Below are 64,355 nucleotides of genomic sequence, written 5' to 3'. Positions count from 1 at the left end.
GGCCACTTGTATGCTGTGTGACTTTAGGAAAATCATTTAATTTCTGTGGATTAAGACTGTGAGCCCCATGTGGGACAGGGATTATCCAACTCAATTTGCTCATATCTAAATCTAGTAGCACTTGTAGTACAGTACCTGGTGCCTTGCCAAAATCACCCCACATCACCAAAATCCTCCCCTTCCTCTCCATCCAAACTGCTACCACAGTAAGCACTTATCCTATTCCATCTAGATTATGGCATCAGCCTACTTGCTGACCTCCCTTTCTCCTGACTCTCCCCACTCCGGTCCTACTCCATTCTGCTGCAGGAATCTTTTTCCTTCAAAAACGTTCAGACCATGTTTCCCCACTCCTCAAGAAACTCCAGTGGTTGCCCATCCACCTCCACATCAAACAAAAACTCCTCACCATTGTCTTTAAAGCACTTAATCACTTTGCCCCCTCCTACCTCACCTCGTTAGTCTCCTACTACAACCCAACGTCATGCCTTGTTTCTCTAATGCTAATCTTTTCCACTGTAAATCTGCACCATCTCATCTGTCACGCTGAACAACTCTCGAGGATATCCTACCTCTGGCCTGGAACGCCCTCCTCCTCATATCAGACAGATCATCGGCTCCACCCTCACTTCAAAACTTTATTGAAGGCACATCTCCTCTAAGAAGCCTTCCCCGACTAAGCCCTCCTCTCCTCTTCTCCCACTCCCTTCTTCCTTGACCCTTCATTCATCCTCCCTCCCATCCCCACAGTACATTTGTATATATCCATATCCATATACAATTTATTTATTTATTTACCTATTTATTTATCTCTCCCTCTCTAGACAGTGAGCTTGTTGTGGGCAGGAATGTGTCTGTTGTTACATTGTTTTTTCCAAAGCACTTAGTACATTGCTTTGCACACAGTAAGTGCTCAATAAATACAATTGATTGATTGGCACATAGTATGCACTTAACAAATACCATAACTATTATTATTATTACTTAACTTCTTTGTGACTCAGTTATCTCTCTGTAAAATGGGGATTAAGACTGTGAGCCCCATGTGAGACAGGAACTGTGCCCATCCTGACAGCCTTACCCATACCCCAGAACTTAGTACAATACGTGGCACATAATAAGCGCATAACAAATACTGTAATAAAGCCCTGTGTAGAGGTCTCCAAGTTGGCCATGAGCCATGGGACTGCCCCGGTCCTTTCCCCCAGCATTGACCCCCCACATTGTCGGCAGGAAGCTCAGGGCATCCAGAGTCCTCACCGGGACAGTTCCATGATACAGGCTCAGGGGACTTACTCTGTGCCATGCAGTCTCCTCTACTGAGGACCTGGGACATGTATGGATTGCATCATATGACTGGTTCCAGGGGCAGACACTAGACCAACTTCAGATTACATCATATGCCTGGCAGATGTCAATCATAGGGGACTTGATGCCCAGGATCAGGGAGGCCATTGTTACATGGCCTTGACAAAGTTCAAAGTTCAGAGAGCTTGTTTCTTCTTCCACTCTGTTCCCCCTCCCCCACTCGTAGATCCCCTGACCCAGAAGGGACCTGGCTGGGGTCTAGCGGTCCCAGCTCTGCCACTGGTCTGCTTTGTGACTTCGGGCAAGTCCACTCCATTCCTGTTCAGGACAAGACAGGAACAAACTGTGGCAGGAGGGATTTCAATGGGGGAGGGATGTTGGGCCGGGACAGTGTGGAATCTCCTACAGGAAGCTCCCATATGGCTAGGCTAGGCGTGCTGCACGTGGCTGAAGGGAGAAGATGAACAAGGCGAAGTCGGGAAGTGCCAGGCTGGCTCAGAGATCAATGATGATGTTGGGATTCCCCTGGGCCACACAGCTGTTGTTCATCAACCCGGTCTCCACTGCCCCCGTCCACCCCTCCTGCGGTCAATGTACTCCCTCTGAGTGCTTGGTGGGATGAGAGACCTGGCCAGGGCCCAGGAAGCAGTGGTCTCAGAGGTGCTGCCCACATTATAAAGATCCTTCATACCAGCCCTGGGGCAGAGAGCTCCCTTCCCTGTGCCTGGCTGGCACACACCACATACCATGTGAACCTGCTTCCAATAGAAGGTTCTCCAGTAGGTGCCTAGCGATGGGGATGGGGCTTGGGCTTACCTATGGGGAACCAGTCTTCAACGCAGATACTGGGCGGGCCTAGGGAACCCAAGAGTGCTTGGACTCTGAGGTGAGGTCTATTCGTGCTCAGAATATTGTAGGCAATGACTTGCAGAGTGCCACTTGTATCACTGGAAAAAAGCCTGGAGGGCTTCCTCTGGGCTCTTTTCCAGTGATATGGGAGGAACACTAATTCTGTCAATCAATCAATCCATCAATATTATTCACTGAGTGCTTGCTGTGTACTGAGTGCTTTGGAGAGTTCAGTGCAATAGATTGGATAGACACAATCACTACTGCCACGAAAATTACATGTATAAGAATATGTGCATATGAGCTGTGGGCCTCTGGGTGAGGTGAGTAATGAAGTCAGTAGGGGCCACAGACATGTGCAGAGATCATCCAGGAGGTAGGATATGTACAGTGAGAGACCAGTGAGGGAAAGCTTCTGAGAGGAGATGCGATTTAGTAGGATTTTAAAGATGAGATGGGGAGAGTGGTGGTCTAACAGATATTAAGAGGGAAGGATGTGAACTACAGGACAGTGTTGAGACAGAGGAGATCCAGGTACAGTGCATAGTTTGGTTTTTGTAAAGTGAAGTGTGCATGCTGTGTTGTAGTGGGAGAAAGGAGAGCTTCTCTATAAATCCTGGTGGAGAAGATGGGAGAGTTCCTTTTAGACTGATAGCTAGTTATTGGCAGGGAAAGTGTCTACTAATTCTGCTGTTTTATACTCCTCCAACTATTTGATATAGTGTTCTGCACACCACATGGCCCGAGAATTAATACTACTGATTGACGAGAGTCAAGGAGGGATGAGGTGGTGGGTGGGTCTGGAGAACACCAGGTGAGATTTGAGAGAGGTCACACCTGTTGTGTTCGATTTTATCAACAGAACAGATGGTAAGGCCATTAGAGGCAAGACATGGGGTATATGGGGTTATCAGGGAATTTAAGGGGCAACTTTAAAGTCTGAAAAACCTGGCATTGGTAATGCTGCTAGAGAAGCAGCGTGGCTTAGTGGAAAGAGCCCATGCTTGGGAGTCAGAGGTCATGGGTTTGAATCCCAGCCCTGCCACTTGTCAGCTGTGTGACTTTGGGCAAGTCACTTCACTTCTCTGTGCTTCAGTTCCCTCATCTGTAAAATGGGGATGAAGACTGTGAGCCCTATGTGGGACAACCTGATTACCTTGTATCAGCCCCAGTGTTTATAACAGTGCTTGGCACATAGTAAGCGCTTAACAAATACCATCATCATCATTATTATCATTAATTGCCATGAGAGTCAATAAGGGTAGAGTAGTATTGTTACTGGGTAGAGGCGGTAGAGTCTTTAGAATCTGAATAGGTTTCCCAAATCTTTCTCCACCCCAGGAACTTCATCCTGGGCTCTCCTCAAAAATCTCAGATTTATTCAGCTAAGATTCTCTGCTGCAGACAGTATTATATAAAAACTACCCTTGCCAACACCCATGTGACACTGGGCATCAATTCTGTATATTGTGAATGTTTCATGGGGAACAGGCAGTCACTGTTACCAATAAATCCTTGGTAGCTATGACCCCAACTGAATTTTCCAAGGGATGATCAATGCAACAGGAGAACCTCAGGGCTGGATTTGAGGACCAAGAGCAGGCATGAGAGAATGGATTAAATAGAATGATTTACAGAATCAGCAAAGGTAACACAACCTGATCAGAATGGCAGAAGAGTATGTGAGAGGCAGAATGTCAGAACCAAGTGTCAAATGTATTTGTGCTTTCCAATGACGGTCCAGAATCTTTCCCAAGGTACCATAAATCTGGCATTCTTGACTTTATTCCATCAGCCGTCTTTCTAGTGACAGGGAAATCTAAGAACTTAGCCCTGGGTTTGACAAGGAAAACTGTATTTCATGTGTTCTTTATCAACTCTGATTGCATATGACTTAATAATAATAATAATGTTGGTATTTGTTAAGCGCTTACTATGTGCCGAGCACTGTTCTAAGCGCTGGGGTAGACACAGGGGAATCAGGATGTCCCACATGGGGCTCACAGTCTTAATCCCCATTTTACAGATGAGGTAACTGAGGCACAGAGAAGTGAAGTGACTTGCCCACGGTCACACAGCTGACAAGTGGCAGAGCTGGGATTAGAACTCATGACCTCTGACTCCAAAACCCGTGCTCTTTCCACTGAGCCACGCTGTGGGTTTGGACTGACTACTTTATTTCACAACTCTCGCTGGAAAGGCTGAAAGTTTTAGTTTGAACTGTTGCAGAGATTTTTTTTTTTTCCCACCAGAGTTGGCAATTCACTGGGTGCGATTACCTGATAGCCTGACTCTGCCTGGTCAACTCTGTCTGGACAACTCTACCTGGTCAGTTCTGTCCTATCATCTCTGTCTGATAATCTCTGTCTGGTGATCTATATCAGGTCAGTTCTGCAGGGTTACCCCTAGTTTTCTTGTTCTGATCATCGCTGTCTGGTCTGGTCTGTCTGGTCAGCTTTATCCTGTCAGATCTGTTTGGTCAGCTCTTTCTAGTCATCTTTGTCTGGTTATCTCTATCTAGTCTGCTCGGTCTGGTTTGTTGTGTTTGGTCGTCTCTGTCTGGTTTGTTTTGTCTGGTCATCTCTGGTCATCTCTTTATGGTCATCTTTGTCTGGTAGTCTCCGTTTGGTCTGCTTTGTCTGGTCACTTCTGTGCTGTGAGCTCTACCTGGTCAGCTCTGTCTGGTATGTCCAGTCATCTCTATCTGGTCAGCTCTGTCCTATCTGCTCTGTCTGGAGTGTTCTGTCTGATCAGCTCTGTCCTGTCAGCTGTCTGGTCATCTCTATCTGGTCTGTTCTGTCCAGTCTGCCCTGTCTGGTCATCTCTGTCTGGTCTGATTTGCTCTGTATGGTTAGCTCTATCCTGCCAGCTCTGGTTGGCTCTGTCCTGTCAGCCATCTGGTCATCTCTATCTGGTCTGCTCTGTCCAGTCTGCCCTGTCTGGTCATCTCTGTCTGTTCTGGTCTGCTCTTCTCAGAATGATCAGCTCTATCCTGTCAGCTCTGTTTGGTCAGCTCTGACTGGTCATCTTTGTCTGGTAATCTCTGTCTGGTCTGCTCTGTCTGGTGTTTTCTGTCTGATCAGCTGTCTGGTCATCTCTGCCTGACCTGCTCTGTCTGCTTAGCGCTGTCAGGTCAACCTTGCCTGGTCAGCTTTGTCCCAGGGCTCACCATTCTTCAGGCTATCTGGATGCCCTGAAAGGTGGTGGGGAGGGGGCTTGGAGGGAGGTGGGAATAGGGGGCTGAGGAGAGAGTGTTGAGGGTGGAAAAGAGACTCTGGAATGACACACTATACCCAGCCAGTCCAGAGGTATGCCTCCTGTCATGGACTCAAGACGCTTGGTGGATCTGTGCAATGACTTCTCTCCCTCATCCTCATGGTTACTGACAGACCACCCAACATCCCTAACATTTCCCCTATATTCTTCAAACCTTTCCTCTGATAACCTAGGGCCACTCATAATAATTATAATAATTATCACATTTGTTAAGCTCTTATTATGTGCTTTGCACTGTTCTAAGCACTGGCGTAGATACAAGGTAATCAGGTTGTCCCACATGGCACTCTCAGTTTTAATTCCCATTACACAGATAAGGTAACTGAGGCACAGAGAAGTTAAGCAGCTTTCCCAAGGTCACACAGCAGACAAGTGGCAGAGCTAGGATTAGAACCCTCGTCCTCTGACTCCCTAGCCTGTGCTCTTGCCGCCAAGCTACATCTCCACCATGGCTTTATCCAACTTTTCTGAAAGTGGATGGAATTTTCCAGCTGCTAAACAAACCATCATTATGAATTCCACCTTCAGGGTGAAGTGCATGCCTTTATTGTTGGATGGAGCTTCTCACTAGGTCTGGGGGGGATCTGCTATCCACTGTCCAGAAGCAGCAATACAGTGGCGATAGCAATAAAACAATGGTCAAGGCTTCTGCTGTGTATGCAGTTAGGATGTATTGGTTAAGCCGATGGGGAAGGTGATGGGGCAAACAGAGAATGGCGTTCACAGGCTCTCTGCCAATTCTCCAAGAATGACCTCTTTGGGACAAGGACTTTGGGTGATTGATACTGTCCCGGACCGTGGGAATTGTGCCCTGGCCCTGGTAGCTCACCTCTCCCTAAAAATGAGTCTAAATTTAATCTGGATTGATTTTGAATTGTTTACTAACAAGCTTTGGATGCTGCTCCCACATCAGCTCCATCGCCCCAATCCAGAGACTGTATGAGAGCAGGTCTTCCCACCCTTCTCTGGCAAATGTCTCATCAGCCTAGGATGAACACTTAGATCGAAGAGTACCTAGTGAATTTGATAGCTTCTCCCCATTTCATAGCCCATCATTTTAACCTGTAAGAATGCTAAACTGGTTTGGAGAAATGATCCCCTAACATAGTCATTTTCTATATTGAGACAGTGTTTTGTGAATGTAGCTTGGGAAGGTTTTAATTGAGTTGCACAGTGTTGGGAAATTCTTGGGTAGATGGATAGGAGCCTATAGTGTTTGGAGTCAAGCAATGCCGGGTACCCTGGAAAAATCAAGACCGAGATCTACTATTTGGAGACTGTCTCCTTGTTAGAAAAAAGGGTGAAAATCACCCAGTCCCGGATCAGCTTTGTCTTGGCCCCATAGACCAGAGGGTTCACCGCAGGGGGAACCAGGAGGTAGATATTGGCAAAGATGATGTGGATGGATGGGGACACCTTTGTGTCAATGCGGTGGGTCAGGAAGCTGAAAAGAGAAGGCACATAAAATGTTAGGATGGCACAGACATGGGCGGCACAAGTTCCCAACGCTTTAGACCGTGCTTTGCTGGAGGAGAGTCGGAACACGGCCTGGAGGATCCTGACATAGGACATGGTGATGAGACCCGTGTCTAGCACCACTACAGAAAGAGCCACACAGATGCCATAGATTCGGTTGATGATTGCATTGGAGCAGGCCAGCTTCACCACAGCCATGTGCTCACAGTATGTGTGTTGAATGATGTTCTTGGTGCAGAAGGTCAGATGCTTGATAAGCACAATACATGGGAACATCATGATGGCTGCCCGGAGAGACGCCACCAACCCCATCAGTACCACCAACTTGTTAGTCAAGATGGTGGTGTAGCGCAGTGGTTGGCAGATGGCCACATAACGGTCAAAGGCCATGACCACTAGGAGGCCTGACTCAGTGATGGAGAAGGTGTGAATGAAGTACATTTGGACCAGACAGGTGTCAAAGCCAGTGTCATGGTCATCCAGCCAGAAGATGCTGAGCATCTTGGGAGCTGGGGAAGAGGAGAGAGCCAAGTCGTTGAGAGCCAGCATACAGAGGAAGAAGTACATGGGCTGGTGGAGGCTTGACTCCAGCCTGATGATGAGGATGATGAGGCAGTTTCCCATCAGTGACAGGCTGTACAAGAGGAAGACAGGGATGCTGAGCCAGTGGTGAAACTCTTCTAGGCCGGGAATGCCAATGAGGAAAAAGGAGGAAAGAGTCTGTCCTATGGTGTTGTTGGCCATATAATGTCTCCTTGACCTCAGCTTCAGAACATACAACTGGATCCTGCCCTGTGTTTGGAAATAGAAGAAAAGGTAAAGGCATTAGCCATTAGGAGATAGATCTGGACCATTATTAAACACTGTTTAGCCCTACATCAGTCCATCAACCAATCATATTTATTAAGTGCATAACGGGTGCAGAGTTCTGCACTAAGAGCTCGGGAGAATACAATATAACAGATTCAGTAGACATGTTCCCTGCCCGCAGGACTTTAGCCAGGGGTTGGAATTATAAACAGAATGTGACCAGAGGGATTTCCTGAGAAAATCAGCTTTTCCATCTTTGTTCCGGTACATCCAAACCATATTCACACCAAAAGCCTCTTATTGCTACTGTCACTGTACTGCTGCCTCTGGGCAGTGGCTGTCAGATTCACCCTGGATCTGGTGGAGAGCACCATCTAACACCAAAGGCACATACTTCACTAAGAGGGTAAAATTCATGTCCTTGGGAAGTTGAGCAGGTTGAAAATTCCAGCCATATGCAGAAAAATTGGATAAAGTCCTGAGTGAGTGATCCATGGATAGGTTATTAGAGGGAAAGTTTGAAATACATAGGGGAAATGTTAGGGATGTTGGATGGTCTGTCAGTAACCATGAGGACTGGGGAGAGAAAAAAATGCATGTTTCTTACAAGCGACCTGATTCCATGGTGGGAGACAGACTCCTGGAATGGCTGGTTCCAGTGTGTCATTCCAGAGTTTCGTTTCCACCCTCAGCCCTCTCACTTCAGTCCACTCTCTGACCACTGACCTTCAGGGAGTGCAGGTATCTTAGGGGCAGAACAGACCATATAGAGATGAACAGATAAAGCTAAAAGGACAGAGCTGACCAGCTAGAGCTGACCAAACAGAGCTAAACAGATAGAGATGACCAGACAGAGATGATGGGACAGAACTGACCAGACAGAGGTAATCAGACAGCTGACAGGACAGAACTGACCAGACAGACTAGAGATGATTGGGAAAAGATGCCCAGACAGAGATGACAAGACAGAACACACTGGACATAGATGTCTAGAAAGAGATGACCAGAAGGATCTGACCAGGCAGAGCTGCTGAGCTCCTCTTCCCCCTCTACTCCCTCTGCCATCCTCCCTTTACCTCTCCGCAGCTAAAGCCTCATTTTCCCCTTTTCCCTCTGTTCCTCCACCTCTCCCTTCCCATCCCCACAGCACTGTACCCGTCCGCTCAACTGTATATATTTTCGTTACCCTATTTATTTTGTTAATGAATTGTACATCGCCTTGATTCTATTTAGTCGCCATTGTTTTTACGAGATGTTCTTCCCCTTGACGCTGTTTAGTGCCATTGTTCTTGTCTGTCCGTCTCCCCCGATTAGACTGTAAGCCCGTCAAACGGCAGGGACTGTCTCTATCTGTTGCCGACTTGTTCATCCCAAGTGCTTAGTACAGTGCTCTGCACATAGTAAGCGCTCAATAAATACTATTGAATGAATGAATGAATGAATGACCAGAAAAGGCTAACCAGACAGAGACAGGCTCTCAGTCAATCATGCAGACACATCGAGACACATCATCAGGGTTGCAAGCTCTGGGAAAAATCTGCTTGCTTTGGTTCAGACAAAACTTTCAGCCTTTCCAGAGAGAGATGTGAAACAAAGAACTCGGGTCCAACCCACCTAACATTTGCTGCTTAACAATTCATATGCAATTAGAGTTGATAAAGGACAGATGAAATATAGTTTTCTTTACCAACCCCAGGGCTAGACTCCTAGATTTCCCTGCCATTGGAAAGGCAGTGGCTGATGGGATAAATAGTCAAGACTACCAGGATTCTGTTACCTTGGGAATGCTTTCAGACAGTTACTGGAAAATTCAAAAACATTTGACACCTGTTTCCAATGTTCTGCACTCTCACTTGCTTCTCTGGCTTTCTGATCGATATGCTGATTCTGTAAATTATTCCCTTTAATCCCTTCCCTTGTTCAGGCTCTTGGTCCTCAAACCCAGTCCTAAGGTTCACCTGATGCTCCAACTTCCTCTGTCGGTTGAGCATAATCTGGAGAATGGAATTGTAACTATTTTGGTTGCTTCTCCCATGGATATATGGTTAACAATGCCTCATCAGCTACAGGGAGGTTCCCTATGAAATGTTCGCAGTGTACAGAACTGATGTCCAGTGCCACCTGAGTGCTGTCCAGTGCAGCTCATACATGATAATTTTTGCAGATTTCATGAATTTGACTCCAGGAAGAAGTGGCCAGAGGCTCAGAAGGGAACAAGGCTTCCCTCAGCTCTTGTTCTGATTCTCCATTTCAGAGGCAAGTCAGTGCAGGGCTCCGCTCTACAGCTTTGCAGTGGTCCATCTTCCCCGTCCACAGCAGAGAACTGAGTCAAGTGAAAGTCAGAGCTGCCAGAAAAGTTCAGATTATTGAGGGGAGCCGCAAGATGGAGGGCCTAGATTGGAGAAAGACTTGGGAAATCTATCGAGACTTTAAAGATACCTCTGACCCATTTCTGCCTTCTCATTCATTCATTTAATTGTATTTATTGAGCGCTTACTGTGTACAGAGCACTGTACTAAGCCTTGGAATGTACAATTCGGCAACAGAGACAATCCCTGCCCAACAATGGGGTTCTCCACCTAGCAACATTAATGCTCCATTTTTATTGACTCCCATGCCCACTGTCCACGCCAACTTTTTCAGACTTTTAACTCCCTTCCTAAATTACTCCATCTCTTTCCCCTAATGACTTTACCATCTCTTTTGTTGATAAAATTGAAAAAAAAATCTGATGTGATCTCTTTCAAATCTCACATTGTATTCTTCGGACCCGCTCCCCACCTCAACCCTCCTCGACTCTCAATCAATCAGTGGTATTTACTGAGTCCTTATTATATGCAGAGCATTGTACGAAGCACTTGGGCGAGTACAATACAACAGCAGAATTAGCCAACATTTTCCCTGTCCCTAATGACCATTCAGCCTAGAGAGAACTCTCCCAACCTGCCCAGCAGTTTCTAAAGAGGAGATTTCTCGTCTTATAAAATCTACCACATCTACCCAAGCCTCAGATCCCAACCCCACACATCTTTTTCAAACACTTGTCACCTCCCTTTTATTCCCTCCAGGACTGCCATCTCCAACCCCTCGCTTATTCCCTCCAGGACTGCCATCTCCAGCCCCTTGCTTATTCTCCAATGGGTGCCTTCCCCTTTAAAATGCTCATGCATCGCCTATCCGAAATAATCCCTCCCTTGTCCCTATGGCACCCTGCAGTTGTCACCCCATCTCCCTCTTACCATTCCTTTCCAAACTCCACTAGCAAGTTGGTCAGACCTGCTGCCTCCACTTTCTCTCCTCTAGTGCTCTAAATGATACCCTGTAATGTGACTTCTGCATCCTCCACTCCTCAGAAATAGCCCTCTCTAAAGTCACCAATGACCTCCTTCTCGTCACATCCAGTGGTCCCTACCCCATCCTAATCCTCTTAGATCTCTCAGCTGCCTGAAACACTATGCCCCCCCCCCCGTGTCAACCAGAAACACTATCTAACCTTGGCCTCGCTAAGAGTGTACTATTTCTGTTTTCTCTATCTCCCTGGCCCCTTCCTCATTCTCTTTTATGGTTCATGCTCTGCCTCCCGCTCCCTAACCATAGGGATCCATCAAGGCTCAGGTCTGGGTCCCCTTCTATTCTCCATTTTCACCCACCCTCTTGGAGAACTAATTCACTATCATTTTTATGGAGATGATTCCCCAATCTATCTTCCAGTCCAGACCTTTCTCCTTCTCTACATTCTCACATTTTCTCCTGCCTTCAGTACAACTCTACTTTTATGATTATGAAAGTGGTATTTGTTGTCCCTCAGACACCTAAATCTTGACATGTTCAAAACAAAACTCCTCATCTTCCAGCCCAAACCATCCTCTTACCAGGGTTTCCCATCAGTGTAGCCAAGACCACATTCCTCCCTCTCTCACAAAGCCATAACCTTGGCCTCATCCTCAACTCATGTCTCTCATCTAAACATATATTCAGTACATGACCAAATCGCTTCTACCTTCACAGTATCTCTAGAATCCACCCCTTCCTCTCCATCCAACATGCTACTGTGTTGATCTAAGCACTATTCTTATCGTGCCTTGACCACTACATCTGCCTCCTAGCTAACCTCCCTGCCTCTAGTCTCTCCCCACTCTGGTCTATATTTCACTTTACTGTCAGTATCATTTTTATAAAAAATCATTCTGCATATATCTCTCCACTCCTCATAAGCCTCCAATGGTTAACTATGCAACTCAACATCAAACACAAATTCCATACCATTGGACTTAAGACATTCAATCAGCTCTCCCCTTTCTCCTTAGCTTCCCTCAGCTCTCACTGCAACCCAGCAGACACACTTCACTATATCAATACTAACTTGTGCACTGTACCTGGATCTCCTCTGTCTCACCACTGTCCTATTGTTCACACCTTCCATTATGCCTGAAACTCCTTTTCATATCCACCAGATCATCCCTCTCCCCATCTTTAAAACACTATTAAAATCACATCTCTCAGAATCCTTCTCTGACTGGCCTCTCATCTCCCTATCCTATTTGCCCTCCTTACATGGATCATCTGTACACTTGAGTCTGACAACCTGATTCCCTTGTGTCTACCCCAGCGCTTAGAACAGTGCTCTGCACATAGTAAGCATTTAACAAATACCAACATTATGAGAAGCAGCGTGGCTCAGTGGAAAGAGCACGGGCTTTGGAGTCAGAGGTCATGGGTTCAAATCCCGGATCGGCCACTTGTCAGCTGTGTGACTTTGGGCAAGTCACTTAACTTCTCGGTGCCTCAGTGACCTCATCTGTAAAATGGGGATTAAGACTGTGAGCCCCACATGGGACAACCTGATTTGCCTGTGTCTACCCCAACGCTTAGAACAGTGCTCGGCACATAGTAAGCGCTTAACAAATAACATTATTATTATTATTACTTTTTTACTCACCCGACCCCCAGCCCTAGCTCACATACACATATCCTTATACTGTGCCATTTCCTGAGGACAGAGATTGTGTTTACTCACTCTATTGTCTTGTACTCTGCACTGTGTGCTCTGTACACAATAAATGCTCAATAAATAACATTTATTTATTTATTGATTGATCGATCTGACCAAAATTAGTGATCCTCCCATGTCACAGGATCCCTTTGGGGTCTTGTTTGGTGGTATACATGGCACTATGCAAGGCATTACCTACAATAGTCTGGGCATGAATAACCCCTACCTCAAGCCCTACCTCAAGTTCCCTAAGCCCACCCAGCAGCCATGTTGAGGACTGGTTCCCCTTGGCTCAAGCCCCATCCCCATCCTCAGCCCCATGCACTTACTGGAGAACCTTCTACTGGGAACAGGTTCACATGGTGTGTACCAGCCAGGTACAGGGCAGGGACTGGTGCAAAGGATCTTTATAATGTAGGCAACTCCTCTGAGACCAAGGCTTCCAGAGCTCTGGCCAGGTCTCTCATCCCACAGGACACTCAGAGAGAAGTGTGTAGCCCTGGGGAGGGGTGGACAAGAGGCAGTGGAGACCGAGTTGATGAATAACAACTGTGCGTCCCCTGGGGAATTTTGCCCCCCTCTTCACTGGTCTCTGGGCCAGGCTATTTCCTGGGTTCGCCTCATCCACCCCCTTCTTTCAACCACTTGCAGCACACCCAGCCTAAACAGATGGGAGTTTCCTGTAGAAGATTCCACAAGGAGACTCCACAACTTCCCTCGCTAATATGGTCCCAGTCAAGCAGCCCCCTCCCACTGATATCCCTCCTGCTGCAGTTTGCTCTTGTCTTGTCCTGAGTGGTAATGGAAAAGAATTGGCAGTCTGGTGGCAACTTTCTCTGGGTATTGGCCCTTTGCAGAATCATCAGACACTGACCCCCCTAAAGCTGCCTCACTCAACCACCTGGGCGCTGAGCCACACAGTGGGGCTATCGACTGGCTATTGACCAGTGCTCAGGTCGATAGGAGCTGTTGTTTCCATGAAGGAGCCAGCAAGGTGATGATCTGCTGCTCAGTTGGGCACTGCCAGATCCTTGTTCAGTGTTCCTTGAGCTTGTGCTTAAAGGCCATTACTGTCTGAATCCAGTCTCCTTTCTGGAGATCTCTGCATAGGCTGCTGGGCATTTGCAGAGATCATTGCAGGGAACCCCATAGGTGTCTATGAGGTGGGCAGGGGGACTGAGGTTGGGCTGGGGGTGGGGGGAGAGAAGGTAATGGAATGGAGAAGGAACAGACTCTCTGAACTTTGAACTCTGTCAAGACCATGTGACAATGAGCTCCCTGAGACTGGGCATCATGTTTCTGTGTTGACACTGAATCCAAATAGGTGTCCGAAAGATGTGATACTGCAGGGTACATATGTGATATCTCAGGTGATGGATGTAATTACACAGGTGTTTTAGGTGATATTGCATGTTATTATTGTGACATCACAGGGGACATGTGTGATACTGAAGGTGATGAATGTAATAACACAGGGGCTGTATTTAATATTGAAGATGATCAGTGTGATATCGCAGGGGATGTGGCGATATAGCAGATAACGTACGGGATATCACACATGTGGTATGTGATATCAGGTGGTCATTGTGGTATTTCAGGTGATCATTGTGATATCACAGGTGATATACATGATATTCTCAACATAGGGCCACACCTGGAAAGTTTCCAGTATTCTACTAGCCTCGACTATGTGAGAGAGTCAAGTAGAGGCATACCCATTCCATTCCTAGCTTGGGCTGTGGCTAGTGAAAGCAAGGCAATCTGCTACAAGTCAAAATTCACCTGTGCTGGGCAGCAGCAGCATGGGAGAGAGTTGAGGGCAGAGACTCAAGTTTACTGCATCGAGGGAGGCAATGGTAAACCACTTCCATATTTTTAGCAAGAAAACTCTATGGTTATACTACCAGAACAATTGCAGATGGGGTTGGGTGCTCTCTCATTCACCCCACACATCCTATCCATCAACATAACCTGCCGGTCTCACCTTCACAACATCGCCAAGATCCGCCCTTTCCTCTCCATCCAAACCGCTACCTTGTTAGTACAATCACTCATCATATCCGGACTGGAATACTACATCAGCATCCTTTCTGATCTTCCAACTCCTGTCTCTCCTTACTTCAATCTATTCTTCATTCTGCTGTCCGGATTATCTTTCTACAGAAGCACTCTGGGCACGTCACCCTCCTCCTCAAATATCTCCAGTGGTTGCCTATCTACTTCTGTATGAAGCAAAAACTCCCTACTATTGGCTTCAAAGCTCTCCATCACCTTGTCCCCTCTTACTTCACCTTCCTTCTCTCCTTCTCCAGCCCAGCCTGTACATTCCGCTCTTCTGCCACTAACCTCCTCAGTGTGCCTCGTTCTCTCCTGTCCCGCCACCGACCCATGGCCCACATCCTACCTCTGGCCTGGAATGCCCTCCCTCCTCACATTCACCAAGCTAGCTCATTTCCCCCCTTCAAAACCCTACTGAAAACTCACCTCTTCCAGGAGGTCTTCCCAGACTGAGCCCTTCTTTTGCTCTGCTCCTCCTCCCCTCCCCATTGCCCCTACTTCCTCCCTCTACTCTACCCTTCCCCCACCCCACAGCACTTGTGTATATATATACATATTATTCTATTCATTTTATTAATGATGTGCATTCATCTATAATTCTATTTATGTATTTTGATGTTATTGATGTCTGTCTACTTGTTTCATTGTCTGTCTCCCCCCTTCTAAACTGTGACCCCATTGTTGGGTAGGGATTTTCTATCTGTTACTGAATTGTACATTCCAAGCACTTAGTACAGTACTCTGCACATAGTAAGCACTCAATAAATACTACTGAATGAATGAATGAATGAATGGTTTGGGGAGGATGGCTGATATAGTCCTTATTTTCTCAGATTCTCTCTCTCCAAGGAAAAAACTTCAGCGATCGTACCTCCTCACAATCCAATCAATCATAATTATCAAACACTTATTCTGTGCAGAGCAATGTACAAAGAGTTTAGGAGATTACACTATAACAGAATTGGCAGACATGTTCCCTGCCCACAAGGAGTTTCCAATCTAGAGGTCTACAGGACTGAATGTGTGTGTGTGTGTGTGTGTGTGTGTGTGTGTGTGTGTGTGTGTGAGTGTGTTCCGTCTTCCATCCCTGGATTCTCTTCCTCTTTTCATTTTCCTCTCTCCCTCACACACTCATCGAAACATCTCTAGTCATAGTCTCCCATCAGCCATCTCTAGCTCTTACGGATTTTTCAATTGTACATTCAGTTATTGACTTTGGTTATGATCTGTGAATATTTTTATGTCTCTCTCCCAAATTAGAGTGTGAGCTCCTCAGGAGGCAGGCAACATGTCACTTGCTAATTTCTACTTACTTTGAACTCGGTAGGTTCTCAACAAATGCCATTACTACTACTGCATCTGACCCATTGCTCATGCCCTTTCCCTGCCAGGAATGCCTTCCCCTTCAAAGCTGTCCAATCATCACTTTCCCCAACTTCAAAGCCTTCCTGAAACCCCATCGCCTCCAAGAGGGCTTCTCCAATTAATCATTGTTTTTCCCTGCTCTCTCCCTCTTCTGTATTATCTATGCATCTGGATCTGTGGCCTTTTGGCATTTGTTATTCACCCACTCTCAACCCCACAGCACTTATGTATATATCTTTACACTATAGATTATACATTGCTTATAATAATGTCTGTCTTCCCCTCTAGACTATAAGATCATTATGAGCAGGGAACGCCTCTACTAATTCCTTTGTATTGTACTTTTCCAAGCACTTAATATAGTTCTCTGCATATAATAAGTGTTTAATACATACCATTGATTGATTGATTAGCACAGTGCTCGGTCCATTCATTTGTATATATTTTTATTACCCTATTTATTTTGTTAATGAGATGTACATCCCCTTGATTCTATTTATTGCTATTTTTTTTGGTCTGTCTGTCTCCCCTGATTAGACTGTAAACCCGTCAATGGGCAGGGATTGTCTCTATCTGTTGCCAAATTGTACATTCCAAGCGCTTAGTACAGTGCTCTGCACATAGTAAGCGCTCAATAAATACTACTGAATGAATGAATTAATTATTGAATCCCCATTTAACAGTTAAACTGAGGCTCAGAGAAGTTAAGTGACTTATCCAAGATCACACAGATTTTACTGAGGGATTGGCTGATTGAGAACAGGGAGAAGAAGAGAGAATATAGCCTTTCTGGGCCTCTGAATCAATGTTCCATGAAACTGTGTCAGCTTCTAGGAAATTGAAAAAAATCAAAGTTGTAAAAAAGGCAATGGATTACTGAAGACGCTGCAGGAAGTCCCTTTAGCAAAAACATTTTAATCTTGAGAAAACAGCAAAAATACATTAGTCTATTTGGGGTCATGGTTCAGGTCGAGGGTACCTGTGGGGTGAAAGGAACCACTGGATGGAGACCAGAAGTGGCCACCATTTGATCTCCACAATCAGAGTCAGAGAAGAGTGAACAATGGAACTACTTATTCAGATCAAACAGACTAAATATTCTTCTACATTGGAAGCTCATTATGGGCAGGGAGCATGTCTGCCATATTGGTTAAAATATACTCTCCCAAGCACTTAATACAGTTCTCTGCACGTAGTAAGTGCTCAATAAATACTACTGATTGATTGATTGATTGATCCTACCCTAGCCTGGATTTCCCAGAGAACTGTCTTACCCCTCTGTGTCACCCCTGGCCCAGACCACATGGACTTTCCCTTGGGGTGTCAGTCAGCCAATCATATTTATTGAGCACTTACTATGTGCAGAGAACTGTACTAAGCGCTAGGGAGAGTACAGTATAACAATAACAGACACATTCCCAGCCCACAGTGAGCTTTGAGTCTAGAGAGGGACAGATATTAATATAATTTAAATTACAGATATGCATAAGTGTTGTGGGGCTGGGATGGGGGAGATGAATAAAAGGAACAAATCAGAGCAACGCGGAAGGGAGGGGAAGAAGAGGAAAAGAGGGCTTAGGGAAAGCCTCTGGAAGGAGATGTGCATTCAATTAGGCTTTGAAGGAATAAGAGTAATTGTTTGTGGGGTATGAGAAGGGAGGGCATTCCAGGCAGGACGTGGGCAGGACGTGGGCAGGACGTGGGCAGGACGTGGGCAGGACATGGGCAGGACATGGGTGAGGGGGCAGCAGTGAGATAGAAGAGATCTATGTACAGAACTGAGATCTAGGCACCTGCAAGCTCCAGGACGGGGTTAGTCATCCCGCTTCACTCCAGGGTCCCAACCTGGGAGAAACACCCTGACCACCCTGTTGCGTACCTCCTTAGTTTTCACACCATAGATCACGGGGTTGAGCATGGGTGGGAAGAGGAGGTAGAGGTTGGCCAGGAGAATGTGGATGTGGGGTGCCACTCGGTGCCCGAATCGGTGACTGAAGAAGGAGAAAAGGGCCGGCGTGTAGGAGATGAGGATGATGCAGAGGTGTGAGCCACAGGTGCTAAAGGCCTTAGCCCGGGCCTTCTGTGAGGAGAGCCGCAAGACGGCTCGCACAATGAGGAAATAGGACAGGCCGATGAACAGCAGGTCCACCCCAATCACCAGCAGGGCCGCGGCCAGGCCATATACTCGGTTGACGGTGGTGTCGCCACAGGCCAGCTTGACCACGGCCATGTGCTCACAGTACGTGTGGGGGATGACGTTGGTCCTGCAGAAAGAGAGCCTCCTGATCAAAAACGGGCAGGGGAACATGAGTAGGGAGCCCCGAGCGATGGCCGCCAGGCCGATCTTGACTGTGATGGCATTGGTGAAGATGGCAGCGTACCTCAGTGGGTGGCAGATGGCTACATAGCGGTCAAAAGCCATGGCTAGGAGCACCGTCGACTCCATCATGCAGAAGGAGTGGATGAAGAACATCTGGACCAAGCAGGCATTGGCATCAATCCAACCAGCATTGAACCAGAAGATGGAGAGCATTTTGGGCAGGGTGGAGGCGCAGGCCACCAGGTCGATGAGGGATAGCATGCAGAAGAAGAGGTACATGGGCTTGTGTAGGGCAGGCTCTGAGAGGATGGCCAACAGGGTGGTACAGTTGCCCAGGACTGTCACCAAGCAGATGGAACACACAGGTAAGGAGAACCAGAAGTGGACTGACTCGAGGCCAGGGATGCCCAGGAGGAAGAAAACAGAAGGGTCCAGGTTTGTGTGGTTGGCGGATGCCATGGCTGGCCAGGCTTTCTCTGGGTCCCACCACTGTTCACATTAGCTGGACACCCAAAGCACAGAAGTCAGAAGGAAATAGAACAAAATGGAGAAAAGGGATATGTTTTTACCCATCCCTCTGCCTCCAGGAAGAATGGGGCAGAGGAGAACTTATCGTCATACCAGAGCTTTAAGGAAGGTGAGTCTTCCCCCCACCACCTCTACCTTCCCACAGTGGCCTTTACCATTCTTTCACATCTCTCATTATTGGAAAATCTTTCTCTTGGTCTAACCTCAATAATTCTTGTTGATACTTCAGATATAACAGGAAGTATTGGAAGACAACCTGAAAGAGTGTTTTCTCCAGAAATGAGAGACCCTTCCTCCTTCATCGCCACAGTTACCCACCAGTTAAGCTGATTGTTCCCTCTGTTTGCTTTGTACAGATCTTGTAAAAACTGTACCAATGTGTCCCCAGGAGAAATGATACTTAGACTGTGTGAGCTCTTGGGGAGAGACACCAGAAGGTGATGGAGCCCAGACCTGGCATTCTCAGGGAACCACATCTCCAGCAACAGAAAAAACAGAAAATGAGTTTTAAAATTTGAAATGGGTTAAAAATAGTTTTTAAAGGGAGGTTTTGAAACTCCCTTCTCTCGGTCATGTGATCCAGAAGAAGCAGCACGGCGTAATGGATAGAGCATGGGTCTGGGAGTCAGAAGGTCATGGGTTTTAATCCTGGCTCCATCTCTAGTCTGCTGGGTGACCTTGGGCAAGTCACTTTGCTTCTCTGTGCATCAGTTATCTCATCTGTAAAATGGGGATTAAGACAGTGAACCCTATGTGGAACAGAAGCTCTGTCCAATCTGATTACCTTATATCTACCCCAGCCCTTAGAACAGTGCTTGACAATAACCATAATTATTATTATTAGAAAAAGCCTTGATACTGTAAACTTGTGGGCAGAGGACATGTCTACCAACTCTGTTGTACTGTACTCTCCAGAGCACTTAGTACAGTGCTCTGCACATAATAACCACTCAACAAATACCATTGATTGATTGGATGGGAGGAATCTTAGAAATGAGGCGATAGGGACAGCTAGCTCAGAGGTCAGGGCCTGGAAGATTATGGACCTCATCTTTTGGTGAGGTGAAAGTTGTTTTACGGCGAGGAGGAGCACAGCCCCTGCTCTCCTCTTCCAGCCACCAACCCTCTCCAAATCTCTCGCGCCCCATGAGTTCACTCCTCCTTTTCTACTGAGTGTGCCAGTTCCTTGTAATGCTAATACTAATAATAATTATGATACTTTTTAACCACTTACTAATTGCCAAGCTCTGATATAGATACAAATTAAAATCAGGTCACACACAATCCCTGTCCGAGAGGCACAGAGAAATGAAATGACTTGCCCAACGTATACAGCAGATACGTTGCAGAGCCGGGATTAAAACCCACTTTATCCACTAAGCCATGGTGCTTCTCATGTGGGAGGAGTCTGGCCAACAGGAGTGTTCAGATGTAGCACAGAGTCAGAGGAGAAACCAGGACAAGAGAGCTGGCTCCCAGTTCATCAGGCTACTCTCCCCACTGGCTGTCTAAACCCACTATACCTGGCTGTTGCTCCAACTCCTAAGGGCCCAGATCAACACATGCCCCTTCTGCCTCTTGGCCATGGAAACCTTATTTCTGAGTATTGTCCTAGCCAGCACATCCATTTATCTGACTTCTCTGTTATTATTATTAATCATCATCATCATCACTATATTCATTAAGCACTTACTAAGTATCATGCAGTGTTCTGAGCTCTGTAGTAGTTTCAAATTGATCAGATTGGACACAGACTCTGTCTCTCTTGGGGCTTCTGTCTCTCCCCACTTTAGTCTATACTTCACTCTGCTGCTTGGATTATCTTTTTATAGAAATGTTCTGGGCATGTCACCCACCTCCTCAAAAATCTCCAGTCTCTAGTGGTTGCCTATCAACCTTCAGACACTCCTCACTATTGGTTTCAAAGCTCTCCATCACCTTGCCCACTGCTATTTCACCTCCCTTCTCTCCTTCTACATCCCAGCCCACACACTCCGCTCCTCTAGTGCTAACCTTCTCACTGGGCCTCGTTCTTGCCTGTCATACTGTCGACTCCTGGCTCACATCCTACCTTTGGCCTGGAATGCCTTCCCGACTCATATCTGCCAATCACACTTCCTCCCTTCAAAGCGCTACTGAAGGCTCACCTCCTCCAGGAGGCCTTCCCAAACTAAGCCCCCCTTTTTCTCTGCTCCCTCTCCTCATCGCCCTGTCTCACTCTACCCGCCTCACCCCCCTACAGCACTTGTGCATACATGTACATATTTATAATTATATTTATATTAATTATGTGCATATATCTATAACTCTATTTGTTTATTTTGATGCTACTGATTCCTGTTAATTTGTTTTGATGTCTGTCTCCCCCTTCTAGACTGTGAGCCCACCATGGGCAGGGATTTTCTCTATTTGTTGCTGAATTGTACTTTCCAAGCGCTTAGTACAGTGCTCTGCACACAGTAAATGCTCAACAAATATGATTGAAAGAATGAATAAATTAATAAGTAGGAGGGAATAGGATTTAATTCCCATCTTACAGATGAGGAAACTGAGGCACAGGCCAGTTAAGTGACTTAACCAAATCACACAGCTAAGCAATTGGCAGAGCAGGGATTAGAACCCAAGTCCTCTGACTCCCAGGCCCTTGCTCTTTCCACTAGGCTATGCTGTTTCTGTTCTATGATGACCCTGGGCTGTCAACCAGTGGCCCTGTCCTTGCAGGAGCAGACCACCCTGCAGATATATAAAGCAGCTGAGGTCAGTGATGGCCAAAATGAGGATGCGCCAGCCTTAACCTGGATGGGGTCACTGAGAGGGGCCTGCTGAAGTGGGAAGCCCCCAAACTGTCCTTTCCTCATTCTCCCCCTCCTTTCCAACCCTGCTTGCTTTCCAAGGGCTTTCAGGGGGCAAACCGGAGGGTCCCAGAGAGACTGAGCTGGTAGCTTCAAACCCCAAAGATGACACTTTCTGATGCACCCATGGGGTGGGTGAGGCTCTGGGCACCTTATCAAAGTATCATCTCTTCAAACAATCAGTCAATCAATGACATTTGTTGAATATGTCTTCTCCCGAACTACCCATCTCAAGATGTACCTGGTCTCTATTGCAGTCTCTTTCTCTAGTGTGGATTATTTTCTCCTGGAGAGAAATTTGGGGAGAGACCTATGATTTAAACCTTAGTTTAATCCAAATGACCTAAACCTTAGTCCCACAATAAATTATATTTATTGAGCATTTATTGTGTGCAGAACACTGAACTAAGCACTTGGGAGAGTACAATATAATCATATAACAGAATTGGTAGACACATTTCCTGCCCACAAGCCTACAGTTTAGAGGAGACTCCTCTTCTCTCCCTGAAGCTTGGCCTAGTGGCAGGCGCATAGGCTTGGGAGTCAGAGGTCATGGATTCTAATACCAACTCAGCCACTTGTCTTTTGTGTGGATCTTAGGCAAAATCACTTAACTTCTATGAGCAACTATGCCTCAGTTGCCTCATCTGTAAAATGGGGATTGAGACTGTGAGTCCCATGTGGGGCCAGGGATCTGACCAATCTGATATGTTGTATCTACCCTAATGCTTAGAACAGGGATTGTCACATAGTAAGTGCTTAGAAATAGCATTTCATTATTACTATTATTATTATCATTATTTATTCCCCTAGCTGGTAAATTCCCTCCAAAAGTCTACTCTTCATCCCCCTGTCTCCTGTCAGGCCCCAGCCAGGGCCTGGTAGTCAAAAGATCATGGATTCTAATCCCAGCTCCGCCACTTGTCTGCTGGCTGACCTTGGGCAGTCACTTCACTTCTCTGGGCCTCAGTTCCCTCATCTGTAAAATGAGTCCAGCTGGGACAGGGACTGTGTCCAACTTGATTTGCTTGTCTCCCCTCCCCCCTCCCCCTGCCAGCATTCAGTACAGTGCCTGGCACATAGTAAGCCCTTAACAAATATCATCATCATCATCACCCTTACCCCATCCCAGGCAGCTGAAGATCTCTTTTGTCCTTCTAGATGTACTGAGAAAGGAACTACAAGGTCTTTCTCCATCTCTCCTCCTTGTTTGAAAACCTTCCCCACCCTTCCTGTCAAAAAATCTTTCCAGCCCCTCTAACTTGCATCCCTCCTACTGCAGTTCTCTGCTAGAATGGAACAAGCTTTCCCCAGCTCTCTTAAATCCCAGCAAAGACTCACAAAGCCCATCCATGGCAGCGGCAGTGGTAACCGTGGGATGGAAGGAGCAGAAGAGGAGAGGCAATTTGGGGCATGCAGGATTGCATGGTGGAATGCAGACTTCAGGCTCTATGTGGGACTCACTGTGACTAGAGCCTCTATTACCATGCCCTTTCTAGCGCTGCCTTCCTGTGTCCCTGTAGAACCTCCTGATTGTCCTGGGTTGCCCGTTGGGCCTCCCTCTGGGCTCCCCTCCCCCCTCCAAGACCCCAGAGATCTTCCATAACTTAGCCATCCTCTTGCACCTTCCCAGAGAGCCTGAAAGACCCAGCTGGTCTCTTGGGGTGTCACAAGCCCCACGGTTTATACCAACCAGGACCTTCCTGGATCAGGAGAGCCTTAGTGACGCATAGTAGACTTCAAACCATATCTCTGATCACCAAAGATACTGTGAAAAAAGTTTTTTACTGAGATTTACCAGTGTGCAAGGGAGTGACACATACACACACTCCCTCACGCCACTCTACCAAGGGTCCAATACCGGTCTGTCGTCAAAGAAGCCCATTCTACCAATGCTTCTTCATTCTGCTTCCGAGTGCTGCTCTCCTGCCTCTTCTGCTGCTCCAATGCTTACTTCTCTTTGTGATTCAGCATTCATTTGTCCGCATGCTTCTGCTCCTGGTGCCCCCATGCTGCCTCTAAGTCCCCCTCTTTCACCATACCTCTGTACTGCTTCTTAACATGAACCCCCAAGAGATTCAAAAATGAGCACCTTGTATCTGCCTTAGGCATGGCAGCTGGGGCTCCACTTGACAGTCATTGATTGGTTCAGGCCTGTTATCAGGTAGCACAGGGAGATAAAGCCACACCTCCCTCCATTCTCCACCCCACACACAGGCCAGCAATCACCTGTCTCAGGTAGAGCCCATCAGTGACTTCGCAAAGTCTCTTACTTGTTGTTGTTCACGGGGTCAATAAGGAAGCTTGTTGTGGGCTCACCACATGGGGATCCTAGGGTTTGGCCTTTCACAAAGTTCCTAGGAGGAAATGTATTTTCTGAGTAGGATATGGAGCACCCAAACGGTCAGCCCCACCCACTCCCCTGCTGGCCACAAGAGGCCCTGGTTGGTTCTGTGAGGCCCAGGAAAATGCACAAAGCCCACGTCTCCCTGATAGACTACTAGATCAGGCTTCTCACTGATCTCCCTGCTTCCAACCTCTCCCCTCTTCAGTCTGTACTTCACCCTGCTGCTTGGATCATCTTCCTAAAAAGTTGCTAGGCTCAAAAGCTTGCACTGGCTACCCATTCCTGCCCATTGAATCCAGTAAACATCCAGACCGTTGGCGTCCTACTTATTTTTTCCTTACTTCACTGCTCTGTTTAAAAGATCAGTTTCCTAGCTCCTCCCAGGAGAACAATCTCACTGTCCCTCGCCCTCACTTTGCCCATTCTCACCTGCCCCTAGCTCATTCCCTCCCTCCATTTTCCCTTTTCAAATCTGCCAGATTTACCACCATAGTTCTGCCCATTTTCAAAGCTCTCCTGAAATCTCATCTCCTCCAAGAGGCTTTAACCAAACTTAATTTTTTCCCCAGGTCATATAACAATAATTGTTGGCCTAATAAATAATAATAATTAATTATTATTAATATAATAAGTGTAGTATTTGTTCATTGCTAACTATATGCTAAGCAATGTTAAGCAATGGGATAGATAACATACAATCAGACCAGGCATACTCCCTGCCCCACATTAGGCTCACTGACAAAAAAGAAGAGAGAACCAATGTTTAATCTCCATTTAACAGATAAGGAAACTGAGGCTCACAGAATAAATGCTATGAACTGACTGAAAAATTATTCTTTTAACACTCACTGCCTGAAATTACATTTCTCAGAGATGTGAAGTCCTTCATTCCCCCAGTCATCAGTTATCCAGCTCCGGTACGTGTAGCAGAGCTTTGAAATTTTGGAGGAACGTGTCTGTCAACTCTGCTGTAGTGTGATATTATACTCTCCCAAGCGCTTAAGACAGTGCTCGGCCCACAGTGTGAGCACTCAGCAAATGCCACTGATTGATTAGAACATCATCTGTGAGTGGTTGCAAAATTCCACTGATTGACTAATTAACTGATTTGGATTGTCATTCATGAATGGTTGCATTGGGGGTGTCTGGGTCATTGTTATTTCTGGGGTCCCTGTTGTGGGCAGAGCACTGATCGCACCCGGTGTTTTTGGAGTCTCACCAAACACCAACAGCGAGGCAAGCCAAGGAAGGCAGACAAGCCGTCGGAGATTAGATGAGGGCACGGTAGTTAGGATGAGAAGAGAGAGCTGGAATAATCACGTAGTTTGTAGTTGAATCAAGAACAAATAAATCCATGAGTTCCTAAGAATGTTGAGGTGGTAACAGACATGGCATAAACCAGATAAATCATTCAATTAACAGTATTCAGTCATTATGGGCTGGAAGCACATCTTCTCATTCTGTTATGCTCTCCCAAGTGCTTAGTACAGTGCTCTGCACTTGCTTCATTGAGGGGTTACTGTGTGTAGAGAACAGTACAAAGTGCTGGGGAGAGTAAGCTTGGCTGCTGGAAGGGAGCGTAGCTTAGTGGAAAGAGCATAGGCTTGGGTGTCAGAGGATGTGGGTTCTAATTCTGGTTCGGCCACTTGTCTGTTGTGTGACCTTGGGAAAGCCTATTAACTTCTCTGTGCCTCAGTTACCTCTTCTGTCAAATGGGTATTAAGACAGTGAGCCCCACGTGGGACAACTTGATTACCTTGTACCTACTCCAGCACTTAGAACAGTGTTTGGCAAATAACAAATACCATAATTATTATTATTCTGCAGGCTCCTCATCTGTCACCCATCCCCTGACTGTGAGCTAAGGATTAGCTCTTTGTCCCCTTCTATTCTCCACCTACACCCATTCCCTTGGAGATAATAATAATAATACTAATGATAATTGTGGTAATTAAGTGCTTACTATGTTCCAGGCACTGTACTAAGCATTGGGGTGGGTACAAGCAAATCAGGTTGAACCCAGTCTCTTTCCCACATGGGGCTCACAGACTTAATCTCCATTTTACAGATGAGGTAATCGGAGCACAGAGAAGTTAACTGACTTGCCCAAGGTCACACATCCGACAAGTGGTGGAGTCAGGATCATTTGCCCCAAAAGCCTCCATGGGGATTCTCAGACAATCTAATTCTCTTCCCCTCTTCAAATCCCTACTTAAAACTCACCTCCTTCAAGAGGCCTTCCCAGACTGAGCTCCCCCCTTTTTCCCTCTGCTCCCTCTAACCCCCCTTCACATCTCTACAGCTAAACCCTCTTTTCCCCGCTTTCCCTCTCGTCCTCCCCCCTCCCATCCCACCCCCTCAGCACTGTACTCGTCTGCTCAACTGTATATATCTTTGTCACCCTATTTATTTTGTTTATTTTGTTTAATGAGATGTACATCACCCTGATTCTATTTAGTTGCCATTGTTTTTAGGAGATGTTCTTCCCCTTGACTCTATTTATTGCCATTGTTCTTGTCTGCCTGTCTCCCCTGATTAGACTGTAAGCCCGTCAAACGGCAGGGACTGTCTCTATCTGTTGCCGACTTGTCCATCCCAAGCGCTTAGTACAGTGCTCTGCACATAGTAAGCGCTCAATAAATACTATTGAATGAATGAATGAATGAATAAATACTATTGAATGAATGAATGGATGGATGAATGAATGAATTCTGAAATCTACATCGCCAACCCAGAGCTCTCTCCATCTCTGCAGTCTTGCATTTCCTCCTGCCTCCAGGACATCTCTACTTGGATGTCCAGCTGACAAATCAAACTTAACTTATCCAAAACAGAATTCTTTGCCTTCCCGTCCAAACACTGTTCTCCTACTGCCTCTCTTAACACTGTAGACATCCTCTTTGTCTCATAGAGCTTAGAACAGTGCTTGGAACATAGTAAGCACTTAACAAATACCATCATCATCATCATCATCATTATTACAAGCCCATAACCATTATACTCCACTCATCTCACTCTATCTACATATTCCATCTGTCACCAAATCCTTTCACTTCTACCTTCACACCCTCTCAGAAATCTGCCCTTTCCTTTCCATCCCAACTGCTATCACCCTAATCCAAGCACTCATCATTTCCCACTTTGACTACTGCATCAGCCTTCTTGTTGACCTCCCTGTATCCTATTGCTCCCCTATCCAGCCTATATTTCACTCTGCTGCTTGGATTTTTTAAAAAATCATTCAAATATCCCCACTCCTCAAAAAACCATTCATCTAGGCATCAAACAGAAACTCCTTATCATTGGCTTTAAATCACTCTATCAGCTCTCTCCCATGGGGACCTCTCATCTATACTGCTAATGATCCTTGACCACATTCTGCTTCAGGCCTGGAATGTTGTTCCAGGTGTTTAATTCCTTCCTCAAACTCCCATCCCCATCGTCTCCCTGATCCCTCTTCCCATTGACCTCCAGCTGCTGAAGGAGACAGATATTAAATAATAATAATAATAATGTTGGTATTTGTTAAGCGCTTACTATGTGCAGAGCACGGTTCTAAGCGCTGGGGTAGATACAGGGTAATCAGGTTGTCCCACGTGATGCTCACAGTCTTAATTCCCATTTGACAGATGAGGTAACTGAGGCACAAAGAAGTTAAGTGACTTGCCCACAGTCACACAGCTGACAAGTGGCAGAGCTGGGACTCTAACCCATGACCTCTGACTCCCAAGCCCGTGCTTTTTCCACTGAGCCATGAATTACAGATAAGAGAAGCAACCAAGTATTAGGATATGTTCATAAGTGCTGTGGGCGAAGGAGTGGGGGTGTTTAAAAGGTAGGACTAAGTGCATGGGTGAGGCAGTAGGGAGAGAAAATAGGGTGAGGAAAGAGATCTTAGGAAAGGCTTCTTGGAGGAGATGTCAATCATTCCATTAATGGTACTTACTGAATACTTTATGCAGAGCACTGTGCTAGGTGATTAGGAGAGTTCATGCCAATACAGTTGGTAGACATAATCCTTGTCCACATGTAGCTTACAGTCTGAAGAGTATGACAGTGTTGCCTAATGGAAAGAGCATGATGGGTTTGGGACCTGGGTTCCAATCTCAGCTCTGCCACATACCTTCTCTGTGACCTAGAGCAAGTCAATTAAGTTCTTGATGTAAAATGGGGAACCAATACCTGTTCTCCCTCTCTTCTAGACTGTGAGCTCCATGTGAGACAGGGACTACTGCATCTAATCTGAGTAATTTGTATTTATCCCAATGCATATGACAGTACTTGACACAACACAAGCACTTAATAAATAACATAATTATTAATTATTATTATGGGGGAAACAGACAATAACATAAAGTACAGATAGGGGACATAGTGTATGCTGTGGAGCTGGAGTATCAAAGAGTTTAAGTGGTACACACCCAAATATTCAGCACAGCGGGGTAATGTCTTTAGTAGGGCTTTGAAGATGGGGAGTGGTGGTCAGTTGGATGTGTAGGGGGAGGAAGTTTTTGGGCTGGGAGTTTTAGGCAGGAGAGAAGACGTGAGCAAAGGATTGATGGTGAGAGAGATGAGAGTGAGGTAGGTGATTCACTCAGTCTGCTCTAACATGCATTTTCATTACTTATTTTGAGTGGAATGCTATGTCTCTGCCTGGATAAATACATGATCCACAAGATGGCACAGGAAGATTTGGTGAGGGAAAAAATGATTGTGCACAGAAGCACGGAACTTGTCAAGGACTGAGAACAGTCAAGCATTTTTTCCATAAGGTTGAGGTTGTTGGAGAGCACAACTATTATGTGGTAGCAGAAATGACTGTACCCTAAGTACTAAGTACTAAGGATGTCTATTGGGTTGACACACCTTGGATAGGGGACTGTCTCCTGAAAGAGATGAGATTTTCAGCAGGATCTGGGGAAGGGGGAAGATTGGAGGAGGAGGAGGTTCTAGGTGGAAGGGCAGAGACAGGGTGCATGTGACTTCTGAGGGTAGTTGGCTATTTCTAGGGAGATGCTGGGGTCTAGGGGGACACAGAAAGTGCTCAGGGATGTGGGGAGCATCTGTGCTCCACCTCACCTCTGCCCGCTGGGGGCTGCTGCTGATTTGGACTCTGATCCATCTCCCCATCCTGCCCTCCCAACTGTCCCCCGCCATCTCCTTGAGAGTCACAGAGGGGCGTGGTTCCTCTTCCCTAAGCACAGGCCTTCCTCTCCTCAAGGTCCTGATAAATCATCCAGCTCTACTTGCTGGGCTAGAGAACTGCAACCTCAGCCTAGGCAACTGCAGATGGGGTACCTGAGTGGCCAATGCTCTCCTGAGCAGCCAGGGGTGGGCCAGTAGCAAAGGCTCTGTGCCAGGTGAGAGTGTGGAGTGGGCAGAGTGCCAAGGTGAGTGAAGCAGGGTGCTTGCTTACCTTTGACCACATCCGTGGGCCTGTTGGACGGTGTCCACAGCTTTCCACAGTAATGGGGACCTAAAATTGTGCAAGGACTCAGAACAGAGGGTCTTTATAGGGATCCCAGAAAGATTAAGAGGATGGAAAAAAGAGAAAGGACCTGGATACAAGAAAGACCTGGGGTACTAATCCCACCTCTGTCACTTGCAAGTTGTGTTGATCTTGGACAGTCTCTTTAACTTCTCTGTGTCTCTGATATCCTATCTGTAAATTGGGGATTAAATTCTCCCCACTCTAATTTAGACTCTGAGGGCACTGTGAAAAAGGGACTGTGTCTATCCTGATGATCTTCTATCTACCCCACTGTGTAGTACAGTGCAAGTACACAGTAAGCACTTAATAAAGTTCTGTATGCATTTATCAATCAACCAGTCATATTTACTGAGCTCTTACTGTGTACACAGCATTGTACTGAGCACTTGGGAGAGTACAATGTAGCAATAAAACAGACATATTCCCTGCCCACAATGAGCTTTTTAATTATTAAAAGATTCTTAAAGAGACCTGAGGGTTTTTAGCTTGGAAAAGGAAAGGATGAGGAAGTGATGAGGGGAGTGGAGAGCCTTCTTCAAGTTTAGGAAAGCTTTTCCTAGGGTGGACGCTGACCCATCGTTTCCTTTGTTTATAGCACACTTAACAGACTTAAGCTGCAGAGGTAAAAATAAAGGATGGGTGAAAAGAGGAGCTTCCTGAATGCTTAGAGGGTTTAAACAGTGGAGTAAGTGGCCAAGGGAGGGTGTAGAGTCTCCATTCCCAGAGATTACTGAACAGAGGAACAGCTGAATAGCCATCTCGTCTGGGTGAGGTGAGGGACTGTCTATCTTGGATGCAGGGGAATGGAGAAGATGACCTCTGAGGGAGTCCTCGTCATCTGAAGAAAGCAGCCTTTCATTCGGTAAGTGAAGAGGATTTCAGGGAGGAGAAAGGAGAGGGGGTTATGGAAGAAGATTGGCAAGCTGTTCTCTGCCTCCTGCTAAGGCAGAAGAAAGAGGAAGGAACTAAAAGTGAGGCTGAAGAATTTAGGTAAGATGTGAAGAAGAGCTTCTTAGTACAGGGGGTGGGAAACATTGGAACCAGTCATTGAGGATGGTTTGACATCTCAGCCCAGTGACCAGGGTGGTGCTTTTGTGTTAATAAAATCAACTGATCCATCAACTGTACTTACTGAGTGCTTACTGTGTACAGAGCAGTGTGCTAAGAACTTGGGAGAATACTGGGCAATTTGGTGGAAATACTCCCTGCCCACAAGAAGTTTAAAAACTAGAAAGGGAGACAGACATTAAAATAAATTACATGTATGTAAATGCTGTGGGTCTGACGTTGAGGTGAATATCAAGTGCTTCAAGCAGCAAGGCAGAATAATAACTATTATAAATGCTAGGATAGATAACAAGTAATCAGGTTGAACCCAATCCTTGTTCCACATGAGGTTCACACTCTTAATCCCCATTTTACAGATGAGGTACCTGAGGCACAAAGAAGTGAAGTTATTTGCCCAAGGTCATACAGAAGACAAGTGGCAAAGCCAGGATTAGTATTCACAACCTCTGACTCCCAAGCCCGTTCTCTTAGTGAATAGAACCCAAACCTGGGAGTCAGAAGGTCATGGGTTCTAATCCTGGCTCTGCCACTTTAACCTTAGGCAAGTCATTTCACTTCTCTGTGCCTCAGTTACCTCATCTATAAAATGGGAATTGAGACTGTGAGCCCTTCATGGGACAAAGACTGTGTCCAACCTAATTTGCTGATATCCACCCCAGTGCTTAGTAAAGTGCCTGGCTTATAGTAAGCGCTTAACAAATACCATTATTATTATTATTATTATTATTATTAAATGAGGCAAGTCTGAAGGCTTCAGAAATTTCTGCAGTCTATCTGAAAGCCAGAAGTCAGGTGGTACAGGCAGACCATGCTGGCATGATCCCATTATAAATGAATCAGGCAACAAGGTGGCATGATTAAAAATTAGACCACGGACTGCAAACTCATTAATGCTTCCACTTTCAAAGCCATGGCAACACCTTAGGCTCTTCAATCACTCAATCCTAGAGCACTTTACAAAGCAATTTGGAGATTTGAATACAATAAGGTTGGTAAACATAATCCCTACCCATAAAAAGCTTAGAGTTTAGATGGGGAGACAGACATTAAAAAAGACGTAATGTTGTCAACATAATTGTTGGGTAGGGATTGTCTCTGTTACCGAATTGCACTTTTCAAGCACTTAGTACAGTGCTCTGCAAACAGTAAGCGCTCAATAAATATGATTGAATGAATTAATGAAAATAAATTATGGATCTGTACATAAGTGCTGTGGATCTGAGTTTGGGGTGACTGTCTCATGTTAAAGGGGACAGGTCTGAGGGCTTCAGACACTGCTGGAGCCCAGTTGAAAGTTAGGAGTCAGGTGGCACAGGCAGACCAGGCTGGCACACTGCCATCAAAAATGGACTATAAAACTAAAGGGCCTAAGTGAAATCAGGCCTAGTGAAATCACCCCCAGTCGTCAAATCCAGGATACCCAAACAGGGTTGGATGGTAAGCACAAATTGAAGGGGATAAAAGCATCACAGGTTTTGTTGAGTGATAAGTGAGTAGGGTGGTCTAGTCGGGAAGAGGTCCCTGGAGGAGGTGACCTTGAACTGTAGAGACGAGGGAGGAGCAAAGGTGGATAGTTCCAGTGTCCAGGTACTGAGAAGTATTTCTATCAACAGTCTTCTTACAAGAAATCAGAGAGCTTGCCAAAACACAGTTGCCCAGAACAGCCAGCCATGCCAAAGTTCAACCAGTCCAGCCCTGTGATCTTCATCCTGAAGGGCATCCCCGGCCTGGAGGACATGTACCTGTGGCTGTCCCTACCCTTCTTCTTCATGTTCGCCGCCATTCTCCTGGGCAATAGCATCATCCTGTTCCTGCTGGTGACGGAGTCTGCCCTGGACAAGCCCATGTACCACCTGCTGGCCATGCTCTTGCTGGCTGACCTGGTCTCCACCCTGGCCATGATGCCCCAGGTCCTCGGCCTCCTGTGGTTCGGTGTCCAGGACATCAGCCTGGATGCCTGCTTGCTCCAGATGTTCTTCATCCACGGCACCTCTGTGGTGCGCTCCGCCGTGTTGGTGGCCATGGCCTTCGACCGCTACGTGGCCATTTGCGACCCCCTGCGCTACACAACTGTGCTTACCGGCTCCTTGGTGTGCCGTCTGGGGCTGATGGCTCTGGCCAAAGGGATGGTTTTGATTCTGCCCATTCCCCTGCTGCTCAGACAGCTGACCTTCTGCCGGACAGTCATCGCCCACACCTACTGCGACCACATGGCGGTGGTCAAGATGGCCTGTGGGCACACCGGGCCCAACCGTATCTACGGCCTCTTCTTGGTCGTCCTGGTGGTGGGCCTTGACTGTCCGCTCATCGGGGCCTCCTATGCCCTGATCCTGTGGGCCGTGTTGCACTTGTCTTCCCGTGGGGCCCGCCTCCGTGCCCTCAGCACCTGCTCTGCCCAACTGTCGGTCGTTCTCGTCACTTATGGCCCTGCCCTCATCTCTGCAATCATCCACCGCTTTGGCCGCTCCATCCCAGTCCACAGCCACATCCTCCTGGCCAACCTCTACCTCCTTATCCCCTCTCTGTTCAACCCAGTCATCTTTGGGGTAAGGACAAAGGAGATTCGGGATATGGTCACCAAGCACCTGGGCCACTGCCCTGGGACAAAAGCCCAGTAGAGAATGAAGGGAGGGGGCCAGAGGCCAGCCCCTTCTGTTCCATGTGCTCCCTGATTTAACCAGTTCTTATTTTATGCCATCCTCTGGGCTAGACAAAGTCCTCATTTTCCCTTCCACTCTTGCCCCTTTGTTGACTATGCATTTGGCTTTGTACCCCTTAAGCACTCGCTACTCACTCCAACCCCCCCAGCACTTATGTAAATATCATTGTACTTTATTATTTGCCCTCTGCAATTTATTTTAACACCTGGCTTTCCCTGCAGTCTGTAAGTTTCTTGTGAGCTCAGATCACCTCTACCAACTCTACTGCATTGCACTTTTCCCAAGTGCTTAGTAGAGTGCTGTGTACACAGTAAGCACTCAGTAAATACCATGAATTGATTGATTGGTTGATTGATTGATAGACCAATCAATATACCAAGGAAGGGGTCAAACATAGTGCCTGTCCAATGTTGTGCTCATATGACTTCTGAGGGAGGTTAGCTGTCCCTGGGGAGATGCTGGAATGTAAAGAGATGAAGAAAATGACCAGGAATGTGGGGAATGACTGTGTTCTGTCTCACCTCTGCCTCCGAGGGGCCGCTATTGATTTGGATTCTGTTCCATTCTCTCCATCCAGCCCTCCCAACCTGGCCGCCAGCAGTTTCCTTGCGGGCAACAGTTGGGCATGTTTTCTTTCCCCTCAGGACAGGCCTTCCTCTCCCTCAGGTCCTGATAAAGCATACAGCTCTACTTGCCAGCCTGGAAAGCTGCAAACCCAGTCTGGGCAGGTGCGGGCAGGGGGACCTGAATTCCCAGTGCTCTCCTGGTGGCACCTGAATCCTGAGTGGCCGGGGGTGAGACAGCAACAGAGACCCCGTGCCATTTGAGAGTGAAGAGCAGGCAGAGTCCCAAGGTGAATGAGGCAGGCTACTGACCCTTGACCATATCCCTGGCCAAACTGGACTAAGTCCATGGCTTACCATAGTCCTGGGTTCCCAGGGTTGGGCAAGGACTTGGAGAACAAAGGATCCTTATAGGGGTCTCAGGGTGATTAAATGGATGGATAGCAGTGTGGCCTAATGGAAAGAACATGGTCCCAGGTGTCAGAAAGACATGGGTTCTAACACCAGCTCTGCCACTTGCTTGTTGTGTGACCTCGAGCGGTCTTAAACTTCTCTGTGCCTCAGTTAACTCATCTGTCAAGTGGGCACTAAATCCTCTTCCCTCCAACTTAGAATGTGCATGCCCTGTGAGACAGGGACTGTGTCTAACCTGATGATCTTCTATCTACCCCAGCAGGTAATGTAGTGCAGGTACATAGTAAGCTCTTAACAAGTACTGTATTTATTATTATTAAAGATTTCCTAAGAGGAATTGAGAGTGTTTAACTTGGAAAAGGAAAGGACAAGGAAGGTATGATGAAACTGGATAGCCCTCTTCAAGTTTAGGAAAGGTTTTCCTGAGGTGGACACTGACCCATCATTTGCTTTGTTAATTGCAGACTTAACAGACTTTAGCTTCAGGGGGACAAAATTAAGGTGGGTGAAATAAGGAGCTTTCTAATATTCCTTATTGTTCCTAATTTATTCATTCAATAGTATTTATTGAGCGCTTACTATGTGTAGAGCACTGTACTAAGTGCTTGGAATGTACAAGTCGGCAACAGATAGAGACAGTCCCTGCCCTTTGACGGGCTTACAGTCTAATCGGGGGAGACAGGCAGACAAGAACAATGGCAATAAATAGAGTCAAGGGGAAGAACATCTCATAAAAACAATGGCAAATAAACAGAATCAGGGTGATGTACATCTCATTAAACAAAATAAACAAAATAAATAGGGTGATGAAGATATATACAGTTGAGCGGACGAGTACTGAGGGGGTGGGACGGGAGAGGGGGAGGAGGAGAGGGAAAGGGGGGAGAAGAGGGTTTAGCTGCGGAGAGGTGAAGGGGGTGGGTAGAGGGAGCAGAGGGAAAAAGGGGGGAGCTCAGTCTGGGAAGGTCTCTTGAAGGAGGTGAGCTTTAAGTAGGGATTTGAAGAGGGGAAGAGAATTAGATTGTCGGAGGTGAGGAGAGAGGGCGTTCCAGGACCGCGGGAGGACGTGGCCCAGGGATCGATGGCGGGATAGGCGAGACCGGGGGACGGTGAGGAGGTGGGCGGCAGAGGAGCGGAGCGTGCGGGGTGGGTAGTAGAAAGAGAGAAGGGAGGAGAGGTAGGAAGGGGCAAGGTGATATAGAGGTTTTAAACACTGGCGTAAGTGATCAAGGGAGTGTGTGGAGTCTCCCTTCCCAGAGACTATTGAAGAGAGGAACAACTAGATAGCCATCTCATCTGGGTGACGGAAGGGATTGTCCACCTTGGAAGCAGGGGAATGGAAAAGATTACCTTCAGGGGAGATCCTGATCATCTGAAGAAAGCCGCCTTCTGTTGGGTAAGTGAAGGGATTGCAGGGAGGAGAAGGGAGAGGAGATTATTGAAGAAAATTGGAAAACTGTATTCTGCCTCCAGCCAAGGCAGAAGAGAAGAGAAGAAAACTGAAAGAGAGGCTGAAGGATTTAGGTGAGATGTCAAGAAGAGATTTTTAGCAGGGGGATGGTGGGGAACATTGGAACAGGTCATGGAGGATGATTTCGCATCTCAGCCCAATGACCAGGGTGGTATTTATGTGTTAATAAAATCTACTGATCCATCAACTGTACTTACTGAGTGCTTATTGTATACAGAGCACTGAGCTAAGAACTTGGGAGAGTACAATGCACCTTAATTGGTGGAAATAGAGATGTAGTGTGGCTCAGTGGAAAGAGTCCAGGCTTGAGAGTCAGAGATCATGGGTTTGAATGCCGGCTCTGCCACATGGCAGCTGTGTGACTGTGGGTAAGTCACTTAACTTCTCTGTGCCTCAGTTACCTCATCTGTAAAAATGGGGATTAAGACTATGAGCCTCACGTGGGACAACCTGATTACCTTGTATCTCTCTCAGCGCTTAGAACAGTGCTCTGCACATGGTAAGCACTTACCAAATACCAATGTTATTATTAACTATTCCCTGCCCACAAGAAGCTTAAAGGCTAGAAGGGGAGACAGACGTTAAAATAAATTATGTATATTTAAGTGCTGAGGGTATGAGGGTAGGGTGAATATCAAATGCTTTAAAGGGGACTGGTCCGATGGCTTCAGACTTTGCTGCAGCCCAGCTGAAAGCTAGAAGTCAGGTGGCACAGACAGACCAGGCTGGCATGCAGCCGTCAAAAATATATCTAGAGACAAGGAGGCATAATTGAAAACAGGTCTAGGGACTGCAAATTCATTGATGCCTCCACTGCCTTTTTTAACTTTTAACTCTCTCCTCAGGCCCTCTGTTCCTCCCCCTCTCCCCTCCCCCCCCAACGATCTGGCCACCTACTTCATCACAAAAATTAACACCATCAGGTCTCAGCTCCCCAAAGTCACTCCTCCCATTTCTCCATCCCCCTAGGTCCCAACTCTCTCCCCTACTTTCCCATCCTTCCCTGCAGTATCTTCAGAGGAGATCTCCCTCCTCACAAGTGCCACCCCCTCCACCTGTGCTTTGGACCCCATTCCCGTTCACCTTATAAAAATTATCCCCCCTTCCCTCCTCTCCTCCTTAACTTCCATCTTTAACCACTCACTCTCCAAAGGCTTCTTCCCTTCTACCTTCAAACATGCCCATGTCTACCCCATCCTAAAAAAACTCTCTCTTGACCCCACTTCCCCTTCCAGTTATCAACCTATCTCCATCTTGCCCTTCCTTTCCAAACTCCTAGAACGAGTCTACACTCGCTGCCTTGAATTCCTTAACTCCAACTTTATCCTGGACCTCCTCCAATCTGACTTCTGTCCCCTCCACTCCACAGAAACTGCCCTCTCAAAGGTAACCAATAACATCCTTCTAGCCAAATCCAATGGCTCCTACTCTCTCCTAATCCTCCTCAACCTCTCAGCTGCCTTTGACATTGTCGACCATCCCCTTCTCCTCCACATTTGATCTAACTCTTCTCCTGGTTCTCCTCTTATCTCACTGGCTGTTCATTCTCGGACTCCTTCGTGTACTCCTCCTCCCCCTCCCGTCCACTAACTGTAGGGGTTCCTCAAGGGTCAGTTCTTGGCCCTCTTCAGTTCTCCATCTATACTCACTCCCTTCGTGAACTCATTCGCTCTTATGGCTTCAACTATCATCTCTATGCAGATGACACCCAAATCTACATCTCCTCTCCTGTTCTCTCCCCCTCCCTCCAGGCTCGTATCTCCTCCTGCCTTCAGGACATCTCCACTTGGATGTCTGCCCGCCACCTAAAACACAACATGTCTAAGACTGAGCTCCTTATCTTCCCTCTCAAACCCTGTCCTTTCCCTGACATCTGTCACTGTGGATGGCACTACCATCCTTCCCGTCTCACAGGCCCACAAACCTAGTGTCATCCTTGACCCTGCTCTCTCATTCACCCTACACATCCAATCCATCACCAACACCTGCCAATCTCATCTTCACAGTATTGCCAAGATACACCCTGTCCTCTCAATCCAAACTACTACCATGCTGGTACAAGCTCTCATAATACCCAACTGGATTACTGCATTAGCCTCCTCTCTGATCTCCTTTCCTTCTGTCTCTCCCCTCTCCCGTCTATTCTTCATTCCACTGCCTGGATCATCTTCCTACAGAAATGCTCTGGGCATGTCACACCCCTCCTCAAAAAACCTCCAGTGGTTGTCTATCAACTTTCTCATGAAACAAAAACTCCTCACTCACTCACATCACAACCTGTCCCCTCAAAACCTGTCCCCTCCTTCCTCACCTCCCTTCTCCCCTTCTACTGTCCACCTCGTACACTCTGCTTCTCTGCCACTCACCTCCTCATGGTCCCCTGTTCGCACCTGTCCCACCTTTGACCCCTGGCCCACGTCCTACCACTGACCTGGAATGCCATCCTCCTCAGCTCTGCCAAACTAACTCTCTTCCCCTCTTAAAAGCCCTATTGAGAGCTCACCTCCTCCAGGAGGCCTTCCCAGACTGAGCCCCCCCCTTTCCCTCTGCTCCTCCTCTCCTCCCCATTCCCCCTTCTCCCTCCCTCTGTTCTTCCCCCTTCCCCTCCCCTCAGCACTGTGCATATTTGTATATATTTATTACTCTATTTTATTAATGATGTTTATATATGAGAAGCAGCGTGGCTCAGTGGAAAAAACGCCGGCTTGGGAGTCAGAGGTCATGGATTCTAATCCCAGCTCCGCCGGTAGTCAGCTGTGTGATCTTGGGCAAGTCACTTAGCTTCCCTGTGCCTCAGTTACCTCATCTGTCAAATGGGGATTAAAAAAACTGTGAGCCTCAGGTGGGACAACCTGATCATCTTGTATCCCCCAGCGCTTTGAACAGTGCTTTGCACATAGTAAGCTCTTAACAAATACCACAATTATTATTATTATATATCTATGATTCTATTTATCTTGGTGTTATCTATGCCAGACTACTTGTTTTGTTCTGTTCTGTTTTGCTTTGCTATCTTTCTCCCCCATTTAGACTGTGAGCCCATCACTGGGCAAAGATTGTCTCTATCTGTTGCCAAATTTTACATTCAAAGCGCTTAGTACAGTGCTCTGCACATAGAAAGCACTCAATAAATACTATTGAATGAATGCCACAGCATCACTTCAGGCTCTTCAATCAATCAGTCATATTTATTGAGTGCTTATTGTATGCAGGGCACTGTATTAAGCACTTCAGAGATTTGAATACAATAGGGTCATTAGGCATAGTCCCTGCCCAAAAGAGGATTAAAGTTTAGAGGGGGAGACAGACATAAAACAGGGTTACTATCTCGTGTTTTAAGGGGACAGGTCAGAGGGCTTCAAACAATGCTGCAGGCCAGTTGAAACTTCGGTGTCAGGTGGCACAGACAGACCAGGCTGGCACAGTGCCATGAAAAATGGACTGTAAGACTAAAGGGCATAAGGGGAATTAGGGCTAGGCACTGCAAACTCATTCATCTCCATCTTTCTGGCCATGGCATTCTTATGTATTTACCTGTTAAGGGTGATTGATTTATTCATTGTCTTGTTAGTTCTCATTTACATCCATTCTCACACTCATAACTAAGGAATTTCAGTCTGTTACGCCTTCTCGTGTTCCCTCTTAGATTGTAAGTGCTTGAGGGCAGGGTCCACACCTTTCATTTCTTCTGTGGCTCCTCAAAATCCTAGAGGAGGGCTTAATAATAATAATAATAATGATATTTGTTAAGCATTTACTATGTGCCAAGCACCGTTCTAAGAACTGGGGTAGATACAAGGTAATCAGGTTGTCCCACTTAAGGCTTAACAGTCTCAATCCCCATTTTACAGATGAGGTAACAGAGGCACAGAGAAGTTAAGTGACTTGCCCAAGTTCCCACTGCAGACAAGTGGCAGAGCCGGGATTAGAACCCACAACCTCTGGCTCCCAAGCCCATGCTCTTGCCACTAAACCATGCTGCTTCTCACCCTGGCTTTGCACCCAGGATGTGCCTGATCAATGCTATTGATGGGGACGATGAAGATGTTGATGGAAGTTATAATGGACATAAATGGTATACATGTGCAGAGCACTATATTAAGCACCTGGGAGATTACAATACAACCTTGCAAGAAGGATTAGGGAAGGGGCATGGCCTAGTGGAAAGATCATGGCCCTGTGAGTCAGATGACCTGGGATCTAATCCTGACTGTCCCAATTGCTTTTTGTATGACCTTGGGAAAGTAACTTCTCTATGCCTCAGTTTCCTCAACAGTAAAATGGGGATTAAATACCTGTTCTCCCTCCTACTTAGCCTCTAACCCCCAAGAGGGACAGGAACTGTGTCCAACCTAATTAACTTGTACCTACCCTGGCTCTTAGAACAGCGTTTGATACATAGTAAGTGCTTAACAAATACCATTAATAATAAAAAAGTTGGTAGAATGAAAATGATGAAGATGTTGCTATTGATTATTACTATCACCATCTCCAGGGTGGACTGGGAAACTCCTGGGTGCAGAGAACTATACTAGAGGCTTAGGAGAATAGTAAAAGTAAGTAAAAAATACGATCCATACCCTGATGGGTTTTTTTCTTTTAACAGTATTTGTTAAGCTCTTACTACGTGCCAGCCATTACAGTAAGTTTTAGGGTCTTCTTCCAATGTCTTCGAGTCGTTTCCAACTCATAGTGATTCCAAGGACACACCCTCTTCAGAATGACCCATCTTCTATCATAAGGTCACCTGGTATGTATACCTGCAGAATTTCCTTGGTAATAATGGGGAAAAGGTTTACTATTGCCTTCTTCTGCACAGTAAAACTTGAATCTCTACCGTTGTCTTTGATCTCAACGTTTTGATCACTTGCTCATCCACCTTTGACTTTTTCCCAAGCCGCTGCTGCCCAGGACAGGTGAATTGACTCTGTATCTCAGATGCTTTGGCTGAGACCTTTCCATTATGGGTATCCCTATATGGCATAACTCTAAGCTTCATCAGTGTATACAAACTTGCCTGCCACAATAAGGCATCAATTCATAGGAGAGAAGTGCTGGAGTAGATACAAGATAATCAGGTTGGACTCAGTCTCCCAAACTTAAGCCCCATTTTACAGATGAAGTAACTCAGGCAAAAAGTAGTGAAGTGACTTGCTCAAGGTCACATATCACCCAAGTGGCAGAACCGGCTCTGCCACGTCTCAGCTGTGTGACTGTGGGCAAATCATTCAACTTCTCTGTGTCTCAGTTACCTCATCTGTAAAATGGGGATTAACTGTGAGCCTCACGTGGGACAACCTGATTATCCTGTATCTACCCCAGCACTTAGAACAGTGCTCTGCACATAGTAAGCGCTTAAATACCAATATTATTATTATAATTATTAGATTGCGGAGTGTTGGAGAAAGGGTCACAAGAGCCAGTCACAGGTCCTGGGACTGGTAGAGAAGCAGCATGGCTCAGTGGAAAAAGTATGGGCTTGGGAGTCAGAGGTCAGCAGCATGGCTCAGTGGAAAAAGTATGGGCTTGGGAGTCAGAGGTCATGGGTTCGAAGTCTGGCTCTGCCACTTGTCAGCTGTGTGACTGTGGGCAAGTCCCTTAACTTCTCTGTGCCTCAGTGACCTCATCTGTAAAATGGGGATGAAGACTGTGAGTCCCACATGGGACAACCTGATTACCCTGTATCTACCCCAGCACTTAGAACAGTGCCCTGCATATAGTAAACACTTAACAAATACCAACATGATTATTATTATTATTACCCCAGTGCTAAACACTTAACAAATACCAACATGATTATTATTATCATTACCCCAGTGCTTAGAACAGTGCTTGGCACAGAGTAAGTGCTTAACAAATACCATAATTTTTATTATTAATCATTATTATTAATATTGGCATTGGAGACACCCAGTCAGCACCACCCAAATGGTCAAAATCATTATGACAATATAAATTTATTCAGCAGACACCAAGATGATGGACAGAACTTGTAGAATATGCTGCTAACACTCCCAGAGAGGTGTAGAGTAGAGAACACAGAGACAACAGCTCACTCCAAGTCAGGCACCTGTAATCCCACTCTTTCCCAGGAGGTCTCAGCACATGGCCATGGGTGCAGGTACCAAACATGGGCCACTTATACGGGTGGGGTTTTAAAATATATATCCATTTCCATAAGCCCACCTTGAGCTGACCCAGTCAGCTCTCCTTGGCCCGCCTGAAGATGATTACCCCTGCAGTACAAGCCATCATTAGTGCTTGGCTTTTCATTAGTGGTTGAGAAGGAAGCTGGCATCTGACGGTCTCCATTGGTACCTGTTCATCACTCTTGGTCCCTCCTCCAAAAGGCCCGTTCATCTTCACCTCATGGCACGATCTGCCATTATGGGGCCACGTGCCCTGGGGTGGTAGGGCATCACTCCTAATATAGTGTTGGGTAAAGACAGGGTGGTACCATTGATGCCAAGCTGTGATGGGGTGGGTTTTGAGGTGTCGTGAGGTGCACTCCAGGGTAGGGACTGGAGGGTGCAACATCACACCTCGGAGCACTGGGTTGTGTTGGAGAAGGGGTCGCAAGAGCCAGTCACAGGTCCTGGGACTAGTAGAGAAGCAGCGTGGCTCAGTGGAAAGACCACAGGCGTGGGAGTCAGAGACCATGGGTTAGAATCCCAGCTCTGCCAGTTGTCAGCTGTGTGCCTGTGGGCAAGTCACTTAACTTCTCTGTGCCTCAGTTCCCTCATCTGTAAAATGGCGATTAAGACTGTGAGCCTTATGTGGTACAACCTGATTACCCTATATCTACCCCAGTGCTTAGAACAGTGCTCTGCACATAGTAAGTGCTTAACAAATACCAACATTATTATTAGTAGGTAGCCTGGATGGAATACAAATTCATCAGTGTAATCCCCTGGGAGGGATGGAGTGAGGTATGGTGGCTGGACAGTATGCCAGGGTCAACAGCAAACCCCATGCAGGATCCAGTTCTCCTTGGCTGTATCTTGGGACTCTCTACCCCAAGTCCAGTGTGCTTTCCCAGCTTATGACTTGCCTGGCTGAGTTGGAGACCAGAATCTCCAAGGCCACAACATACCCCTCAGAGAACAGAAGGGAAACAACTTGAATGGCAGGTGGGAGTCAGGGCAGGAATGCTGGGAGGCCAGAAAATCTCCACTTGTATTTCGGGACAGCAAAGATAAGAATGAACCATCATCTTCCCTTCTCTCTCCTAAGCATTGGGTTTTAGCTCTTCCAACATATGTGTAATCCTGGCAAGGGATCACAACCCTCATGAATCTTAGCCCCAGATTCAATGCAGGTCTCTATTTATTGCCATTGTTCTTGTCTGTCCGTCTCCCCCAGTTAGACTGTAAGCCCGTCAAACGGCAGGGACTGTCTCTATCTGTTGCCGACTTGTTCATTCCAAGCGCTTAGTACAGTGCTCTGCACATAGTAAGCGCTCAATAAATACTATTGAATGAATGCAGGTCATGAGTTCAAATCCCCACTCTGCCCCTAATATCCTGAAAATCTCTCAGCCTCAGTTTCCTCATTGATAAGGTGGACAGAAATGCTTCCTTCTACCAAAAAGAGGTGATTGGGACTTGGACCCTGAAGAGCCAAGTAGTACTGAGTGAGTGGTCCCCTCTGGGACAACTTAGATGCACAATGGCCTGAGGGAGAGGGGGAGTGGAGAGTCTCTGGGCTGTATTCCTCTCCCAGAGATAGCCTCTGTACCTGCCATCTTTGGGGAATATTGGGAACTGGGCATTTTCAAAAGGCTGCTGAGTCAGAGAGGAGCTGGAAAAGCAACTAAGCAGCAGATTGGCCTTGTAGTCAAGGAGTGTGAGGAAGGAGCACAGGTCTGGGAGTGGAACATGAGACTGTGTTCAATTTGATTAGTTTACATCTATCACATTGCTTAGTGCAGTGCCTGTCACTTAGTAAGACCTTAACAAATACCATAAAAAAGGAGTTGGATGATCAATCAATCATATTTACTGAGCACTTACTTTCTGTAGAACACTGTACTAAGCACTTGAGAGAGTAGCACGTAACACTCGATAGACGCATTCCTTGCCCACAGTGGGCTTACAGTCTAGAGGGGGAGACAGATCTCAATAGGAATAAATACATTGTGAATATGCATAAGTATTGTAGGGCTAAGGGAGGGTTGAATAAAGGTTGCAAATCACCCAAATCAAATAGAGGTTGCTCTGGGGAAATCCCCAGAAACTCCATTTAAGGGGCTGATGCTGGCGATGCTAGGGGCTGTTGTAGCCAATTAAATGCACTGCAATAGCAGCATGGAATGCTAATTGGCCTCCATCACTTCTGCCTGTCTTCCGTCCCCAAGGCACCCTAGGACTTCAATAGAGAACCAGAGAATCCCCAGATGGGTGGAGCCTTCTCATTCTCATCCGCTCCAGCCTTCTGCCTCTGGCATGGATGTAAACTAGGCTGTTATCATCTACACCATCAGTGGCATTTATTGAGCACCAACTGAATGTGAAGCACTGTAATAAGCACTTGGGAGAACTCCACAGAAGCAAGACACATGACCCCTGCCTTTAAGTCCCACGAAGCTTACAGTCAAATGAAGTGGACAGATTAACAGACATCATTTTAAAATAGCGGCTGAAGGAGGAGAAGCAACAAAATTCCACAAATGTTTCATGAAAGTTGTTGAATGGGATGTCGGAGGTCTGATCTATTTTAGGCTTTTCAGGAAAAGGAAACATTGTAGTCTTTAGTGGTAGGCCTAATTCTCACTTCTCCACCACTCACTTGGAGGAAGTTCAGCATGAGGTCTTACTGAAGTCCCTTTTGCTGCAGCTAAGGGCCATTTACTCTCATCCTGATAACATGGTGATCACTGTCCACAATTTAACCCCCTGAATCCCTTCTCAGGTCTCCATCACTCCATCTCCCTACCCAAAGCCTGGACTATCCCCTTATCCCCCCCTTCCTCTGCCCAGACACAAACCTGAGCACTTTGGGAAAGCAACCCTGGCTGTGCCTTCCACTCCCTCCACATTGTGGGCATGGACATTTAACTTCTTGCTGGGCTGATGCATTTCCTTATGCAGGGTCTGCCTCAGTATCTGACCCAGTTTCCTAGTGCCCAAATCACCGCAAAAACTAAATTTGCAGACAGCAACCCCTGCTCCAGGCTGGTCTGTCTGCTGTCATGGTCTCCCTGCCATTTCCCATTGTTTAAGGCTCTGTTTCACTGGGTCATTTATTCTGCTCTTTTGATTTGCATGTGCCCCCTTACCTCTTGAATAAAGGACACATTCCCTTTCCTTCCTTCTGTACATCTCTTTACTACCCACCCAGTCACTCCTAGCATTTAGGGATACACTAATTAGGCCCAGTCAGGTTCAGCTTCCTCAGTTCCAGCTGAGTGGCAGAAAGGGGATGACCACGGGCCACGTGGAAACCTTTTAATAAAATAATAATGGTATTTATCTAGCTTTTAATTAAATGTTATATGCCAAGCACTTTGGTTAGTTGAAATCCTGTCCTATCCGGCACTCACCTTCGTGACTAAATCAGGGAAATTTCCTCCTATTCTAATGGAACTACTGAGTTGGGGGTGATCACAAGGGGATCACTAGGGTTCAAGGTAAGCATACAGTGCTGCATGAATTTGGGTGCAGCAATGTTTGGGTCACCAATGTCACTCAATGCATGGCCCATAATAAGTGAAAGATTTCCCTCTGGGGTGGAGCCTACTGTGCACAGTGGGATGAGGGAGAGGGCAAGAAAGGTGTCTCCAGACTATATTTCCCTCCCTGGAGTAGTCTTCACACCTAAGCAGCATGGCTTAGTGAAAAGAGCACGGGCTTGGGAATCGGAGGTCATGGATCCTAATCCCGGCTCCTCCACTTGTCAGCTCTGTGGCTTTGGACAAGTCACTTAACTTCTCTGTGCCTCAGTTACCTCATCTGCAAAATGGGGATTAAGACTGTGAGCTCCATCTGGGCAACATGATAACCTTGTATCTATCCCAGTGCTTAGAACAGTGCTTGGCACAGAGTAAGCGCTTAGCAAATGCCATCATGATTATAATATATGATTATAATTATCAGTATACCTTTGGGGAACATTTGTGACCCTGGGCATGCTAGAAAGGTGGCAGAATCAGAGAGGACCCCGCATTTAAATCTACACAAGTGAAATCAGAAAATGAGTCACAAATCAATCAGAGGGAAGCCCTAAAAATGATTCATTCAACTTCTAGCTGTCTTGTCTCTTTCCCAGTATTGGCTTGGGCATATATGAGGCAGCCATAAAGGGACAAGGATCAGCAGCACTTACACAGGGCAGAGTGGTCAGTTGTGAGTGGAATGACCTTGAGGGACATGTCCATTTTTGCCCCTCAGCCAGCAGAGGGGTCTCGGGTTTCTCGGTTGATGGAGTCTCCCTGGGACGCTTTGCTGGAGCTGGTGGTAGCAGTGACGGGGTGTGCAGGACCCTATTTGTAACCCAGGATTAGAGTCAGGATCCTCTGGCGGATATGCTTGGAGTTAATGCCATACACCAGTGGGTTGAGCATGGGGGGCACCAGGAGTTAGAGATTGGCCACGAAAATGTGAACCTGAGGTGGCATCCAGTGACCAAAGCGGTGGGTGAAGAAGGAGAAGAAAGCCGGGATGTAGAAGACCAGGATGACACATATGTGGGCCCCACAGGTGCTGAAGGCCTTGACCTGTGCATCCTGGGAGGGCAGGTGGAGCACAGTATGGAGGATGAAGCCATAAGAAAAGCCAATGAGCACCACATCCATCCCTGTGACCAAGAGTGCAACCGTCAGGCCGTAGATGATGTTGATCTTGATGTTGGCACATGCCAGCTTGGCAATGCCCATGTGGTCACAGTAGGTGTGGGGGATCACATGATGCCCACAGAATGGTAATCTCTGGATCAGGATGATGAATGGGAAGACAAAGAAGAGGCCTCGGACTATGCAGGCCATTACAATTTTCCCAATGACCCCGGGGCTGAGGATGGACGAGTAGTGTAGTGGGCGGCAGATGGCCACGAAGCGGTCAAAAGCCATGGCCAGCAGGACAGCTGACTCAGTGCCAAAGATCATGTGGATGAAGAACATTTGGGTGAGGCAGCCATGATAGGAGATGTGCTGTGCCCCAAACCAGAAGATGACCAGCATCTTTGGTAATGTGGCGGAGCAAAGCACCAGGTCTGTGAGCGAGAGGATGCAGAGGAAGAGGTACATGGGCTTGTGGAGGGTCTTGTCAGAGGCAACAACCAACAGGATGGTGGCATTGCCCAGCAGAGCTATGATGTACACGGAGCAGAAGGGGATGGAGATCCAGAGGTGCTGATCCTCCATCCCAGGGATGCCTAACAGGAGGAATGCAGAAGGATGGAAGCTGGTAGTGTTGGAAATCAACATGGTGATCTGGGAAGAAGAAGGAGAAATGGGGAGGGACAAACTCTAAAATTATCCCAATAAAACTAATCACTCAAAGTCAACTCAAGACCCAAATCCTTCTTAGATCAGTGCTCAGTGCTTAGAACAGTAAGCGCTTAACAAATCCCCCCAAATAAATATTATTATTCAGGAAGCCTGCCGGGTAAACCCCTTACCATATTTCTAGCTTTGGTCAGTCTCATCAACCCAGTGCCTTCTATACTTATTCATTCATTCAATCACATTTACTGAGTGCTTACTGTGACCAGAGTGCTGTACTAAGCACTTGGGAGAGTACAATATAACAATAAACAGACACATTCTCTGCCCACACCAAGCTTACAGTTTAGAGGAGGAGACAGACATTAATATAAATAAATAAATTAAGATATGTACATAAGTGTCGTGGGACTGGGAACGGGCTTGAATGAAGGGAGCAAGTCAGGGCAACCTAGAAGGGAAATGGAGAAGAGAAAAGGGGGACTTAGTAAAGGAAGGCTTCTTGAACGGGGAGAGAATAATTGACCCAGAGGGAGTCAAGGAGAGAACTGGAAAAGAAGAACTGTAGAAGCAGTTGTAGACAACTCACTCAAGGACTTTGGAAAGGAATGGTAGGGAGAAGACCGGGAGATAACTGGGGGGAGTAGGGAGGGTTTTTTTGGGATACAGGAGACATAAGAATGTTTGAAAGCAGATTTAAAGGATTTCCCTTCTCTCCACTCTGTGAAGAATTTGGAGCACCTTTGTATAACTGCAGCATGGCCTAAAGGAAAGAATACGGGCCTGGGTTCTAATCCCAATTTCACCACTTGCCTGCTGTGGGACCTTGGGAAAATCACTTAACCTCTCTGCCTTGATTTCCTTAACTATTAAAATGGATTCCTCAGGTATAGGGCCTGTATCTGACTTGAATATCTTGTATCTACCCCACTGCTTCTTACAGGGGATGTAAACACTTAAAAAATATCAATATTATTGTTATTATTATTATTAGTTTTTGCTTACTCTTTTTGTGTTCACTGCTTTTCTTCCAATACACAACCCTCAACTCAAAACAACACTGGGTTATTGTTGCCTTGAACAATCTAAATCCAATTTAGATTGGGCAATTTTCTAATCATTATGCCCCATTTAGCCTCCATACCCATACTACCTTCCCTTACTGACCAAATTGACACTCTCAACACCACCCTTTCTACTGGACTCGGCTCATTCGCTCCCTTATCCTTTTGTCAAACTCATTCCACTGGCCCACAGTCCTGGATGCCACCCAAAACATGTCCTCATCCTGACTTTTCCATCAATGTAGATGGCATCGCCATTCTTGTTTCCCAAGTCCGTAGCCTTGGCATTACCAATGACTCCTCTCTCTCATTCAACCTACAATTTCAATCCATCACTAAATCCTGCGGGCTCTAACTTCATGACATAGCTAAAATCCACACTTGCCCCTAGTGACCTGGCTACTTACTTTATTGAAAAAATTCACACTCTCAGGCGTGATATCCTTAATATCTCCCCATCCCCTCCCCAGTCTCTCCACACTCCTGCCCGTTCTTCAACTCTCCCATCTTTCCCAGCAATATCTCTAGAGGATATCTCCAGCCTTCTCTCAAATCCACCTCTTCCACCTGCATATCCGACCCCATTCCTTTGCACCTTATCAAACATTTGCCCCCTCCCTTTTTCCCTTCCAAAACTGCCATCTTCAACTGTTCATTCTCCAATAGCTTCTCTCCATCTGGTTTCAAACATTCTCTTGTATCTCTTATCCTAAAATAAACTCCTTACTTGACCCCATGGCTCTCTCCTTCCATTCTTCTCCAAACTCCTTGAGTGAGTTGTCTATACCTGCTGTCTCAAGTTCCTCTCCTCCAATTCTCTCCTTGACCCCCTCCAATCTGGCTCCTGTCCCCTTCTCTCCAGAGAAATCCCCCTCTCAAAGGTCACAAAGTGTCTCCATCTTGCCAAATCCAGCATCCTCTACCCTATCCTAATCCTCCTTGACCTCTCAGCTGCCTTCGACACTGTCAATCACCCTCTTCTCCTGGAAACATTATCCAACTTCGGCTTCAGTGACTCTGTCCTCTCCTGGTTCTCCTCCTATCTCACTGGCCACTCATTCTCAGTCTCTTTCATAGGCTTCTCCTCTGGCTCACATCCTCTAACTGTGGATGTCCCTCAGGGTTCAATTCTGAGTCCCCTTCTATTCCCTATCTACACCCACTCCCTTGGAGAAGTCATTCACTCTCAGGATTCACCTATCACCTCTTTGTGAATGAATTCCAAATCTATATCTGCAGCCCTGATCTCCGATGGTATTTAAGTGCTTACTATGTTTCAAGCACTGTTCTAAGCGCTGGGTAATCAGTAATTACCAGTAATCAGTAATGGCAATACAAGATAATCAGGTTGTCCCACGTGGGGCTCAGAGTTTTAATCCTCATTTTACAGATGAAGTAACTGAGGCACAGAGAAGTTAAGCGACTTTCCCAAAGTCACACAGCGGACAACTGGCGGAGTCAGAATTAGAACCCATGACTTCTGACTCCCAAGCCCATGGTTTTTCCACTAAGCCACGTCATCACTACCACTAATCAATCAGTGGTATTTATTGAGGGTTTACAGTGTTCAGGGCACTGTACTAAGCACAGTGTAGAGTATGATACAATATACTTGGTAGACAGAAACCCTGCCCATAAGGAGCTTACCACCTAGAAGGAGAGACAGAAGTTGAAATAAATTACAGATAAGGAAAATTTCAGACTATAAGGATATGGGAAATAAGTACTGTGGGAGCTGAAGGTGGGGTGAATATAAAGTCCTTATAGGGTACATTCATTCATTCATTCATTTAATCACATTTATTGAGCACTTACTGTGTGCAGAGCACTGTACTAAGCTCTTGGGAAGTAGAATTCAGCAACAGTTAGAGACAATCCCTGCCTAACAACGGGCTCAAAGTCTAAAAGGGGAGAGACAGACAACAAACAGTTGCATGGGCAATGCAGAAGGGAGAGTTAGTAGGGGAAATGAGAGTTTAGCTAGGGCTTAGTCACTGTTATCATGACTTAGAGAAGCCAGCCAGCAAGAAGAGTCTATGAACAAGAGTCTTTTTATGTACCTAAAATCAATCAATCAGTCAGTGTTATTTATTGAGCGATTAATGTGTGTACCAACAGAGCTGGTAGACATGTTCCCTGCCCACAACAAGCTTACAGTTTAAAGAGAAAGACATTTATATTAGAGAAGCAGCATGGCTCAGTGGAAAGAGCACGGGCTTAGGAGTCAGAGGTCATGGGTTCTAACCCTGGCTCTGCCACTTGTCAGCTGTGTGACTTTGGGCAAGTCACTCAACTTCTCGGTGTCTCAGTTACCTCATCTGTAAAATGGGGGCTAAAAGTGTGAACCCCACACAGGACAACCTGATTACCCTGTCTCTACCCCAGCGCTTAGAACGGTGCTCAGCACATAGTAAGTGCTTAACAAATACCAACATTATTATTATTATTATTATATTACACATCTGCATGCATTTTTTCTTCTGTCTGGCCTTTTCCATCCACCTAGCCCTTCCTTCTCCTTAGCATTACTTCCCTTCCCAGCCCTTCCTAACCCACCACTAAGCAGCCACCTCCTACCTGGTTCTGTTCTTCCCAGGGACATTCCGAGCGCTGCAGTTGGGCAGTGAGCATCAGACCCGAGAGCAGAGGCCACAGGCTTTTTATCTTTCTCATCCTCTGGGGGACCGAGGTTGAGAGAGGCAGGGCCAAGTCTCCAGACAACACCCAGGTGGTAAAAACAGAGTAGGGACTACTAAAGGACTGCCTCTTCCTTTCAATCTGCCCTGTCCAGGGATCCCTCTGGGACCTGCAAGGGGTAGACATGCACACTTGGGTGGCATCCGCTGGGGGCTCTGGGCCTGGGACCAGGATCTGTGGTATGAAGCTCTGGGTATTGGTGCCAGAATTACTGTGCACTTGTAAAATATAGCAGCTGCTTTGGGAAAGTCCCCCGAAGCTCCATTGAAGGGGCTGGTGCTGGTGAAGCCCAGACAGATTTCTCTGGCCAGTTAGATGCATTAGAATACAGGGTGAACTGCTAATTGGCTTCCATCACCCTTGCCTATCTTCACCCTCTGAGCACTCTGGGGCTTGGACAGAGAAGTGAAGAATCCCCAGATGGGGGAGCCTTTTTGTCATCTGGTCCAGCCTTTTGCCACCAGCCAGGGAGGCAAACAAGACTGATATCATCAACTCTACCAATAGCATGTATTGAGTACCTGCTAAGTTTAAAACATTGTCCTAAACACTTGGGACAGTGTTACAGAGACAAGATGCACACTCACCTCCCTTAGCCCCTACAGTAAGCTTACAGTATAATGGAATGGATAAACTAACAGACATTATATGCAAATAGTGGATGCAGGAGGAAGAAAAAGATATGAAACCTACCTTGTCTTGACACACAAAACCACACGCTCGACTTCACCCTTCCCAGTGAACTCAACTCCCTCCCTCCTCTGTTCTTTCATTTCTTCAAAGCTCTACTGGACGCACCAGCTCCAAGAGATCTTCCCAGACTAAGTTCCACCTTACCTCAGCTCCCATTACCTTCTGCGTCACCACAACTTGTTCCTTTTGCTCTTTCCCCCTCTCCCCACCCCACAGCACTTTATTCATTCAATCGTATTTATTGAGCCCTTACTGTGAGCAGAGCACTGTACTAAGCACTTGGAATGGAGAATTCGGCAACAGATAGAGACAATCCCTACTTAAGAAAGGGCTCACACTCTAAAAGGGGGAGATACAGCAAAATTAAACAAGTAGTCAGTCAGGAATGTGCCTTTTGCCTCTGTTGAACTTTCCCAATTTCACGCTGCATGAAATTGGCAAACTCAGTAGCAATATCCTCCTTTTTAGTGAATGTGCAAAACACCTCTCCTGATCACAAATACCATTCACCAACCAAACTAAAGAAAGATTTTTTTTATGGCATTTGTTAAGCACTTACTATGTGCCCAGCACTGTACTAAGCCCTAGGGTAGATTCAGGCTATTCAGGTTGGACACAGTCCATGTCCCTCAAGGAGCTCACATTCTTAATCCCCATTCTGTACTTATGTATACATCTAAAATTCTATTTATTTATATTGATGCCTGCTTACTTGTATTGTTGTCTGTCTTCCCCCCACTCTAGACTGTGAAGCCACTGTGGGCAGGGATAGTTTCTCTTTATTGCTGTATTGTACTTCCAAAGCACTTAGTACAGTGCTCTGCACACAGTAAACACTCAATAAATACGATTGATTGAATGAATTAATGAATTTTATACCACCAACCTGCAACGCTTGATCACCTCCACAATATACTTTCTCCACTCTGGTCTCGAAACACAGAACCCTGCTCGTGGAAATCCAGACTGCAGACTGAATTTCTCATAAATCAATCATATTTCCTGACCACTTAGTGTGTGTCGAGTACTATAGTAAGCTCTTGGAAGAATATAATATAATATTCTAAATGCTGGGGAGAGTACAGTATATCAGTTGGTAGACGTTCCCTGCCCACAAGGAGCTTATGCTAGAGGGTTCATCTCCAACTCAGTCTCTCCTGCTTCAACTTTGCCCTCTCCTTTGCCCAGAAACAATACTTCCCCAACTGTACTGACTCTCATGCCCATAGCGAGCAACAGTTCTTTCAGACTTTAACCCCCCTCCTCAATCCTTCTGTCACCCCAATCTCCCCAAAATCTTGCCCCTATAGCCTCTACCTCCTCTCACTGAAAAAATTGAAAACATCAGGCATGATCTCCCTCAAATCTCCCCTGGTCCACTCCAGCCTCACCCTCCTACTGTCCCCTACTCACCTATCCCATCCTTCCCAACAATATCTTAAGAGGAAATCTCCTCCCTCCTCTTAAAAGCTATGTCCTCCACCTTTGCATCTGATCCCATCTATTCACAAATTATTCAAACCCTTGACTCTACCATTTTTCCCTACCTGACCACTATCTCTAATCACCAACTTTCCATTTGGTCCTTGTCCACTGCTATCCTGAAAATACCTCCCTTGACCCCATGCCACTCTCCATTTGTCACTCCCTCTCCCTCCTACCATTCTTTTCCAAACTCCTTGAAGTTAGTTTTTCACCCTCACAGGAATCTGGCTTCCACTCACTTCATTCCACGGAACTGTCCTCTTTATGGTTACCAATGTCCTTCTTGCCAAATCCAATGACCTCTCTCCTCTATCTTAATCCTCCTTGATCTTTCAGCTACCTTTGATCCTGTGGACCACCCCAGCAGGGACTTGGGAGTCAGAGGTCATGGGTTCTAATCCCAACTCCACCACTTGTTAGCTGTGTGACTTTGGGCAAGTCACTTAACTTCTCTGTGCCTCAGTTACCTCATCTGTAAAATGAGGATTAAAACTCTGAGCCCCACGTGGGACAACCTGATTAACGTGTATGTACCTCAGTGCTTAAAACAGTGCTTGGCACATAGTAAGCACTGAACAAATAACATCATTATTATTAATATTTACCAGCGTGGCTTAGTGGAAACAGCTCATGCTTGGGAGTCAGAGGATATGAGTTCTAATCCCTGCTCCAACACTTGTCTGCTGTGTGACCTTGGGCAAGTCACTTAACTTCCCTGTGCCTCAGTTATCTCATCTGTAAAATGGGGATTGAGACTGTGAGCCCCATGTGGGACAACCTGATCACCTGGTATCTATCCCAGTGCCTAGAACAGTGTTTGGCATTTAGTAAGCCCTTAACAAATACCACCATCATCATCATCATTATTATTATTATTCAAAGATGAGAGTCCCATGACCATGCCCCTCACCACAGCTTTCTGATCCTACCTACTTTTCTATCTAGGCATGCACCTTTATATTTCAAAAAAGAAGCCTAGTGGTGTTCTGCCACTGGTACCCACTGCTATCACTATTTACAAAAATAATTTTTTATTTTCTTCTCATAGGTCCCTGAGGGCAGAGGGTAATTATCCCATAGAGGAGATTATGTGAGGAAATACAGTCCACAGACCCGGCTATCAAGAATTTTAAAGTCTAATGATGGAAACGAGTGGAACTGAAGTGCTAAATAAATATTGAAAGCAAGAGTAAGTTTGTAGCTACAAATGATAAAAATTAAGTAAATTTAAAAAATAGTTATCTACATCATTGCTAAAAAGTTCAACAGTGTTTTTTTGTCTTTCAGTCTTACAGAACTGTAGACAACCATGTGTCTTTGCTCCCTGTCATTCCCTTAGCAGCCAACCTGCTCTCGGCATTTCTCCATTAAGTTTTCCCACATTCCTGCCCTTGCCAAAAATCAAAGTTCAATAAAACCCAGCACTGGCCCATTCAGAGTCCCACGGTCACTCTTTTGGATCTTGGGATCTGGACTTGGCAACAGGTGGACTTCGGCTTTGGTTGCTTTCAAGAGCTTCAGAACTGTTGGGAACTTTTTTTTATCTTGAATTCGCCAAAGTCAAAATCAAAGTTAAATTAGGTTAAAGTCAAAGGAGTGAAGGTAAGAAGCAAGGGAAGCATCAGTAAACATCATCATTTCATTGTGGGGGCAGGATGTGGAGCAGAGGTGGGGCAGAGGAGGGGCAAGGGCAGGGAAAGATTGCAATATGTGCTCTATAGCGAGACAGTCAGTGGGCAAATGGGCCCTTAGTTCTGCCTCAGGCTCAGGTCCCACTCAGGCCCCATTTGCAGCACTGTAGAGATAGCCTCAGGCTCTAACCAATGTCCCAAACTGCCTCATCCTGGAAAGTATCTCCAAGGAGGCTATTGCCAATTTGAGGAAAAGACTGACATTTTATTTTCTGAATCTCTTGCTTTGCTTTGGCAGGATTTGTCTACCAGAGGACAAGAATGGTAAACTCTTAAAGAATTCCATCCACACACTCTCTCTCCTCTCTTTAAGAACCAAGAGCTGCAGCGAGAATTTCCTGCAAAGCAGGATGGGGATGCTGAGGGTAGAGCACAGAAATCCCCGTTTGGCAAAGTGTCCAGCTGCAGGCATATTTTGAGCCCGTATCAGCCCTGCATGTTAGGAATGAGAGGCTGAGTCCAGGGGTGAGAGGGCCCACAGAACATGGTCACTTAGTCTGTGTCCTTCTAAGGCCAGTGTTGGGGTCGGATAAAATTGGGAGGCATGCCTGACCTCAGTTTGGCAGAGGGAAAATGAATAATAATAAGAAGAATATGATAATAAGAATAATAGCATTTGTGAAATGTTAACTGCGTGCCAAGCACTGTACTGAACACGGGGTCATAAACAAAATAAACAGGTCCCATATGGGGTGCACAGTCTAAGTAATTGCTTTCGCAGTTGAAAAAACAAAGGCATAGAGATGCCCAAGATCCCACAGCAGGCAAGTGGCAGAGCCGGGATTAGAAGCCAGGTCCCCTTGCTTCCAGGCCCGTGTTCTTTCCACTAGGCCACACAGAGTATAGCAACCCCCATCAGCAGTTTGGAGGTGGGCAGAGAGGCTGCAATTGGAGTCACAGGCAACAGGTGCTCAGCTATGGGAGGTAGAGGCCTACCTTCTCCTAGCAATACCAGTGGTCCCTACACCTTTGGGCTGCCCTTTAGGCATACTTCCAGGTGGAAATGTGGAGGGGTGATGCACAGGATGTGCCACTGTGATGAAATATAACCCCAGTCCCACCCAGCAAGTGTCCATTCCAGGGTTGTAGGGGTGGTGGCCTTGGAGATGGGCTGGCTAGGAGATGTAGGTTTGGGACACCATGACTGCAGAACCAGGGGCGAGGTGGAAATAGGTCTATTTTCAGATGAGAGCAACAGGAATAGGACTGAGTCAGGTGGTCACCGTGGCTGGGTAGAGCCTAGAGGATGCAGAGCCCTGCACTTAGGGGTCAAAGTCACGGCCCCCATCCTTGAGAAGCTCCTAGTCTGATAAGGGAGACAGGACAGTCATGACTCCGGCCCTCAGGGACCTCCCTTTCAGGTAGGGCAGGCTGTGGAGACCTTCCTCTGTCCCAACAACAGATCCTAGTTCCCCCTTAGCCCCTCAAGTTTCCGTTCTGAATCCCCTTCTAATTTCCATGTTCACTCACTCCCTTGGAGAACTCACTAGTTCTCATGGCTTCAACTACCGACTCTATGCAGATGATTCCCAAATCTACATTTTCAGCCCTGATCTGTCTCCCTCTCTGCAGTCTCATATTTCCTCCTGCCTTCAAGACGTTTCTACTTGGATGTCCTACTGTCACCTCAAACTTAATATGTCCAAAACAACTCCTTATCTTCCCACACATACCCTGCTCTTCCCCTGACTTTCCCATCACTGGAGAAGGCACTATTCAATAGTTCAGTTGTATTTATTGAGCACTTACTGTGTGCAGAGCCCTCTACTAAACGCTTGGGAGAGTACATACAACAATAAGCATACACATTATCGGCCCACAAAGAGCTTACAGTCTAGAGGTGGGGACAGACATTATTATAAATAAATAAATTACAGATATATACATAAGTATTGTGGGGCTGGCGTGGGGGGCAGTGAAAACGAAGGGAACACGTCAGGATGACCCAGAAAGGAGAGGGAGAAGAGGAAAGGAGGACATAGTCAGGGAAGGCCTCATGGAGATGTGGCTTCTAAAAGTCTTTGAAGGGGGAGAGAGTAATTGTCTGTCGGATACAAGAAGGAGGGTAGTCCAGGCCAGAGGTAAGATGTGGGCTAAAGATTAGTGGCGAGATAGATGAGATCGAGGTATAGTGAGACAGTTAGCATCAGAGGAGTGAAGTGGGTGGGCTGTGTTGTAGTAGGACAGTAGCAAAGTGAGATAGGAGGGGGCAAGGTGATTTAGTGCGTTAAAGCCAGTGGTGAAGAGTTTCTGTTTTGATGCGGAGGTGGATGGGCAACCATTGGAGTTTCTTTAAGCTCTCCATCACCTTGTCCCCTCCTATCTCACCTCCCTTCTCTCTTTCTACTGCCCACCCCATGCACTCCGCTTCTCTGCTGCTCACCTCCTCACGGTCCCCCGTTCACTCCTATCCCGCTGTCGACCCCTGGCCCACATCCTACCGCTGTCCTGGAATGCTCTCCCTCCTCAAATCCGCCAAACTAACTCTCTTCCCCTCTTCTAAGCCCTATTGAGAGCTCACCTCCTCCAGGAGGTCTTCGCAGGCTGAGCCCCCATTTCCCTCTGCTCCTCCTCCCCTCCCCCCAGCTCTTCCCTCTTCCCCTCCCCTCAGCACTGTGCTCATTTGCATATATTATTTATTACCCTATTTATTTTGTTAATGAGATGTATATCTCCTTGATTCTATTTATCTTGATGATGTTGTCTTGTTTTGTTTTGTTCTGTTTTGCTTTGCCATCTGTCTCCAACGTTTAGACTGTTAGCCCATCAATGGGAAGGGATTGTCTCTATCTGTGGCCAAATTGTACATTCCAAGCGCTTAGTAAGTTTTCTGCACATAGTAAGCACTCAATAAATACTATTGAATGAATGAATGAGTGGGGAAACATTGCCTGAAAGTTTTTGTAGAAAAATGAATTGGCAGCAGAGTGAAGTATGGACTGTAATGGGGAGAGATAGGAGACAGGGAAGTCAGCAAAAAGGGTGATATAGTAATCAGTGGTAGGATATGTGATTGGATTAATGTGGTAGCAGCTGTCTCCCAAGCCTATAAACTCGGCATTATTCTTGATTCCACTTTCTCATTCAACCTACATATGCAATCTATCATTAAATTCTGTCGGTTCAACCTTTACAACATTGCTAAAATCTGCCCTTCCCCCTCCCTCCAAACTGCTACTACATTAATCTCCCAACACTTATCCTATCCCGCCTTTATTGTATCTGCTTCTTTGCTGACCTCCCTGCCTCCTGTCTCTCCCCACTCCAGTCCATACTTCACTCTGTTGCCTGGATCATTTTTCTACAAAAACGCTCAGCCCATATTTCCCCACTCCTCAAAAGCCTCCAGTAGTTGCCCATCCACTCCTGCATCAAACAGAAACTTTACCAAAGGCTTGAAAGCACTCAATCCCCTTTCCCCCTCCTATCTCACTTCACTATTCTCCTACTATAATCCAACCCATACAGTTGACTCCTCTAATGCCAACTTACTCACTGTACCTCAATCTTATCTATTGCTGCCAACCTCTTGCCCATGTCATGTGTCTGGCCTGGAACACCCTCCCTTTTCATATCCAATAGACAATTGTTCTCCTCACCTTCAAAGCTTTACTGGGCATATCTCCTCCAAGAGACTCTCCCTAAGTCCTCATTTCCTCTTTTCCCACTCCCTTCTGCATTTCCCTGACTTGCTCCCTTTCTTCACACGTAACTCTCCAACCTCCCAGCACTTCTATACATACCTATAATTTATTTATTTATATAAATGTCTGTCTCCCCCTCTTAGACTCTAAGTTCATTGTGGGCGGGGAATGTGTCTGTTATATGTTGTGTTGTACCGTCCCAATTGCTTGGCACAGTGCTCAATAAATACGATTGACAGTTGATTGACTGTAGAAGCTGATAGAGTGCTGGGAGGCTGCCGCGATTAGATATCCTGGGCTATGGCCTGGAGTGGGTAGGAGCACTGGAACTCGCCATTCCAAGTAATGTTTATCTAGTAATCGTCACCCATAATTTTTCACTCTTGTATCTTTTACATACCCTTATTGCCTGCAATTTGGTGTCTTCCCTCCAGTGGTGTAGTGGATAGGCCATAGGCCTGGGGTTCAGGAGATCATGGGTTCTAATCTCATCTCTGCCATTTTTCTACTGTGTGATCTTGTGCAAGTCACTTCACTTCTCAGGGCCTCAGTTACCTCATCTGCAATGTGGGTATTGAGACTGTAGGCCCCATGTGGGACAGGGACTGTGCCAACCCAATTTGCTGGTATCCATCACAGTGCTTAGTACACTGCCTGGCACAGTTAGGGCTTAACAAATATGACAATTTGTGAGCCTTGTGTTAGGCAGGGACTGGGTGTGGCTCATTCTGCTCACATTTTCCACAGCACTGAATACAATGCTTTACACACGATGAAGTTTTCATTTCATAATTCAATGACAAGTCAGGCAGGTGTCCCCACAAAGGAAAACTGTACAGTTGTTTTGGGGAGAAAATGGATAAACACATATTGGGAGAATTTACCTTAACTGTACACTTCAGATATTTCTTCCCGTGCTCCTCACTCACTCATCTGAGTTGTGTCAGTCTCTCATCAAGAGATCCAGCTGCTGGAATGAATGGAAACAGAGAGGAAGCCCCTGGGGTAGGAACCAGATTCCCCGCAGACTGCTGGACCCAGTGAGCAGGCCTAAGCCTCTCTCACCTATGACTTCCCCATCTTTCTTGAACTTGACCAGTCTTGGTTCCTCCTCCAAGTTCCCAAGGTCTCGGTCCAGCTATGCACAAGTCAGAGCCCAACCCTGGAGCCAGTCCAAAAATCCCACCCCAGGGACAATCAGAGTAAACTGTGCCTCCATCTGAGGTCTTCTGGGTGGCGGTGGGGGAGGGGGGAGTTCTGCCTGGACGGAGGGTTCTCGGGGAGCCCTGGAAGCCCTGACAGCATCAACCATGAGCATCACTCACCAGATTCTGCACGTCCTCTAGAAATGCATCTTTAATAAGGTCCAGGGTCACCTACAGAGGGGAGAGAGGTCTCAGGTCAAGCCTACTGTACTCCTTCTCACGCGGGCCCCAACTCAGCTGGCTCTCCTTTCCTTCCCACCTTCTCTCCATTCATTTCTCTTTCAGTTTCCCCAGAAATCCTGCCAAAATCCCCAACTCCCTTGCTCTTTTTCTACTTTCCTCCCTTGCATTCTTGCTCTTTGCCCCTCCCTCTCTTTACCAGCTCCCCACGTATGCCAATACTCCCTCCCTCCCTCCCTTCTCCTCCTGCTTCTGGTCTAATGTGTCCACTGACTGAATGGGAAAAAAGATATTCTTCTGCTCACCAGGCAACCGTTTGCATATTCCACAGAAAACACATACCTTGAGAAGAAACCCAGACATTAGTCTCCCATCTTCCATCTCCAATACACCCACACACTCACACCCATACCCACACCCACACCCACAAACACCCCCCCCCCCACACACACACACCCTTTGCCCCAGCTGAAGCCTGAGCAGACAGCAGCTTAAGTTTATCTCCCATTTAGCCAAATTGTCCTATTCTCATTGAAGAGTCATTCCTGACTGAAGTCCAGCAACTCTCTTTCTCTGTGGGCTCCACTTCACATAACTCTGGATGTGGGAGTGGAGACATGAAGTAGCATGGCTTAGTGGAAAGAGTGCCGACTTGAAAGTCGGAGGACATGGGTTCTAATCCCGGCTCCACCACTTGTCTGCTGTGTGATCTTGGGCAAGTCACAACTTTTCTAGATCTCAGTTACCCACCTGTAAAATGGGAATTAAGATTGTGAACCCCATGTAGGACATGGACTGTGTCCAACCTGAATACCTTGTGTCTACCTCAGCCCTGAGAACAGTGCCTTAACAAATACCATTTAAAAAATACCGTGTTTAAACTTATTATCAAGCCATCTTTGAGCAGGTTCCCAGATTCTTTTAGACAATATTTGGAGGCTATCTTCTAAATTTTTGCCAAAATCCCCAGAAGAACCAAAAACCCAACCCCCCACAAGAAAACCCTGCAAAGAAGGGAAAGGATACATAATACATAATTATCCTCTGCACAATTAGACACACAGGAGCCCTGGAACGGGGCATGGACAGGGCATGGAAAGGCAGGGCAGTCATTTCAGGGGTTGTTACAACTTCGGTCAACTTCTACTTCTCAGGGCAGATTTCAAAGTTGGATTGCGCAAATGTCTGCTTGGCACAAAGGCCTCCTGGCCAAACACCATCTCCAGTGAGGAAAGACCTCTCCAATCCCGGGCTCCTCCAGATCCCAACATTAGGAGCCACCTTCACTGACCCATGCGACTGACCCAGTGCTCTGGTGTCGACTCCACCCCGACCAGTCTGTACGAGACTAGTTTGGCCAAACTTTCTAGGTAAAGGAATCTCACCACCAGGTAGTGCCTTGGGCATAAGTGACACAGCCCAAAAATGACAGTGGTAGTCAGTGAGGGAGCAGGGTGAAAACAAGTTATAGAGTCCTCACCCTGCACCTCTATACCAAACCAGTCAGAAGTCAGGAATGGGAGTGTCCTGAGTGCCCAGAGTTCCCTTTTGGGGAGAAGAGGGATGATTTACTGCCCTCCTACAGATTGGATCTAGTTTGGACACTATTTCTGAGTGAGATGGTCTCTTCCACAGTATAAAAATATTGGCAACCCTAACAGGTTCATCAATAAAGGTTCTGGCTGTGGATGATCAGTAGGAAAAGAGAAAGCATAAATTTTAGATATGGAGGGGAATCCATGCAGAACCTCAAAATCTTCTATCTGACTTTCCCCCTCTGTCTGTTCCCCTCAAGCCTCAATCAATTCAACAGCATAGTCTCCACTAGTTGTCTAACCTCAGTCTGCAATAGACCACCTTAACAGCCTTCAAAAACCACCCACAATTAGTTACCATGTATATCCCCAAATCAAGATCTTCCTGCCATTGCTGGGACCAAAGGACTCCATGGAAATGCCAGATCAAGAGCTAACAAAGCCCCAGATCAAGGACTTGTTAATAATAAAAATAGTACTTGTCAAGCAGTTACTATGGGCCAAGCACTGTTCTAAGCACAGGATAGATGCAAGTTAATAAGGTTAGACATAGCCCTTGTCCCACATGGGGCTCACACTCTTAATCTCCATTTTACAGATGAGGTAACTGAGGCCCAGAGAAGTTTGGTGACTTGCCCAAGGTCACACAGCAGATGCAAGGCAGAGGTGAAATTAGAATCCAGGTCCTTCTGATTCCCAGGCTTGTGTTCTATCCACTAAGCCATGCTGCTTCTCACAAAGCCCTGGGTTCAATGTGCTGGGTCTTGCTGGGATCTAGACTGAAAGCTTCCTCTAGATTGAAAACTTGTTGTGGGCAGGGAAAGTGTCCATCAACTCTGTTGTATTCTCCCCAACACATAGTACAGTTCTCTGCACATGGTAAGCTTTCAATAAATACCAGTGGTGATTATGATGATGATGATGATGGTGCCCTGCTGAGCCTCAGAACTGTTCCAGACCTTTGGTGGTGCCGTGGGACCTATTCCAGAGCCCTGGTCCTTTTATATTTTTTTATTGTGTTCGTTAAACACTTGTTATGTGTCACACACTGTTCTAAATTCTGGGGTAGGTACATGTTAATTACGTCGGACACAGTCCCTGTTCTACATGGGGCTCACAGTCTAAGTGGGAGGAAGAACAGATAATTAATCCCCATTTGAGGAAACTGAGACCCAAATAAATTAAGTGATTTGCCCAAGGTCACACAGCAAGCAATTGGCACAGCTGGTATTAGAACCCAGCCTGCCATTACCAAAACTAGCTGGTCTCACCCTCGCATCATCACCACGATCCACCCTTTCCACTCCATCCAAACCCCTGCCTTGTTGGTACAATCTTTCATCATATCCCAATTGGATTACTGCATCAGCATCCTTTCTGTTTTCACAACATCCTGACTCTCCTCGCTTCAGTCTATACTTCACTCTGCTGCCTGGAATATCTTTCTACAGAAATGCTCTGGGCATGTCACCCCCCTCCTCAAAAATCTCCAGTGATTGCCTATCAACCTTTGCATCAAGCAAAAATTCCTCACTATTGGCTTCAAAGCTCTCTATCACCTTGACCCCTCTTACCTCAATTCCCTTCTTTCCTTCTCCAGCCCATCCCACACACTCCACTCCTCTGCTGTTAACCTCCTCATTGGGCCTCGTTCTCGCCTATCCCACAGTCGAGGCCCGGCCCACATCCTACCTCTGGCCTGCAATGTCCTCCCTCCTCACATCCACCAAACTAGCCCTCTTCCCCCTTTCAAAGCCCTACTGAGAGCTCACCTCCTTCAGGAGGCCTTCCCAGATTGAGCCCCCATTTTCCTCAGCTCCTACTCTCCTCCCAATCGTCCCTACTCCCTTCCTCTACTCTACCCCCTTCCCCGTCCCACAGCACTTGTGCATATTGTTACATATTTATTATTCTATTTATTTTATTAATGATGTGTATATATCTACAATTCTATTCATCTATTTTGATGCTATTGATGCCTGTCTATTTGTTTGGTTTTGTTGTCTGGCTCCCCCTTCCAGACTGTGAGTCCGTTGTTGGGTAGGGATTGTATCTGTCTGTTGCCCGAATTGTACTTTCCATGTGCTTAGTACAGTGCTCTGCTCACAGTAAGTGCTCAATAAATACGATTGAATGAAATTAGAATCCATGTCCTATGACTCCCAGGCCTGGGCTCTTTCTACTAGGCCATGCTGCTTCTTCTTTTGGGGAAGGAGTCATAGCAGGATGACAGGGTCCAGGGTGAAATGGTACTCTGGTGAGAGTGAAGCAAGAGGTACTGGGTATAAAAGGACAATCAACCTAAGGAGCACCTCTGCTACCTCACACTGTGGCTCCACCAAACCCTGACTCCATACTCTGACCTCACCAGGACAGAATCCTGCTGAGGGCTTCCATATTTCCAGGCCTGAGGAGGCATTACAGCCACTAAGAGAGACCACAGGTTAAAGCACTCTAGTATCTCTCTCCCAGGACATATGTGAAGCTGCCCATGTTCTTCTCTCTGGAGCCAGGATTTCTTCAACAATGTTCCCTGGCTTCCCAAGGCAACTCTCCTCTGGATTGCTGATTCCTCCAACTCTGCATGCTGAGAATAATAATAGCAATAATTGCGGTATTTCTTAAGCATTTTCTATGTGCCAAGCACTGTAGCAACACTGGGGTAGATACAAGATAATCAAGTCCCACATGGGGTTCACGGTCTAAACAGGAGGGAGAAATGTTATTGAATCTCCATTTTACAGATGAGATAACTGAGGCCTAGAGAAGTGAAATGTCTTGCCCAAGGTCACACAGCAGGTATGTGGCAGGTCAATTGGGTCTTTCCACTAGGCCACGCTGAGAAAGGGGAGAAGTCTTCCTACCAACCTTC

The 64,355-nt window shown here is 46.5% G+C and overlaps 4 protein-coding genes across 4 annotated transcripts; 1 reads left to right on the top strand and 3 right to left on the bottom strand.

The window, feature by feature from the left end:
- Positions 1–6,699: 6,699 nt before the first annotated feature.
- On the bottom strand, positions 6,700–10,889 carry LOC100091287 (olfactory receptor 52K1-like). The gene is made up of 3 exons (XM_029046765.1): positions 10,768–10,889; positions 8,446–8,464; positions 6,700–7,701 (listed from the first exon to the last, which is right to left on the bottom strand). Exons 1-3 carry the CDS (start codon positions 10,887–10,889, stop codon positions 6,700–6,702), a joined length of 1,143 nt encoding a protein of 380 aa, XP_028902598.1.
- Positions 10,890–17,948: 7,059 nt separating this feature from the next.
- LOC100074984 (putative olfactory receptor 52P1) lies at positions 17,949–18,914 on the bottom strand. The gene has a single exon (XM_001506488.3). The coding sequence runs from the start codon at positions 18,912–18,914 to the stop codon at positions 17,949–17,951; it is 966 nt and encodes a 321-aa protein (XP_001506538.3).
- Positions 18,915–32,411: 13,497 nt separating this feature from the next.
- Positions 32,412–33,359, top strand: LOC107547161 (putative olfactory receptor 52P1). Its single transcript, XM_016225934.2, has one exon. The coding sequence runs from the start codon at positions 32,412–32,414 to the stop codon at positions 33,357–33,359; it is 948 nt and encodes a 315-aa protein (XP_016081420.2).
- Positions 33,360–46,425: 13,066 nt separating this feature from the next.
- On the bottom strand, positions 46,426–47,271 carry LOC100682017 (olfactory receptor 52D1-like). Its single transcript, XM_007656839.2, has one exon. It carries the CDS (start codon positions 47,269–47,271, stop codon positions 46,426–46,428), a length of 846 nt encoding a protein of 281 aa, XP_007655029.2.
- Between the last annotated feature and the right edge of the window lie 17,084 nt (positions 47,272–64,355).

This window comes from Ornithorhynchus anatinus, chromosome 2, assembly GCF_004115215.2.
Source record: "Ornithorhynchus anatinus isolate Pmale09 chromosome 2, mOrnAna1.pri.v4, whole genome shotgun sequence".
NCBI classification, from domain to species: domain Eukaryota; kingdom Metazoa; phylum Chordata; class Mammalia; order Monotremata; family Ornithorhynchidae; genus Ornithorhynchus; species Ornithorhynchus anatinus.
This window is presented reverse-complemented; position numbering and strand designations above follow the sequence as displayed.

Coding starts and splice junctions, on each gene's coding strand:
- LOC100682017 (XM_007656839.2), bottom strand. CDS start 47,271: ATGTTGATTTCCAACACTACCAGCTTCCATCCTTCTGCATTCCTCCTG.
- LOC100091287 (XM_029046765.1), bottom strand. CDS start 10,889: ATGCATGAGCATTTTAAAGGGGAAGGCACCCATTGGAGAATAAGCAAG.
- LOC100074984 (XM_001506488.3), bottom strand. CDS start 18,914: ATGGCATCCGCCAACCACACAAACCTGGACCCTTCTGTTTTCTTCCTC.
- LOC107547161 (XM_016225934.2), top strand. CDS start 32,412: ATGCCAAAGTTCAACCAGTCCAGCCCTGTGATCTTCATCCTGAAGGGC.